The sequence below is a fragment of the Coregonus lavaretus genome (genome assembly GCF_964263955.1).
Source record: "Coregonus lavaretus genome assembly, contig: HAP1_SCAFFOLD_331, whole genome shotgun sequence".
In the NCBI taxonomy this organism is placed as follows: Eukaryota; Metazoa; Chordata; class Actinopteri; order Salmoniformes; family Salmonidae; genus Coregonus; species Coregonus lavaretus.
The window spans coordinates 202,805-274,893 of record NW_028162049.1 but is presented as its reverse complement, the minus strand read 5'-3'; the positions used below and the strand labels follow the sequence as shown (position 1 = coordinate 274,893).

Genomic DNA, 72,089 nt, shown 5'->3' with positions numbered 1-72,089 from the left:
CCTTTAGCCGTTGCCAAGGCAGCCGCTACTCTTCCTGGGGTCCATGTGTGTGGGTGTGTGACAGAAAAAAGATGTGTGTGAGAGAGAGGCAACTAAGGGAACTCTTTATAGCACAAGCACAAAATAACTTGGGATTTATTGTATACTGATAGTTTCAATGTCCCCAACAATACAGTATGTTACAATGGGTTGGATTGTTTGTCTGGCTCCCCATCCACAAGGCTCCGGCCAAACTTACGTTTCTTCTAGAATGAAAACACATTCTGACCGTTCTGATTGGTCCCAGAAACTGATGGGTTGGGCCAGAGCCGGCCTACATGATGACGTCATCAACTTTGATACTCTGATTGATTAGATTTGTTAGAGACGATCCAATCTCTGATGAATTTGTTACAATGAAGTCACATGCACAAATGACTTGTAGTAGACTCAAATTAAAGGTATGTAGCGATTGATAGAGCAGAGGAATTAAATTCAGGGTGAGTCATCAAGCAATTGGATTGTGACAACCATCCTCTACCACCCCCCAATGCTAATTAATATGCTAGCTACCACATGGCTTGACCTATGAACTCAGAAATAGGTTTGAAATATAGCTCTCCCTTTCCTATTTTCAACAAACATATTTGTTTATGGATACTCCTATAATTCAAACATTTACAAAGAAAATACCAAAATATATGTATTTTTACTTTCACCTATGAAAAACACATACAGTGGGGAAAAAAGTATTTAGTCAGCCACCAATTGTGCAAGTTCTCCCACTTAAAAAGATGAGAGAGGCCTGTAATTTTCATCATAGGTACACGTCAACTACGACAGACAAAATGAGATTTTTTTTTTCAAGAAAATCACATTGTAGGATTTTTTATGAATTTATTTGCAAATTATGGTGGAAAATAAGTATTTGGTCAATAACAAAAGTTTCTCAATACTTTCTTATATACCCTTTGTTGGCAATGACACAGGTCAAACGTTTCCTGTAAGTCTTCACAAGGTGTTCACACACTGTTGCTGGTATTTTGGCCCATTTCTCCATGCAGATCTCCTCTAGAGCAGTGATGTTTTGGGGCTGTCGCTGGGCAACACGGACTTTCAACTCCCTCCAAAGATTTTCTATGGGGTTGAGATCTGGAGACTGGCTAGGCCACTCCAGGACCTTGAAATGCTTCTTACGAAGCCACTCCTTCGTTGCCCGGGCGGTGTGTTTGGGATCATTGTCATGCTGAAAGACCCAGCCATGTTTCATCTTTAATGCCCTTGCTGATGGAAGGAGGTTTTCACTCAAAATCTCACGATACATGGCCCCATTCATTCTTTCCTTTAGACGGATCCGTCGTCTGGTCCCTTTGCAGAAAAACAGCCCCAAAGCATTATGTTTCCACCCCCATGCTTCACAGTAGGTATGGTGTTCTTTGGATGCAACTCAGCATTCTTTGTCCTCCAAACACGACGAGTTGAGTTTTTACCAAAAAGTTTTATTTTGGTTTCATCTGACCATATGACATTCTCCCAATCCTCTTCTGGATCATCAAAATGCACTCTAGCAAACATCAGACGGGCCTGGACATTTACTGGCTTAAGCAGGGGGACACGTCTGGCACTGCAGGATTTGAGTCCCTGGCGGCGTAGTGTGTTACTGATGGTAGGCTTTGTTACTTTGGTCCCAGCTCTCTGCAGGTCATTCACTAGGTCCCCCTGTGTGGTTCTGGGATTTTTTGCTCACAGTTCTTGTGATCATTTTGACCCCACGGGTGAGATCTTGCGTGGAGCCCCAGATCGAGGGAGATTATCATTGGTCTTGTATGTCTTCCATTTCCTAATAATTGCTCCCACAGTTGATTTCATCAAACCAAGCTGCTTACCTATTGCAGATTCAGTCTTCCCAGCCTGATGCAGGTCTACAATTTTGTTTCTGGTGTCCTTTGACAGCTCTTTGGTCTTGGCCATAGTGGAGTTTGGAGTGTGACTGTTTGAGGTTGTGGACAGGTGTCTTTTATACTGATAACAAGTTCAAACAGGTGCCATTTATACAGGTAACGAGTTGAGGACAGAGGAGCCTCTTAAAGAAGAAGTTACAGGGCTGTGAGAGCCAGAAATCTTGCTTGTTTGTAGGTGACCAAATACTTATTTTCCACCATAATTTGCAAATAAATTCATAAAAAATCCTACAATGTGATTTTCTGGAGAAAAAAAATCTCAATTTGTCTGTCATAGTTGACATGTACCTATGATGAAAATTACAGGCCTCTCTCATCTTTTTAAGTGGGAGAACTTGCACAATTGGTGGCTGACTAAATACTTTTTTTCCCCACTGTAAATCCCCCTCACATCACTGTTTTGTCATGCTGTCAGGAATTGACCAGATGGATAAATGATTTCAAATAATTCACATTTTAACCTTAAAAATATTACACAGCGCCATTTAGATTGGGACTAATTAGCACTGTGACAACCAATCCGTGAGACAACCAACCCCAGTCGCCCCTACTTGAATTAATCTCCATCATAAAAAAGGTAGAAGATCATCTTCCTTGATATACTTGATATACTTTACAGACCATGAAGGTATACCTTCTAGCCTAATAAACACTTCACATTAGTCATAGCAAGGTTTTCACTGCTACATAGAGGTATATAAGTCTCTGATCTACCCACTAGGTTCTCTCTCCATGTTCTTTTTTCATATTTGAACTCTTCCTTTGTGAAGAGACCAGCCTGGCAGATGTATTTGTATTGCTCTCAACACTTCAATAATTTAGCCACAGGAAAATTCTCATACGACCTGCTTTCACTTGAGTCCCAGCTAGATTATCGTTTGTGCTTTTATTAAAGAATGAATATTGAAAATGGAATTTGCACACAGCAATGGGATGGGCTGTGCTAACAAATAGATGCTTGACAATCAGCTGGTTAATTTGCCACATGTCTGTGCTCTGGGGTTTTCTTTTTATTACGGTGCAAAATTGTATTTTCTTATCAAGGGTGAAGTATGGTAATTCGTTTTGCTATGTCGTTGGAAATGGAGGTCGGTTCAGTGTTGTGTATTGAGGGTAAATAAATGCTATATTGATTCTAGCCTAATCTTTTACAATACAGTACAATATGTATGTGTACATGTATTATACATGAAATATTTGTACTATGTTCTCTTCTCATGTTTTTTTCTTCTTCGTTTTTTGCTCTTGAGCTAGAGATGAGGGATAACAAAGAGCTTGACATTCTGAGAAGGTATCCTATCCCTGTCTTATAGCTAACTTCCACACTGTACTGTAGCAGAGCAGGTCTCCATATTGTCTCAAAGGACCTCCAGTCGCTGGCACTTTCATTCAGATTCAATGGGCTGGCATGCCGCCTCAGCTAGAAAGGTATCAGCTGCCAAGCTCTTGGCGGAAGAACAAGAGAGACATCCCTTTGTTTCCCTTACCGTGTTATAAATAAACCTGCCAGAGACATCGCTACCCTAGTGCGATGGATGCTATAGCAATGGATGCTATATCTGAGTGCAATCATCCAAAACAATGTGAAACCATACATGCAGAGAGAATCAGAGTTCTTTAGTGTGTGTTTTGGTGTGTGTTTTGGTGTGTTTGTTTGAAGTTGTGAATGCGCGCAGGGGGTGAACATCGCCATTTAGCCTTCAGCATTTATTTTAAAACTACAACAATAAAAACTGTATAAAGCGCTAACGAGTTGAATCCCCATTAAAGCCACAACCTGCTGAGAAGGGAGCTTACATCCTGTATTGGGGACGAGGCCCACACTATCCCAGCTTTTCCAGTCTGATGCATCTGAGAGGTGGGTCTCGTACACAACTTGGAAGTAGCGACCTTGAGATCATCAGCCAAACCATCAACCGATGGAGGTGTGTGTGTGTCCAAGGAGGTTGCACCTTACACAATGTTCAGATAGAAATACATTGTGAGGGATATGTCTGTCATGAATAGTGAATCATGCCTGCTCTAGTGATTACATTTCTGTCTGCAACGTTCTGAGCCTCAATGAAAATAACCCCAGGCAGTGGCCCCTGCAACATGTCTCAGACAGAGCCACAGCCCCCTATGTCTCATGAGGATTATGGTCTAGAATGAGCATTGACAAAACCAGCTGCTGGATAGAGATATCAGAGCTTTTCTAGCAGTGATACATATGTTAATATTTTCTTGAGTGAAGTCAAATGAAAATCGGTCTCTGCCTAAATACTTAGAACTGTTGAAGGATGTTTTGAGCATTATGATTCTGTCAGAAATTTATTTATTTGACCTGATGAAATTTATATTTCTAATGGGCCAGAGCGCAATTAGACTACAGTACCACTGTGAGCCACCATGAAAGCTCCCTCATTCTGGCTATCGCTGGGGTTCCGGGTTCCAGCCCCTTACTCTGAACAGGGCTGTCATTCTTTTAGGATGCAATGCACGGGCCATAGTGAAGACCTCCACACACATAGGGAAGACTTCCACACACATAGGGAAGACTTCCACACACATAGGGAAGACTTCCACACACATAGTGAAGACTTCAACACACATAGGGAAGACTTCCACACACATAGGGAAGAGACTTCCACACACATTGTGAAGAGACTTCCACACACATTGTGAAGAGACTTCCACACACATTGTGAAGAGACTTCCACACACATTGTGAAGAGACTTCCACACACATAGGGAAGAGACTTCCACACACATTGTGAAGAGACTTCCACACACATAGGGAAGACTTCCACAGACATAGTGAAGACTTCCACACACATAGTGAAGACTTCCACACACATAGGGAAGACTTCCACACACATAGGGAAGACTTCCACACACATAGGGAAGACTTCCACACACATAGGGAAGACTTCCACACACATAGTGAAGACTTCCACACACATAATGAAGACTTCCACACACATAGTGAAGACTTCCACACACATAGGGAAGACTTCCACACACATAGGGAAGAGACTTCCACACACATAGTGAAGACTTCCACACACATAGTGAAGACTTCCACACACATAGTGAAGAGACTTCCACACAGCCCCCATGAGAGGAAGAGATTAAACAGATGAGTCCAACAAGAGAGCAACTTTCCCTCTGCCCATGATAAATGACTCGTCCCTCACCGGCAGGTACCACAGCACGATACGGGGAGATTGGTCATTGTCCAGACAGGTCAGGGTTATAGAATACAGATGGTGTGGCCTTTGTTACCGCTCTTGTGCTCTGTGATGCATCATTTTATGAGGCCTCCCCAGCTGTGTCCACTCAGGTGATATCATCTCAAATGGACGACTCCGGTGCACTGGAGCAGATGTCCCCAGCGCCATTCGGCTGGAGCCATACTCTCTGCCTTACCAACTGATCACTGGTCAGCTCTCCCAACAGCAGTTCTAGTCTTTGCCATTTAGAGCAAGGCAATGAAACTGGTATTGAACGGGGGTCACAGGTACCCTCCCTGGAGAGAGAAAATGTACATTACTGTCTGACTGAGATAAATGCAACATTTGGGAATTATAATAGGTTGTTTAATTAACAAAGGGGCGTACAAATTTATTGTCAAATTTTTGCGTCTGGCTGTGCCAATGAGGATTCAAAGGTGCACAAAGAGAAGAGACAGCCCATGCACGACTTCAGGTTTAATGAGTTGTGTGCTTTCCTCCATTAAGTTTCATTGCCTTGCCCGTTATACAGCTAGTTGGAACTCAGTGTGTCAAGCTCTCAAGCATCTCCAAGTTTATATGAGTGCCTACATGGGTATGCACATGTGTGTGTTGTGTGTGTGTGTGTGTGTGTGTGTGTGTGTGTGTGTGTGTGTGTGTGTGTGTGTGTGTGTGTGTGTGTGTGTGTGTGTGTGTGTGTGTGTGTGTGTGTGTGTGTGTGTGTGTGTGTGTGTGGAATCTCACTCCACCTGGAGCCCACTGTCTGGAGCCAGCGAAATGGATCATAATTAATGACCTCCTCCTCTTCATTTAAATTGTCTCCATGATATCTGAGGGAGGCCGCATAGCACGCTTTAAATAAAGTGTGCCCTTATGTTCTGACAAGTGAGCACTTCCTCCTTCGACCTGCTGGGACCTCCAGAGGCGTTTAATTATGGGCTGGTAGAGGGCTGAGACCACTGCGCCCTTAACACTTAAGGAACTGTGATCTGCTTTGGCTCACCAAGCCTAGTGTAATGATCATACTTATCATCTCTGTTGAATGGAGGGGGAGCCCATAGAGAGTCACAGTGGTATTGTGGTGTACTCTGCTGTAAATATTAAAGAGGTGCTATGGTGTCTTTGTTTGAATGTTTGCTTTTTGTATTTTTTGTATTTTTATATCTCACTGCCATACTGTATACAACCGTGTTGCCATCTTGTTACAAGATGACCACAATGGAAATAGGTCCCAGACTTTATTGTGTGTTATCGTCCATGATTTTACTCATGTGCATGTATGGCTTTTTCAAGTTTAATTTGTGCTTGTTTTTAAAATGGTCTAATTAATAAACTAAACTAAACTAAAGGGCTGTAAATGCCATAGTTATATTTTGGCCATTACTGTTATGGGTAGAATGAAGATGCCAGATCTACACTGTGGGGGATATTCCAGAGCAGGGTTTTAAAAATATTTTTGTATTGAATTTTAAAACATACAATCTACCTGCAGTGAAGACACTCAACATTTACATTACATTCAGTCATCTAGCAGACACTCCCATCCAGAGCGACCTACAGGAGCAACCAGGGTCAAGCGCCCCGCCCAAGGGCACAAGGACAGATTACCCACCCAGTAGAATCGGGGACCTGAACCAAGCTCCCAACCGCCAGGCCACCAACCATCCAAGATCCCCCACAGCTCCCCTCGAGAGCTGCCCCTCAACAGAGCAGGGGGTTTCAATTTCAACCTGTGTTGTCAGCTGGCCTGTACTCTCATTAGGATGAAGTTGTTAGTGTAAATTCCCAAATTTGCCACTCAAACAAAAGCACTCAAGCTCAAAAGATTAAAAACTGCCACAAAGTTTCTGCCACAACAATGGTGTTATATGAAAGTGTAGTTGGGCCTTTCCACGAAATCAGTCCATTTTGGGTAGTGTAACTTGGTGAAACATATTAATAGTAACATTCTATCATAAAGAGCACGTCTAACTTTTAAAAAACTGTTTTCCCATCTCAAGAGGTAAAACAATAATAATATCTATAGCAAGTGCCTATTAAGCGCCAAATAAAGTAACAGGGTTGACCGTAACAGGGTTGACGATTTCTTATTAAATCAGCCATTAATCATCTTGTGACAGGAGGAATGGAAGCATGAATTGAATGCAAGCTTCACCATTTTTTAGAAATGTTATAGGTCCAATGCAGCCGTTTTTATCTCAATACCGCAGGATGATGTCAACATGGCAGGCAAAAAATCCATCCCACTAAACCAGGCTCAATACCGCCGGATGATGTCAACATGGCAGGCCAAAACTCCATCCCACTAAAACAGGCTGAAATTTCACAAAGCTCTTACACTAAAAGGGCATTATCATAATTTTCACAATTTCCCAGTATTATTCCAACCTCATAGTGTGGAAATATATATACACACACAGGGCCGTTAAGACATATCAAGCCTGTCTATGGGTAACAGGGTTGACGTGTTATGCTCGACCCGCTCAGTTTTCCACCACAAAACATCAGAAAATAGTAGAACAAGCTCACCTGCTTTTACACTCTGATTTTACTATTAGATGTTCAATGTTTCTTAAAAAAAAAAAAAAGGAATAGTTTCACCATTATTCAAATGAGGGACACATTTTTTCTTTGTTTTACCTTAAAGCAGCAATCAGCAGTAGAAACAATAACAAAGCGTACTCCCAACTCTTGTTTTAGTAAAAAGCTGAGTGATGGGGCTGGAGAAATGTAATCCCTTTCAAATTCAAAGACAGAGCTATGGAAGCAAGGACTGACCATCCCATGACATAAAAATGATAGTTTTAACAATATTTTGAGGCTATACAGTATTTGTTTACATTTACTTTGTTTACAAACATCGGAGTAAAACAAGCTTATATTTTGGGTTCTGATGGGGTACGACAGTTGAACTAAGCTCATGAGGCATTTATAGGTTATATTCTTCAAGAATCAATGGATGTTGCAACTGCTGATTGCCCCTTTAAAATGAATCACTAATCACATTAAATAAATCACAATCTCCCGAAATGACGTTGTCAAAGCAACAAAATAACTAGGGCTTTACAATGATCCTGACAACTTGGGGGAATTATGGGGTTAAGTTTGTTAAAATAGTCCTAGAAGTCACAGAGGGTGCACAGAGGGACATGCCAAAATGCAGAATTTTAGCACTTTTGCAAGTCTTTATTCATATAAAAAATCTGATTTATTGAATTTTACACGTGGTCTATATTAAAGGGCACTTCATTTAATATAACAGGCTTTTAAAAATGCAATATTGTTGCACAATTTGTATGTAGCCCTTTACAGTATACAGGTTGAAAATGGCACTGATAAACGCCTAAATTGGTACGCAGTGGCTGTACAGTAACATGCTATACATGACTTCAGACCACAGGCTCTACGCTTCAGAGGACTCAATGTATTTTGAAAGATGAGACGTTGAGGACTATAATAAATACTTTTTTGATGTCATACAAGCAAGCCAAACACCCATGAGTCCAAATGTGCACTTCAAATTTCCTTATTATAAAACTCATGTCAAATACAGTGTCAACATTTATGATCACTATATTTGATGTATAGTTACAAGATGACATGACGTCATACCCTGGGTTATTCTGAACAGAATGAGCCTGTTTGTCTACTGTGAATAAACTTAGCCGTGGCATACGCACCTGAATGCTCTCATGATTCCTATGCGCATCAAAATTACAATCTGTTTCCAGGAATTTTATTGTGAAAGCCTAACTCTGTAATATACTTTTTTATAACTTAGCTAATCATGTTGGCAATAGAACAAGTTTTCAAATGATGCCCACCTGACCCAGATTGCGATTTATAGTGGACCGTTTTTTGTCACGATCGTCTAAAGGAGCGGACCAATACGCAGCGCGTGGAGTGAACATGATGACTTTATTTAATTAAAGCAACCACGAAAAACAACAAATGACGATACGTGAAGTCCTCTGTGACACCGACAGAACATAGAACACTGGAACAGGAACAATAACCCACAAAACAAAGGAGAAAACACACAGAATATATATGGCTCCCAATCAGAGATAACGAGCCGACAGCTGACACTCGTTACCTCCGATTGGGAGTCATAGACCAATCACCACTAGACACAAACAAAATGAAACTCACCCATCCCCAACACCACCAAATGAAATACACCCAAACAAATGAAAATGAACAACCCTGGCTCAAATATCAAAGTCCATGGAGCCAGAGTGTCACAGTACCCCCCCCTAAAGGTGCGAACTCCGGGCGCACCAACATCAGGACTAGGGGAGGGTCTGGGTGGGCGTCTGTCCACGGTGGCGGCTCTGGCCCCGGTCGTGATCCCCACCCCACCACAGTCACAACCTGCTTCGGTAGCCTCCTCCCAATGACCACCCTCCAACTAACCCCACCTGGACTAGGGGGCAACACCGGACTAAGGGGCAGCATCGGCCTAAGGGGCAGCACCGGGATAAGGGGCAGCACCGGGATAAGGGGCAGCACCGGGACAAGGGGCAGCACCGGGCTAAGGGGCAGCACCGGACTAAGGGGCAGCACCGGACTACGGGGCAGTACCGGACTAAGGGGCAGTACCGGACTAAGGGGCAGTACCAGGCTAAGGGACAGCACCAGGATAAGGGACAGCAACAGGATAAGGAGCAACACCGAGCTAAGGGGCAGCACCTGACTAAATGGCGGATCCTGGCTGGCTGGCGGATCCCGGCTGGACGGCTCTGGCGGATCCCGGCTGGACGGCTCTGGCGGATCCTGGCTGGACGGCTCTGGCGGATCCTGGCTGGACGGCTCATGGCTGGCTGACGGATCTGGCTGCTCATGGCTGGCTGACGGATCTAGCTGCTCATGGCTGGCTGACGGATCTGGCTGCTCATGGCTGGCTGACGGATCTGGCTGCTCATGGCTGGCTGACGGATCTGGCTGCTCATGGCTGGCTGACGGATCTGGCTGCTCATGGCTGGCTGGCGGATCTGGCTGCTCATGGCCGACTGACGGATCTGGCTGATCCTGTCTGGCGGAAGGCTCTGGCTGATCCTGTCTGGCAGAAGGCTCTGGCTGATCCTGTCTGGCAGAAGGCTCTGGCTGATCCTGTCTGGCAGAAGGCTCTGGCTGATCCTGTCTGGCGGAAGGCTCTGGCTGATCCTGTCTGGCGGAAGGCTCTAGCGGCTCCGGTCTGGCGGACGGCTCTGATGGCTCATGGCAGACGGGCGGCTTTGCAGGCTTTGGGCAGACGGGCAGTTCAGGCCCCGTTGGGCAGACGGCAGACTCTGGCCGTCTGAGGCGCATCGTAGGCCTGGTGCGTGGTGCCGGAACAGGAGGTACCGGGCTGAGGACACGCATCTCAGGGCTAGTGCGGGGAGAAGCAACAGGGCATGCTGGACCCTGGGGACGCACCGTAGGCCTGATGCGTGGTGCCGGAACTGGAGGTACCGGGCTGAGGACACGCATCTCAGGGCTAGTGCGGGAAGCAGCAACAGGGCATGCTTGGCCCTGGGGACGCACCGTAGGCCTGATGCGTGGTGCCGGAACTGGAGGTACCGGGCTGAGGACACGCATCTCAGGGCTAGTGCGGGGAGTCGGAACAGGGCATGCTGGACCCTGGGGACTCCCATAACGCCTAGTGCGGGGAGCCGGAACAGGGCATGCTGGACCCTGGGGACTCACCTCACGCCTAGTGCGGAGAGCAGGAACAGGCCGGGCTGGGCTGGCGACGCGCACCGTATCCCTGGTGCGAGTGGCCGGAACAGGCCGGGCCGGGCTGGCGAAGCGCACCGTATCCCTGGTGCGTGGAGTAGGAACAGGCCGGGCTGGGCTGGCGAAGCGCACCGTATCCCTGGTGCGTGGAGTAGGAACAGGCCGGGCTGAGCTGGCGACGCGCACCGCATCCCTGGTGCGTGGAGTAGGAACAGGCCGGGCTGAGTTGGCGACGCGCACCGCATCCCTGGTGCGAGTGGCCGGAATAGGCCGGACCGGACTGGCGTAGCACACCGTGGACCTGGTGCTTGGAGTAGGAACAGGCCGGTCCGTACCGGGAACACACACCACTGGCCTCAACCGAGGATCAGGAACGGGCCGGACCGGACTGGCAACACACATCAGTCCTTCACGCCGTGCCACACACACACTTCCCTCCTTCTACTCGCCAATGACTCCCGTACTCTGTTAGCCTTCTCTCCTTTTCTCCCTGTGGCAGCCTCCTGCTGCCCAGCTGCCCAAGCCATGTGCCCCCCCCAAAAAATGTCTTGGGGTTGCCTCTCGTCCTTCCGACGAAAAACCTGCTGCCGCCGTTGCTCCTCTCGTCGTCGCCTCTCCACCGTCTCGCTCCATGGTCGGCGATCCATACCGTCCAGGATCTCCTCCCAAGTCCAGGACCCTTTACCGTCCAACAGTTCCTCCCATGTCCAGACCCTTTGCTCCTGGACGCGCTGCTTGGTCCTTTTATGGTGGGTTATTCTGTCACGATCGTCTAAAGGAGCGGACCAATACGCAGCGCGTGGAGTGAACATGATGACTTTATTTAATTAAAGCAACCACGAAAAACAACAAATGACGATACGTGAAGTCCTCTGTGACACCGACAGAACATAGAACACTGGAACAGGAACAATAACCCACAAAACAAAGGAGAAAACACACAGAATATATATGGCTCCCAATCAGAGATAACGAGCCGACAGCTGACACTCGTTACCTCCGATTGGGAGTCATAGACCAATCACCACTAGACACAAACAAAATGAAACTCACCCATCCCCAACACCACCAAATGAAATACACCCAAACAAATGAAAATGAACAACCCTGGCTCAAATATCAAAGTCCATGGAGCCAGAGTGTCACATTTTTGGATTGCGTAAATAACAAAGTGTAGAGATGGCGCCGACAGAGAGGGCTGCCTCGCTTCTAGTCCTTAGGAAACTTTGCAGTATTTTGTTTTTTTTATGTATTATTTCTTACATTGTTAGCCCAGAAAATCTTAAGTGTTATTACATGCAGCCGGGAATAACTATTGGATATCAGAGCGGTGTCAACTTACCAGCACTACGACCAGGAATACGACTTTCCCGAAGCGGATCCTTTGTCCGCACCACCCAGGGCATTTGAAATGATTCCAGAGGCCGACCCAAAACAACGCTGCCGGAGGAGAGGGAGCCGGAGCGGTCTCCTAGTCAGACACACCACCCATCGCTTCCGAGTATATTACTCGCTAATGTCCAGTCCCTAAACAACAAAGTTGACGAGATCAGGGCAAGGGTTGCTTTCCAGAGAGACATCAGGGATTGTAAAATACTCTGTTTCACGGAAATATGGCTCTCTCGGGATATACTGTCCCCGTCCATACAGCCATCTGTGTTCTCAGTACATCGCGCCGACAGGAATAAACATCTCTCCGGGAAGAAGAAAGGTGGGGGGTATGTGTCACGCCCTGGCTCGGGGGACTCTCGTATGTTGAGCCAGGGTGTTAGTTTCTATGTTTTGTTGTGGGTCTAGGTTATTGTATTTCTTTGTGTGAGTGACTCCCAATCAGAGGTAACGAGTGTCAGCTGTTGGCTCGTTGTCTCTGATTGGGAGCCATATTTAAACTGTCGGTTTTCACTTTGTGTTTTGTGGTTTCTTGTTCTAGTTGGGTTGTGTTAAACTGTAGACGTCACGTTTTCGTTTGTTATTTTGATCGTGTGATCATTTATGTAATAAAAGATGTTCGCATTCAACGCTGCGCATTGGTCCTCATCCTTAGACGATCGTGACAGAAGAAACCACCAAGATGTGACCAAGCAGCGTGTCCAGGAGCCATCGCCAGGGAGATCCCTGACAGATCTCCTTCGCCTCCTGGACTGGGTCAAGCCGAGTGAGGAAGAGAAGGGCTTGACATTATGGCAGAAGGGCGAAAGGCTGGCGAGGGACATGGAGACCTGGTCCACGGGTAGGAGAGACGCCCCAAAAATGTTTAGGGGGGGGCTCACGACGTCGGACCAGCAGGAGGCCGCGATAGAGCGGCCAAGTGGGTTGCCGGAGAAGGCCGCCGGGTTACGGGGGCCACTGGTCGAAGAGGGGATGGAGGAAGTAGAGGCACGGCGAGAGGTACTGGCGTGTGTTGCCAGTCCGGTCCGGCCCGTTCCAGATCCCGGTGTAGGGCCAGTGGTGTGTGTCCCCAGTACAGTCCGGCCCATCCAAGCTTCCCGCATCAAGCCTGTGGTGCGTCTCGTCAGCCCGGCTCTGCCCGTTCCTGCTCCCCGCACCAGGTCTGTGGTGTGCGTCGCCAGCCCAGTCCGGCCCATTCCTGCTCCCCGCATCAAGTCTGTGGTGCGTCTCGTCAGCCCGGCTCTGCCCGTTCCTGCTCTCCGCACCAGGTCTGTGGTGCGCGTCGCCAGCCCAGTCCGGCCCACTCCTGCTCCCAGCACCAAGTCTGTGGGGCGTTTCGTCAGCCCTGTCCGGCCCGTGCCTGTTCCCCACACCAAGCCAGTGGTGTGCGTCGTCGGTCCGGCACGGCACGTGCCTGTTCCACTGGAGCCGGATCCGCCGCCTAGGCGGAGTGCCCACCCGGTCCCTCCCCTGTTGTGTTTCGTTGGCGCGGTCGGAGTCCGCGCCTTTAGGGGGGGGTACTGTCACGCCCTGGCTCGGGGGACTCTCGTATGTTGAGCCAGGGTGTTAGTTTCTATGTTTTGTTGTGGGTCTAGGTTATTGTATTTCTTTGTGTGAGTGACTCCCAATCAGAGGTAACGAGTGTCAGCTGTTGGCTCGTTGTCTCTGATTGGGAGCCATATTTAAACTGTCGGTTTTCACTTTGTGTTTTGTGGTTTCTTGTTCTAGTTGGGTTGTGTTAAACTGTAGACGTCACCTTTTAGTTTGTTATTTTGATCGTGTGATCATTTATATAATAAAAGATGTTCGCATTCAACGCTGCGCATTGGTCCTCATCCTTAGACGATCGTGACAGTATGTTTCATGACTAACGACTCATGGTGTAATTGTACCAACATACAGGAAGTAATTTTGTTCACCTGACCTAGAATTCCTCACAGTCAAATGCAGAGCGTATTATCACCCAAGATAATTATCTTCGGTTATTGTTACAGCCGTGTATACCCCCCCTCAAGCCGATACCACGACGGCCCTCAAGGAACTTCACTGGACTTTATGCAAACTAGAAACCATATATCCTGAGGCTGCATTTATTGTACATACGATAAAGCAAATTTGAGAAAAAGGCTACCTAAATTCTATCAGCATATTGACTGTAGCACTCACACTGGAAAAACACTGGACCATTGTTACACTAATTTCCACTATGCATACAAGCCCTCCCCCGCCCTCCTTTTGGCAAATCTGACCACGACTCAATTTTTCTCCTTCTTTCCTATAGGCAGAAACTCAAACAGGAAGCACCCGTGCTTAGGACTATTCAACGCTGGTCTGACCAATCGGAATCCACGCTTCAAGATTGTTGTGATCACGCGGACTGGGATATGTTCCGGGTAGCCTCTTAGAATAAGATAGACGTATACGCTGATCCGGTGAGTGGGTTTATAAGGAAATGTATCGGAGATGTCGTACCCACTGTGACTATTAAAACCTACCCTAACCAGAAACCATGGATAGATGGCAGCATTGTGGCAGGGTTTACAGACAATCACGGACTACAATTGCTAAACAAGTTAGTTGCCCTCTTTGAGGATAAAACACAGTGCCACCAACGCGGCCAGCTACCAAGGACTGTGGGCTCTCCTTCTCCGTGGCCAACGTGAGTAAGACATTTAAACGTGTTAACCCTCGCAAGGCTGCAGGCCCAGACGGCATTCCTAGCAACGTCCTCAGAGTATGCGCAGACCAGCTGGCTGGGGTGTTTACGGACATATTCAATCTCTCCCTATACCAATCTGCTGTCCCCACATGCTTCAAGATGGCCACCATTGTTCCTGTACCCGAGAATGCAAAGGTAATTGAACTAAATTACTATCTCTAGTAGCACTCACTTCTGTCATCATGAAGTGCTTTGAGAGACTAGTCAAGGATCATATCACCTCAACCTTACCTGTCACCCTAGACCCACTTTAATTTGCTTACCAGCCCAATAGGTCCACAGACGATGCAATCACCATCACACTGCACACTGCCCTATCCCATTTGGAAAAGAGGAATACCTATGTAAGAATGCTGTTCATTGACTATAGCTCAGCATTCAACACCATAGTACCCTCCAAGCTCATCATCAAGCTTGAGGCCCTGGGTCTCAACCCCGCCCTGTGCAATTGGGTCCTGGACTTCATGACGGGCCGCCCCCAGGTGGTGAAGGTAGGAAACAACATCTCCACTTCGCTGATCCTCAACACTGGGGCCCAACAAGGGTGTGTGCTCAGCCCCCTCCTGTACTCCCTGTTCACCCATGACTGCGTAGCCATGCACGCCTCCAACTCAATCATCAAGTTCACAGTAGTAGGCTTGAATACCAACAACGATGAGAAAGCCTACAGGCAGGAGGTGAGGGCTCTCGGAGTGTGGTGTCAGGAAAATTACCTCTCACTCAATGTCAACAAAACAAAGGAGATGATCGTGGAAAACAGCAGAGGGAGTACTCCCCTATCCACCATTGACGGGACAGCAGTTGAGAAGGTGGAAAGTTTTAAGTTCATCGGCGTAAATATCACTGACAAACTGAAATGGTCCACTCACACAGACAGTGTGGGGAAGAAGGCACAACAGCGTCTCTTCAACCTCAGGAGGCTGAAGAAATTTGGCCTGTCACCTAAAACCCTGACAAACTTTTACAGATGCACAATTGAGAGAATCCTGTCGGGCTGTATCGCTGCCTGGTACAGCAACTGCACCACCCACAACTGCAGGGCTCTCCAGAGGCTGGTGCGGTCTGCACAATGCATCACCGGGGGCAAACTACCTGCCCTCCAGGACACCTACAGCACCCGATGTCACAAGAAGGCCAAAAAGATATAGGACAGAGAGGCTGCTGCCTACATACAGACTTGAAAATCACTGGCCACTTTAATAAATGGAACACTAGTCACTTTAATGATCTTTACATATCTTGCATTACCCATCTCATATGTATATACTGTATTCTATACTATCTATTGCATCTTAGCCTATGCCACTCTGATAATGACATTGCTGCACTGTCGGAACTAGAAGCACAAGCACTTCGCTACACTTGCAATAACATCTGCTAACCATGTGTATGTGACCAATACATTTGATTTGATTTGATGTGTAATTGTGTGATGGCAAGGATGCAGGGTTGTGTTCCAAACAAAACATCTACAAGTGTGCTTGCTCTAGTTCCTCAACGGCACAGCTAGGAGAACTCAAAAAAGCACTTTATTAACTCAGCAAAAAAAGAAAAGTCCTCTCACTGTCAACTGCGTTTATTTTCAGCAAACTTAACATGTGTAAATATTTGTATGAACATAACAAGATTCAACAACTGAGACATAAACTGAACAAGTTCCACAGACATGTGACTAACAGAAATTGAATAATGTGTCCCTGAACAAAGGGGGTGTCAAAATCAAAAGTAACAGTCAGTATCTGGTGTGGCCACCAGCTGCAATATGTACTGCAGTGCATCTCCTCCTCATGGACTGCACCGGATTTGCCAGTTCTTGCTGCGAGATGTTACCCCACTCTTCCACCAAGGCACCTGCAAGTTCCCAGACATTTTTGGGGGGAATGGCCCTAGCCCTCGCCCTCCGATCCAACAGGTCCCAGACGTGCTCAATGGGATTGAGATCCGGGCTCTTCGCTGGCCATGGCAGAACACTGACATACCTGTCTTGCAGGAAATCACGCACAGAACGAGCAGTATGGCTGGTGGCATTGTCATGCTGGAGGGTCATGTCAGGATGAGCCTGCAGGAAGGGTACCACATGAGGGAGGAGGATGTCTTCCATGTAATGCACAGCGTTGAGATTGCCTGCAATGACAACAAGCGCAGTCCGATGATGCTGTGACACACCGCCCCAGACCATGATGGACCCTCCACCTCCAAATCGATCCCACTCCAGAGTATAGGCCTCGGCGTAACGCTCATTTTTCGACAATAAACGAAATTCCGACCATCCCCCCTGGTGAGACAAAACCGCGACTCGTCAGTGAAGAGCACTTTTTGCCAGTCCTGTCTGTTCCAGCGATGGTGGGTTTGTGCCCATAGGCGACGTTGTTGCCGGTGATGTCTGGTGAAGACCTGCCTTACAATAGGCTTACAAGCCCTCAGTCCAGCCTCTCTCAGCCTATTGCAGACAGTCTGAGCACTGATGGAGGGATTGTGCGTTCCTGGTGTAACTCGGGCAGTTGTTGTTGCCATCCTGTACCTGTCCCGATGGTGTGATATTCGGATGTACCGGTCCTGTGCAGGTGTTGTTACACGTGGTCTGCCACTGCGAGGACAATCAGCTGTCCGTCCTGTCTCCCTGTAGCGCTGTCTTACGCGTCTCACAGTACCGACATTAGAATTTATTGTGCTGGCCACATCTGCAGTCCTCATGTCTCCTTGCAGCTTGCCTAAGGCACGTTTACACAGATGAGCATGGACCCTGGGCATCTTTCTTTTGGTGTTTTTCAGAGTCAGTAGAAAGGCCTCTTTAGTGTACTAACAGAGCTCTGCACAGGCAGCAGTGGAGACAGTGATAAGATCTTTACTGAGCTGATCCGCTCCATTGAGAGAAGGCGCTCTGAGGTGAAGGAGCTGATCATAGCCCAAGAGAAGGCTCAAGTGAGTCAAGCTGAAGGACTCCTGGAGCAACTGGAGCAGGAGATAGCTGAGCTGAGGAAGAGAAGCATTGAACTGGAGCAGCTCTCAGACACAGAGGATCACATCCATTTCCTCCAGGTAACTAAATTGCCTTGTTACATGTGATATGAAATTAACTGTGAATTAAAATGTGAAACTCTCAATCATTCTATTCTTGTCTGTCTGTGTGTCCATCTGTCTCTCTCTCTGTCTCCAGAGTTATCAGTCTCTCTCCAGTATCAGTGTATCTTCAGACTTACCCAGTATCGTTGTCGGTCCTCTTCAGTACTTTGGAGATGTGAGTAAGACTGTGTCTGAACTGAGAGAGAAACTAGAAGACTTCCTTAAAGGAGAATGGACCAAGATCTCCACTACAGGTGTGTTGAAAATAATAAGAACATCAACTTTAGACCATTGAAAGTTCCCTACTAGTCATATACATGTGGAATATGGTATGATGATAACATTCCCTCTCTCTGTGAATGTGTTTGTGTGTCTGAAGTGAATATAGTGGATGTTTCCTGCCTCCAGAGCCCAAGACCAGAGAACAGTTCTTACAATGTGAGTCTCTTTATTCTGAAGTAACTAACAGTCTCTTTTTACTGACACTCCTAACAATCCCTCTAGAAATATATACAGTGCCTTGCAAAAGTATTCATCCCCCATGGCATGTTTCCTATTTTGTTGCATTACAACCTGTAATTTAAATGGATTTTTATTTGGATTTCATGTCATGGACATACACAACATTGTCCAAATTGGTGAAGTGAAATGAAAAAAATTACTTGTTTCAAAACATTCTAAAAAATAAATAACGGAAAAGTGGTGCGTTCATATGAATTCATCCCTTTTGCTATGAAGCCCCTAAATAATATCTGGTGCCACCAATTACCTTCAGAAGTCACATAATTAATGAAATAAAGTCCACCTGTGTGCAACCTAAGTGTCATATGATCTGTCACATGATCTCAGTATATATACACCTGTTCTGAAAGGCCCCAGAGTCTGCAACACCACTAAGCAAGGGGCACCACCAAGAAAGCGTCACCATGAAGACCATGTAGCTCTCCAAAGAGATCAGGAACAAAGTTGTGGAGAAGTACAGATCAGGGTTGGGTTTTTAAAAAATATCAGAAACTTTGAACATTCCACGGAGCACCATTAAATCCATTATTATAAAATGGAAAGAATATGGCACCACAGCAAACCTGCCAAGAGAGGGACGCCCACCAAAACTCACGGATCAGGCAAGGAGGGCATTAATCAGAGAGGCAACAAAGAGAACAAAGATATCCCTGAAGGAGCTGCAAAGCTCCACAGCGGAGATTGGCGTATCTGTCCATAGGACCACTTTAAGTCGTACACTCCAAAGAGCTGGGCTTTACGGAAGAGTGGCCAGAAAAAAGCCATTGCTTTAAGAAAAAAATAAGCAAACACGTTTGGTGTTCGCCAAAAGGCAAGTGGGAGACTCCCCAAACATATGGAAGAAGGTACTCTGGTCAGATGAGACTAAAATTGAGCTTTTTGGCCATCAAGGAAAACGCTATGTCTGGCGCAAACCCAACACCTCTCATCACCCCGAGAACACCATCTGAGGATGTTTTTCATCGGCAGGGACTGGGAAACTGGTCAGAATTGAAGGAATGATGGATGGCGCTAAATACAGGGAAATTCTTGTGGGAAAGCTGTTTCAGTCTTCCAGAGATTTGAGACTGGGACGGAGGTTCACCTTCCAGCAGGACAATGACCCTAAGCATACTGCTAAAGCAACACTTGAGTGGTTTAAGGAGAAACATTTAAATGTCTTGGAATGGCCTAGTCAGCCCAGACCTCAATCCAATTGAGAATCTGTGGTATGACTTAAAGATTGCTGTACACCAGCGGAACCCATCCAACTTGAAGGAACAGGAGCAGTTTTGCCTTGAAGAATGGGCAAAAATACCAGTGGCTAGATGTGCCAAGCTTATAGAGACATACCTCAAAAGACTTGCAGCTGTAATTGCTGCAAAAGGTGGCTCTATAAAGTATTGACTTTGGGGGGAGGGTGAATAGTTATGCACAATCACAATAAACAATATTTTGCATCTTCAAAATGGTAAGCATGTTGTGTAAATCAAATGATACAAATTCCCAAAAAATCAATTTTTAATTCCAGGTCGTAAGGCAACAAAATAGGAAAAATGCCAAGGGGGGTGAATACTTTCGTAAGCCACTGTCGCAATTGTAGATTTAATCAAAGACTGGGTATCTATCTGACTCCTCATATCTCTCTGATTTGATCTCTGCTGTGCTCTAATCAAAGACAGGGTAGATACAGTATCTGACTTAACTTATTGTTCTAACTCCCCTCATTGGACTCTGCTCTGCTCTTCTCCCAGATTCCTGTCAGCTCACACTGGACCCAAACACAGCACACACATACCTATCTCTGTCTGAAGGGAACAGAAAGGTGACCTATACAGGCCAAGTCCAACCATATCCTGATCATCCAGACAGATTCACCAACGACTACCAGGTTATGTGTAGAGAGGGTCTGTCTGGATGCTGTTACTGGGAAGTGGAGTGGAGTGGTAATGTTGTTACAGCAGTCTCATATAAAGACATCAGCCGAACAGAGACAGGTAATGATGGTGTATTTGGATTCAATGACAAGTCCTGGAGTTTACTGTGTTATAGAGGTAGTTATTGGTTCAGACACAATAATGTTAGGACTAAAGTATCAGGCCCTCAGTCCTCCAGAGTAGGAGTGGACCTGGATCACAAGGCAGGTACTCTGTAGAAGGACAGTGTCTCTGACACAATGACCCTCCTCCACAGAGTCCAGACCACATTCACTCAGCCCCTCTATCCTGGATTTTGGCTCACTTTACAAGGTACTGCTGAGCTGGTTAAACTGTACTAGGGTCCACATAGTACGGCTGGAGAGGAGGGGTTGGATGGACGGTTGGAATGTGGTGCTGGATGGTGTATTGTACTCTGGTGTTGGGTACTGGATAATGTGATTGTGTGGAGGTTGTGGTGGCACGCAATGTGCTTTTAGGGGCGGGAGTGTTAGTGTAATGAGGATGGCTCATTAAAGTAAGACAAGTCAGTCTCTCTCTCTCTCTCTCTCTCTCTCTCTCTCTATCTTAACAGCGCTCTGCACAGGCAGCAGTGGAGGACAGTGATAAGATCTTTACTGAGATGATCCGCTCCATTGAGAGAAGGCGCTCTGAGGTGAAGGAGCTGATCAGAGCCCAAGAGAAGGCTCAAGTGAGTCAAGCTGGAGGACTCCTGGAGCAACTGGAGCAGGAGATAGCTGAGCTGAGGAAGAGAAGCACTGAGCTGGAGCAGCTCTCACACACAGAGGATCACATCCATTTCCTCCAGGTAACTCAACTGCCTTGATACATGTGATATGAACTTAAAACTCTCAATCATTTGGTTCTGCTCCCTCTCACTCTCTCTCTCTCTCTCTCTCTCTCTCCCTCTCTCTCTCTCTCTCCAGAGTTATCAGTCTCTCTCCAGTACCAGTGTATCTTAAGACTTACCCAGCATCGTTGTCCGTCCTCTTCAGTACTTTGGAGATGTGAGTAAGACTGTGTCTGAACTGAGAGAGAAACTAGAAGACGTCCTTAAAGGAGAATGGACCAAGATCTCCACTACAGGTGTGTTGAAAATAATAAGAACATCAACTTTAGACCATTGAAAGTTCCCTACTAGTCATATACATGTGGAATATGGTATGATGATAACATTCCCTCTCTCTGTGAATGTGTTTGTGTGTCTGTAGTGAATATAGTGGAGGTTGTACTGCCTCAAGAGCCCAAGACCAGAGAACAGTTCTTACAATGTGAGTCTCTTTATTCTGAAGTAACTAACAGTCTCTTTTTACTGACACTCCTAACAATCCCTCTAGAAATATATAGCAATAGTAGATCTAATCAAAGACTGGGTATCTATCTGACTCCTCATATTTCTCTGATTTGATCTCTGCTGTGCTCTAATCAAAGACAGGGTAGATACAGTATCTGACTTAACTTATTGTTCTAACTCCCCTCATTGGTCTCTGCTCTGCTCTTCTCCCAGATTCCTGTCAGCTCACACTGGACCCAAACACAGCAGGCACACACCTCTCTCTGTCTGAAGGGAACAGAAAGGTGACACGTACAGGCCAAGTCCAACCATATCCTGATCATCCAGACAGATTCACAAACTACAGTATGGTTCTGTGTAGAGAGGGTCTGTCTGGACGCTGTTACTGGGAGGTGGAGTGGAGTAGGGGGGGTGTTATTACAGCAGTCTCATATAAAGACATCAGCAGAACAGGGACAGATGGTGGATTTGGACTCAATGACAAGTCCTGGTGTTTACAGTACTATAGTGGTGGTTATTGGTTCAGACACAATAATGTTTGGACTAAAGTATCAGGCCCTCAGTCCTCCAGAGTAGGAGTGGACCTGGATCACAAGGCAGGTACTCTGTCCTTCTACAGTGTCTCTGACACAATGACCCTCCTCCACAGAGTCCAGACCACATTCACTCAGCCCCTCTATCCTGGGTTTGGGATTGGTACAAAATCATATATCAAAATATTTACCAGTAGATATAGATGATTTAAACTATTTCAGATATATAGATGGAGAGCTTCTTGGTTATTAACAGTCTTCCATCAGCCCTACGACCTGGTTCAATTCCCCTTCTTTAACATTATTGTAAAAAAAAAGAATTCTTTAAACATAGCACATTCTTATTAACCTGGTCCCAGATCTGTTAGTGCTCTTATAATATGCCATTTAGCAGACGCTTTTATCCAAAGCGACTTACAGTCATGTGTGCATTCATTTTTTTTCTTCTTTTAACGTATGGGGGGTCCCGGGGATCGAACCCACTACCTTGGCGTTACAAGCGCCATGCTCTACCAATTGAGCTACAGAGATGGAATGATGGTAGGTACAGATGATTTCAACCATTTCATACATATTGATGGAGAGCTTCTGGGTTATTAACAGTCTTCCAGTAGGCCTATGATCTGGTTCAATTCCCCTTTTTTAAAGTTATTGTAAAAATAAAAATAAAAGCCTGGTCCCAGATCTGTTAGTGGTCTTGCTAAACAGATGGCATGATGGCACATACAGACTGACACTCAGGCTTCAGACTTTTACTGTCTACCTGATCACCTCTTGGCTGTTGCAATCCTCTGTAAATGGGTCTCTTTTTCTCTTGATGTAAACTATAGTACTGGCAAACCAGTCAAATCAGAAACTGGGATCATTGTTGATCCATTTATGATCAGATGAGAATAGTTAAATCACCCATGTACATGTATGAATCCAAACAATTCTGTATTCTGAATCAATTACTGAATCAATGTGGTCTTTCAAAATAAAAGTCATCATCATGACATTGGAATTGCTCTACTATTGAATTGATTGACACAATGAATCAGCTATTTCCAGTAATCTATGTACCAATATGTATTTAGACAAATAGATGATACATAAAACACTCCCACATCACATCCATTTAGACCAATAGACGACACATAATACACCCACACAATATATTGGAGTAGGAAGGAACACAAAGGTTGAAGTCTATGACCGTCTAAACCAGCGGTATTCAAAGTCGGGGTCGCGACTCCTAGTGGGGTCACGGGGGAAACCAAAAATGAAGAGTACAGATTATTGTATGGGACAATATACAAACGTTTTGGAGAAAGATCATTATTGAGTAAATATATTTATTCTGATGAATACCGCTGATCTAAACTGACTGTCTAAAACTGACCTTTGAATACCGCTGATCTAAACTGACTGTTTAAAACTGACTGTTGAATACCGCTGATCTAAACTGACTGTTTAAAACTGACTGTTGAATACCGCTGATCTAAACTGACTGTCTAAAACTGACTGTTGAATACCGCTGATCTAAACTGACTGTCTAAAACTGACTGTTGAATACCGCTGATCTAAACTGACTGTCTAAAACTGACTGTTGAATACCGCTGATCTAAACTGACTGTCTAAAACTGACTGTTGAATACCGCTGATCTAAACTGACTGTCTAAAACTGACTGTCAATTAAATGAATACACAGTACATACAATATATATATACAAAAGTATGTGGACACCCCTTCAAATTAGTGGATTTGGCTATTTCAGCCACACCCGTTCCTGACAGGTGTATAAAATCGAGCACACAGCCATGCAATCCCCATAGACTTGATTTGATTTATTAGGATCCCCATTAGCCGACGCCAATGGCAACAGCTAGTCTTACTGGGGTCCGACATATAACAATAAATACATTACAGACAAAATACTTTACAATTTACATACATTTAAAAACATTATCATGTAGTGTGTGTGTGTGCATCTATCAGTTACACATACATGTCAGTACATACACACAACAAGTAGGTCACATGGGGGAGAGGCGTTGCTTTATTTGTTTTTTATATATATAATATGCCATTTAGCAGTGCTCTTTTATCCAAAGCGACTTACAGTCATGCGTGCATACATTTTTACGTATGGGTGGTCCCGGGAATCGAACCCACTACCCTGGCGTTACAAGCGCAGTGCTCTACCAATTGAGCTACAGAGGACTACAGTTTGCTGTTCACGTGCACTATATAAGATGGAAGGGAGTTCCATGCTATCATGGGTGGCTCTGTATCCTGTAATACTGCACGTTTCCTTGCATTTGTCATGGACCTGGGGACTGTGAAAAGACCCCTGGTGGCATGTCTGGTGGGATAAGTGTGTGTGTCAGTAAAGTGTGTGTGTGTCACTGAATTTCCAACACATTAATGTTTCTTATAAAAACAAGGTGACATAGTCAGTCTTTACTCAACTCTTAGCCAAGAGAGACTGGGATGGATACTATTAATATCAGCTCTCTGATTACAATGAAGAGCAAGACGTGCTGCTCTGTTCTGGGCCAGCTGCAGCTTAACTAGGTCTTTCTTTGCAGCACTTGACCATTATGACTGGACAATAATCTAGATAAGACAAAACTAGAGCCTGCAGGACTTGCTTTGTGGAGTGTGGTGTCAAAAAAGCAGAGCATCTCTTTATTACGGACAGACCTGTCCCAATCTTTACAACCATTGAATCTATATGTTTTGACCATGACAGTTTACAATCTAAGGTAACGCCAAGTAATTTAGTCTCCTCAACTTGTTCAACAGCCACACCATTCATTACCAGATTCAGCTGAGGTCTAGAATTTAGGGAATGATTTGTACCAAATCCAACGTTCTTAGTTTTAGAAATGTTCAGGACCAGTTTATTACTGGCCACCCATTCCAAAATCAAATAAAATCAAATCAAATTTTATTGGTCACATGCGCCGAATACAACAGGTGCAGACATTACAGTGAAATGCTTACTTACAGCCCTTAACCAACAGTGCATTTATTTTAAACAAAAAAAGTAAGAATAAAACAACAACAAAAAAGTGTTGAGAAAAAAAGAGCAGAAGTAAAATAAAGTGACATAAAGTGACAGTAGGGAGGCTATATATACAGTAAAATAAAGTGACAGTAGGGAGGCTATACAGTGGGGAAAAAAGTATTTAGTCAGCCACCAATTGTGCAAGTTCTCCCACTTAAAAAGATGAGAGAGGCCTGTAATTTTCATCATAGGTACACGTCAACTATGACAGACAAATTGAGGAAAACAATTCCAGAAAATCACATTGTAGGATTTTTAATGAATTTATTTGCAAATTATGGTGGAAAATAAGTATTTGGTCACCTACAAACAAGCAAGATTTCTGGCTCTCACAGACCTGTAACTTCTTCTTTAAGAGGCTCCTCTGTCCTCCACTCGTTACCTGTATTAATGGCACCTGTTTGAACTTGTTATCAGTATAAAAGACACCTGCCCACAAGCTCAAACAGTCACACTCCAAACTCCACTATGGCCAAGACCAAAGAGCTGTCAAAGGACACCAGAAACAAAATTGTAGACCTGCACCAGGCTGGGAAGACTGAATCTGCAATAGGTAAGCAGCTTGGTTTGAAGAAATCAACTGTGGGAGCAATTATTAGGAAATGGAAGGCATACAAGACCACTGATAATCTCCCTCGATCTGGGGCTCCACGAAAGATCTCACCCCGTGGGGTCAAAATGATCACAAGACCGGTGAGCAAAAATCCCAGAACCACACGGGGGGACCTAGTGAATGACCTGCAGAGAGCTGGGACCAAAGTAACAAAGCCTACCATCAGTAACACACTACGCCGCCAGGGACTTAAATCCTGCAGTGCCAGACGTGTCCCCCTGCTTAAGCCAGTACATGTCCAGGCCCGTGCTAGAGTGCATTTGGATGATCCAGAAGAGGATTGGGAGAATGTCATATGGTCAGATGAAACCAAAATATAACTTTTTGGTAAAAACTCAACTCGTCGTGTTTGGAGGACAAAGAATGCTGAGTTGCATCCAAAGAACACCATACCTACTGTGAAGCATGGGGGTGGAAACATCATGCTTTGGGGCTGTTTTTCTGCAAAGGGACCAGGACGACTGATTCGTGTAAAGGAAAGAATGAATGGGGCCATGTGTGGTGAGATTTTGAGTGAAAACCTCCTTCCATCAGCAAGGGCATTGAAGATGAAACGTGGCTGGGTCTTTCAGTATGACAATGATCCCAAACACACCGCCCGGGCAACGAAGGAGTGGCTTCGTAAGAAGCATTTCAAGGTCCTGGAATGGCCTAGCCAGTCTCCAGATCTCAACCCCATAGAAAATCTTTGGAGGGAGTTGAAAGTCCGTGTTGCCCAGCGACAGCCCCAATACATCACTGCTCTAGAGGAGATCTGCATGGAGGAATGGGCCAAAATACCAGCAACAGTGTGTGAAAACCTTGTGAAGACTTACAGAAAACGTTTGACCTGTGTCATTGCCAACAAAGGGTATATAACAAAGTATTGAGAAACTTTTGTTATTGACCAAATACTTATTTTCCAACATAATTTGCAAATAAATTCATTAAAAATCATACAATGTGATTTTCTGGAATTTTTTTCCTCATTTTGTCAGTCATAGTTGACGTGTACCTATGATGAAAATTACAGGCCTCTCTCATCTTTTTAAGTGGGAGAACTTGCACAATTGGTGGCTGACTAAATAATTTTTTCCCCCACTGTATATACAGGGGGGTACCGTTGCATAGTCAATGTGCGGGGGCACCGGCTAGTTGAGGTAGTTGAGGTAATATGTACAATAAAACAGACTGCACCTCTTTGTTAAGGGTTTCAGTGACTTCATTAGCTGTGGTTTCTGATGTGTATATGGTTGAATCATCAGCATACATGGACACACATGCTTTGTGTAATGCCAGTGGAAGTTCACTGGTAAAAATTGAAGAGTACAGGGCCATGAGACAAACATTGGCAGTAGAATGGCTTACTAAAATGCTCAATGACTTTCAACGTGGCACCGTCATAGGATGCCACCTTTCTAACAAGTCAGTTGGTCTAATTTCTGCCCTGCTAGAGCTGCCCCGGTCAACTGTAAGTGCTGTTATTCTGAAGTGGAAACGTCTAGGAGCAACAATGGCTCAGCCGCAAAGTGGTAGGCTACACAAGCTCACACAACGGGACCGCCGAGTGCTGAAGCGCGTAGCACTTAAAAATCGTCTGTCCTCGGTTGCAACACTCACTACTGAGTTCCAAACTCCCTCTGGAAGCAGTGTCAACACAAGAACTGTTCGTCAGGAGCTTCATGAAATGGGATCCGTGGACGAGCAGCCACACACAAGCCTAAGATCACCATGCGCAATGCCAAGCTTCGGCTGGTAGTGTAAAGCTCGCCGCTATTGGTCTCTGGAGCAGTGGAAACGTGTGATGAATCACACTTCACCATCTGGCAGGCCGACTGACGAATCTGGATTTGGCGGATGCAAGGAAAACCTACTTGCCCCAATGCATAGTGCTAACTATTACGTTTTGTGGAGGAGGAATAATGGTCTGGGGCTGTTTTTCATGGTTTAGTTCCAGTGAAGGGAAATATTAACGCTACAGCATACAATGTCATTCTAGATGATTCTGTGCTTCCAACTTTGTGGCAACAGTTTGGGGAAGGCCTTATTTGTTTCAACATGACAATGCCCCCATGCACAAAGCGAGGTCCATAGAGAAATGGTTTGCCGAGATCGGTGTGGAAGAACTTGACTGGCCTGCACAGAGCCCTGACCTCAACCCCATCGAACACCTTTGTGATGAATAAGAACGCCATCTGCGAGCCAGGCCTAATCGCCCAACATCAGTGCCCGACCTCACTAATGCTCTTGTGGCTGAATGGAAGCAAGTCCCTGCAGCAATGTTCCAACATCTAGTGGAAAGCCTTCCTAGAAGAGTGGAGGCTGTTATAGCAGCAAAGGGGGGACAAACTCCATATTAATGCCCATGATTTTGGAATGAGATGTTCGATGATTAGGTGTCCACATGCATTTGTCCAGCGCTTCAGGGGACTAAGGTAGTGTAGAGGTCACAACCCTGTTTCTATGGAGACTGTTGTGGAGGAGCGTTCCATGGTGTCGAAGAATCACAGGCAGGTCTTGTACTGCAGGAGTTTCTCTGCCAGAAGGCTGCTTCCTACTCCTCTACTCTGCACTACACTCAGGTCTAGGTTCCTGGGACACAGGGGAGGAGAGACTGCTAGGGTGGATCTGTCTCAATACTGTCACCTGCCTCAATACTGTCACCTGACTCAATACTGTCACCTGTCTCAATACTGTCACCTGTCTCAATACTGTCACCTGTCTCATCTGCACAGACTATATTAATACTTTGTTCAGGTCACCTCAAGGGGTCAAGGAAATTCTCAAATGTGTATCACTGAAAATCCTCATGTCCTCTGCCTCATCTACAGTGACTATATTGATACATGAGAGGTTCTCATACTGTACCTGGAAGATATCCACCAGAACACCAGAGTGTTTATGGTCATCAACATGTCTAAGAAGAAGAAGAAATGCTCCAGATTCCCTTCATGCAGTGTGTTTGGGTAGAAGTTACCTGTAGTTGGACAGGAGAACAGTACTTTCAGTGGCCATAGGACTGAATCACCATAATGCAGACAGAACCCCATCAACCATTCCAACATGAATGTATGTTCCTCTTCAGTTTCTATGGTTACGATGATGCATCTGTTAGTGAAGCCTTTACCTCCAGAGAGTAGGTAGACCAGCTGGATGATGAGGGCTCCCAGGAAACAGCCCCCTCCGTAGGACAGGGGGAGGAAGTGCAGGGAGATGCCTCTGATATGACTGGGTGTCAGGTGGAAGGAGATCACAGAGCCTGGAACAGAGAAGAGAGGAAGGCTGGGAAGAGAAAGAAGCATTCATTTGGTTCAAACGTCTCTTGTCTGTCTCTAATACACCAGTAGGGGGCATCCTAACCCTAGCTTCCAGAGTTCAGAATACTATCCTCCATGTTGGCAGTTGGTTCCAACACTCCACATTCTAACTTCATCTCAACTACATATGGTGTCCATTGACATTCGAAATCTCAAACCCAGTTTGTCTCTGTGTATGAACAGTGTAGCAGCAATAGGTGTGTCAGAAATACGTGCTGGCTCTCTGTCACTCACAGGCAGGGGTGACGAGGGCCTCAGCCAGCCCCAGTAGGATGTACTGGGGAGCCAGCTGGAAGCAGGCCATGGAGGACACCTGGAGCACCTTCCCTGACAGGGCCTGCTCCGTCAGAGGATAGCCCTTCCTGTGGACCTCAGACAGGCCCGCTACCAGGACAGACTGGGCCGCACACGCATGACCCAGCACTGAGAGAGGAGAGGAGGGAGGGGAGAGGGAGAGAAACAGAGAGAGAGGGAGAGAGAGACATTAACATTGACTGGCTCATTGATGTGGATGGTATTTGTGCATGTGTGTGTCTGTGTGTCAGTCTGTGTATGTGTGTATCTGTGCGGTGCGTGTGTGTGTGTATCTGTGTGTGTGTATCTGTGTGTGTGTGTGTGCTTACTGATGACTCTGGCGGGGTAGAAGTGTGTTTTCTCCATGGACAGGTAGCAGGAGGTGACACACTCCATGAGATTGGCCAGCATCAGCAGAGGTAGGATGCTGATGATGTTCATGGCACCGATGGGCAGGAGGAAGCTGTTCAGGTGCAGGTTAGAGGTCATGGTCTGAATGTAGTAACCTGATGGAATCTGTGGGAGAGGTCAGGGTAACAACAGATTCTAGGACAACTTTATGGAGCATAAATAAACATTATAGATTTGCCTGTTTTACTCCCATCATCTGAAAAATCATGTATTTGGACTTTCCACTGAAAACAAACAATGACCTGAAAATGTTCTAAAAATCAATGAATGAATGGAACAATTTATTTGTCTCTACAGTTTGAAGGAAGTTTCTAACTAACATTAGCGCTATGAAGTCTATAGTAACTGCTAGCATGCCATAGACTTCCTGTCATTGCTCTAGTTGACATTGGCTCCCAAAACGACCTCTAACTTCCTTCATACTGGATGCAGAGACATTAAAATGGTGTCCATGAGTTCATCTGACTCTGGGGAAGTAGATAAAGGGCTTCACTGCCTAAATCCTGAAGTAAATCTTTAAATTGAGTTTTTAAGTGATTGCAATGATACATTTTTACATGTACATTTACATTTTAATCATTTAGCAGACGCTCTTATCCAGAGCGACTTTCAATTAATGCAAAATGTGAACCACTATTTTTAAAAATGGTACAAAAGAGTATTTTGTATTTTGAAAATAAAAATACATTGGAGTGTAGTTCAGCCCAGTGTGATTAAAATGACAAAATACTCAGAAGTAGTTAAAATACATATTTCATATAGATGTAACATAAATACTAACCATCTCTGGCTACTACCCAACACTCTGTCACATTTCCTTATCAAATAAACCACACCCCCTCTACATACAGAGTACACTGTTAAGTAGGAAGCCACTTCCTGTCCTCTGGTGTAGAGTTTCATGAAACACAAATTAATCTTTGACACTGCCATTGATTAACCTACGGGAGAGAGCACCAAAATGGCAGAGAATCAGGGCCTGTTCCATTGCTCCATCTGTCTGGATCCACTGAAGGATCCGGTGACTACTGCCTGTGGACACAGCTACTGTATGGACTGTATTAAAGAAAGCTGGGATCAGGATCGTCTGAAAGGGGTCTATAGCTGTCCTCAGTGCAGAGAGACCTTCACTCCAAGGCCTAATCTGAGGAAAAATAACATGTTGGCTGAAGTGGTGGAGAAACTGAAGAAGACAGGACTCCAGGCTGCTCCCCCTCCTGCTCTGTGCTATGCTGGACCTGGAGATGTGGCGTGTGATGTCTGCACTGGGACTAGAAAGCAGAAAGCCCTCATGTCCTGTCTGGTGTGTCTGGCCTCTTACTGTGAGACTCACCTCCAACCTCACTATGAATTTCCTGCTTTCAAGAACCACAAGCTGGTCAAAGCCACCCCACAACTACAGGAGAATATCTGCTCTCATCATGACAAACTGCTGGAAGTTTACTGTCGTACCGATCAGCAGTGTATCTGTTATCTGTGTACAGTGGATGAACATAAAGGCCATAATACAGTGTCAGCTGCAGTAGAGAGGACTGATAAACAGGTAAGACCAGAACTACTTGTTGGTGACTGTCTGATAAACAAAGAAATAAAGATACAGTAGGAACTAAGGCTGTTTGAATATGAGATCATTCAAATGATATCGATGCACGGCAGAACAAATATGAACACAAACCTTCAGTATATTGGGTTTGCTCCAAATGTATCACCATTTTCTAAAGTCAAACAACATTATCATTCCGAATGCCCTTTTATGAGTCCAAAGTTCAGCCTCAACCCCTTGATACATGTACGCCTACCATAAAAACTATAATCATTCACATAACAACATAATAAAATAATTTCACACAGACAGTTCCTCAACATTTTAATCCCTAACTTCTATGTGCCCTATGTCACATTACTATACTATTGATCTAGTGGACAAATAAAGCTTGATAGCTCATTGAAGAGTGATTCTCCACAGAGGCAGCTGGGGACGAGTCAGCAGAAGGTCCAGCAGAGATTCCAGGAGAGAGAGAAGGAGCTGAAGGAGCTCCAACAGGCTGTGGAGTCTCTCAAGGTGAGTATTGTTGACCAGAGGAGACACACCATTTCACTTCTCTCCTCCTGTCAGAGAGAGAGAGAGGGAGAGAGACAGGCCTCTATCTAATCCCACTGACCCCACTGTTGGAAACAGGACCCCTTTCAGAGAACACACGGCTTAATGTAACTGACGGGATATGAACCCGGGTCTACTGAGGGAGAAACCAACATCTTGGGGGTTCGATCCCCAGGACCACCCATACGTAAAAATGTTTTCACACATGACTGTAAATCGCTTTGGATAAAAGCGTCTGCTAAATGGCATGTTATATATTATTAAGTTCCACCAAGAGGAGATTCCCTACTGGGCCGACACTGATTTTAAAGTCACAAGTGGGGCTACCTCATCACATAACCATGAGTAACCATGAGTGACTCATGTCCGCTATACATTAACAGGGAGCTCTCTCTCTCTCACTCTCTCTCAATTCAATTAAATGGGCTGTATTGACATGGGAAACATATGTTACATTATCAAAGCAGGTTAAATAGATAATAAAAGAAAGTGGAATCAATGATCAGAAATGAACAGTAAACGTTACACTCACAGACGTTTCAAGGTAATAGAGACATTTCAAATGTTATAAATCAAGTGAAAACAGAGTGAGTCAGACCGAGTTCTGGAGGTGAAATGGAAATGAATGAGGGAGAGTTAAGTGAGGTAGAAGGTGTGGTGAAGAGTTCAGAACCAGAGCCTGGCATCAATGGACATGATAAAGAATAATCTGGTGCAGTAGGAGTTACATTGTTGGAGAAAGTGGATCCATACCTTTTGGCAGATCCAGTTGTGGTTTCAGGGTGGGTGGGAAAGGAGTTGGGTGCAGTTGAAGTGGGCGCTCCGTGTCACGCAACTTGGGTCAAGATCTGTTTCTTGCTTTGCTCTTAGGAACAGGGCACCATTGAAAGGAGTGATTTCTGGGGTAATGTTAAGTGTGGAGGTGGAGCAATTGAAGATGAAGATTCCTGGTGTTTGTGATGCCCTCTGTTTGGTGCAGACCCTGTGTTGAGCGTGGTGAAACATAGGAGTCACTGTCAGCTCTTTTGAGTTTTGAGTCTTTACCCGATAAAGTCATGTTAGGATATATGAGTTATCCTGTTAGAGCTTTTGTGGCGAATCCACTGCGCTGATTCAGGTGCAACGTTTATGGTCATGTTGCAGCAGTTTGTAGGAGGGAGATTCCAAGATGTGGGAAGTGTGCAGGAGGGCATGGGATAGAGGTTTGTGTAGTTTCGGTGGATAAAGTTGTGTGTGTCAACTGTTGGGATGCCCATGTTGCTGGGGATCGGAAGTGTCCGGTACGAGAGAGGCAGGTTGAGGTGGCTAGAGTCAGAGTAGTGCAGAAGGTGTCATATGCTGAGGCAGTGAAGAAAGTAGAGGAGGATGGGTCAAGGGTGAGCGATCCTGAGAGGATCCCTGTGAGTAGTAGATCTGTGTCAGCACAGAGGGATAGGCCAACGAGTGATATATGCCTCGGTAAAGATAGCTTCTTAGCATTCATAGCAATGGTTATCAACTGTACAGCAGAAATGGAACGTAAATCAAATAAAAAATATGTTGTGGTGGCAGCTTCAGAGAAGTATTTGGGCATACAAGATTAGACTTCAGAAGAGTTACAGGGTGTGTTGAGTGGTGGTGTTCCGTCCTCCCAGGCCGTTGGCATGGTCCAGGAGCAGATAGGGTCAAAGTAGTGGAATGGGGTAGTGGGTATTTAATGAGTGTAGGGTTAGTTGTAAGGGTGTTTTTCTGTATTATTATAATTTCCCCTTTTCCCATTTTGTGTCACAAAGTATAATGGATTGATATTTTAGTCCAGTTGGGGGCGGTAATGCAACATATTGGATGCCAACCGCCGTTAAACACCAAAGAAGAAGAACCGTTATATTATGGCTATGTACAGTGTTGTAACGATGTCTATGTCTCTCTCATTCCATCACTTTTGTGGTAGTTGGTTGTGTGGGTCTCTGGTTATGAATGGGGTGCTGACAGACAATCGTTGATGGATATTTATAGAGCTCTGATCAGGACGACAATTGATTTTGGGTGTATAGTTTATGGAACAGCGGCAAAGACAGAATCCAGTATAAAGCTTTAAGGATATAAATTGGTGCATTTAAATCAACATCTGTATGTGCCTTACTGGTGGAGGCAGGAGAGGTGCCTTTGGAAATACAGTGTAAATATTGTCATTATCTTATTGGGTTGAAAGGCTGTGAGGTTGAGCATCCCACTGATACTGTTCTAGATGACTGTTGGGAATATACTAGTAGACAAGGCAGTGGTTTTGGTTGGAAAGTTGGAAAGCTTGCTGATGAGAGAGGTTTGAGGGAGTTGGAGGTTGGCCCTTCTGTGGTGATAGGGGATGTTCCTCCATGGTTACTCCCAGACCCTGTTGTTGATCTAACCTTGGTAGAGAAAAGGAAAGATTGGTCAGAAGTCAGTGATATAGAGAAACTGTTTGACAATTACATTGGTAGAAGTTTATATAATTTTTTACCGCTTTTCACAGATGGATCCAAGGACCCAGATAGTGGGCGCACAGGAGCAGGCGTTTATGTTCCTGAATTCCTGAATGATGTGCAGATATGTAGAAGACTAACAGATGAACTGTCAGTGTACTCAGTTGAACTGTTGGTGATAATAGTTGCCCTCCAGTGGGTGGAGGACGTACAACCTGTTAGAGTTATAGTATACTCAGATTCTTTGTCTGTATTGAATAGTTTATCATCTGGTAAATCTAATAGGAGTGACCTGCTATTGGAGGTATTAATGTTATTATGGAGAATTGAGAGAATGGGTGTAGTAGTGAGATTCTGCTGGGTCCCAGCACATACGGGTGTGGAAGGGCATGAAATTGCAGACCAGTTAGCTAAAAGAGCTTTGAAACAAGATATAATTGATATTAATGTTCCACTGGGTAGAGGTGAGGCCAAATGTAAGATCAGAGCCATTTTGATAGATGTGTGGCAGAAGAGATGGTACTCTGAGCACAAGGGCCGGCATTTATATTAATAGTTTACAGTTTTACAGAAAGGTCGATGGACCAAGATTCAAAAGTCAGATTAGGAAGGAAGAGGTGGTGTTTCCTTGATTGCGCTTAGAACATTGAACTCGTCATTACATCTGGTTGGCAAGCATGTGAATGGTTTGTGTCTGGAAGGCATGGTCGATGAAACGGTGGAGCATGTGTTGTTATATTGTTGTAAGTATGTTGAAGAGATGGAAAGATTGAAGTGTAGGGTCATTGAGGTTGGACGGGGTTGGGGGGGTTTGGAAGGGATTTGGGGGATGGGGGAGGGTCTATTAGAAGTTAGTAGGGCTCTTCTTTATTTTCTCAGAAGTACTGAGTTAGGTAGGAGGATTTAGAAATGTTGGAAACCGTGATTGACCACACACTCCAGCACAGTAGGTGGCGGCATGAACCTTTAACGTTGGTTTGTGGACCGCCATTATATCATAGAAGAAGAAGTTGGTTGTGTGAGAGTTTTGTGGTTCGTGAGGAGGGCTACTATTCTTTTTTCTTTTGGTTCTTACGTATTTTCTTAATTTATTTTGTCATGGTGGAGGGTTTGTTTATTGGTTTCCACTTTTTATCGTTTAGAGTTGAAGGGGGAGTAGGGGTAGTTTGTTAGGGCGGCGTGATGGCCTCATCCGAGTGGAGAAGAAACGCTGTCGCTTTGGGTGCGTTCCGGAGAAAGGTGTGGAGGAAGTTTTGCTCATGGTCGGCGAACAGGTTGGAGCAGAACATCTGCACTCTGCATCCAGAATGAACAAGGCGGTGGTTGTGTTAATGAAAAATGTTTGTCTTTTTGCGAGTGTGTGTGTTGGAGCAGATTTCTCCTCTTTCGACAAGAGTTGTGGTGGCTAATCTGCCTCCGTTTATTACTTACGAACAGACCGGAAGTAGTTGGTTCGTTTTGGTAAATTTGAAAGTGGTTTTCGTGTGCTCTCGGCTGGGTGCCAAGCGGAAGCCGTTAAACATGTCTCTTTTTGTAGACAAGTGTTTGTTTCTTAACAAACGTCAAGGTTACGCAGGGGAGGGGTGGAACGCAGGGTTTGCTAGCACAGATAGTTTTGGGTGTTTCTAGTGTGGGGATGTAGGGCATAATGCTAGTGCAGACAAGCGCGACCAACCGGCAGCGGGGACTAGGACTAGGCTGGACACAATACATTTTTAACGCCTTTTTCTGATAAACTACTTAATTACATCCGCCATGGAGCCCAGTTTCATAATATTACCATATGTCCCAGATGCTTGCCGTAGTTTAGAAATATTAGGACATGTTTCACCCTGCCAGCTCCTATTAGTTGTTTTGAGGTCTGTGGCACCAACTCGCCTAATGAAAGTTATATTCCCAGCCCATTGTTCTGCGTCACAATGCCAGCTTCACTATTGTTGGTAATGAGACCAGCCCGTATTAACATTGTAGCTTTACCTCAGGTAACTTTTTATTAACAAGGTTATGACTACTAGGTGAGCAAACTCACTGTTCACCTGGGTACACCTTGTGGTGACCCACAGTGCTACGTATGGTTTGCGCAGAGGCAATCAAAAAATTAACATTTTCTGGTCACGGTTATTCATATTTTCTTCCAGAAAAAGGTGTATAATCAAAACAAAACGCATGTCCGTCCTCTTTTTCAAGATGTGGCTGATTTTAAACAGCCAGAATACATTTTTTCAATTAAGAAATAACTTTTTAATTTTTTTAAACATTTATTGTTTCTATATTTCTGCTGGGTAATTTGATATGTGTCAAAATCTGTAAGTTTGTAGGCATTGAATTGAGCGAGTGCTGCGCAGGTTCACTGAGTTGTAAACTAAATGGATAGGTGTAGCTCATTGATTTATAGATCTGACACAGTTGCTACCTCAGATAATGAGCCTAGCAAGTGTCGTGAATGAGGTATGTAGTACCCACAGAAGGCCACAGGAAGGAGCAAGAGAGCTATAAACCTATTCATTTGTTTTCCTTTAAATACCCTAAACCTAACAATCAATCAATCAAATGTGTTTATAAAGTCCTTTTTACATCAGCAGATGTCACAAAGTGCTATACAGAAACTCTAACCCTACTTATAACCTATTTTAGCCTTAACTCTAACCCCTAACCCTAATTCTAGGGTAGGGTAGCCTAGAACACGTTTTAGAAACTATTTTAGTAATAATTTTATGTTAGTAAATACCATTATAGTACTAAAAAGCATTTATTGTTATTTTTTAAATAAAACCTATGTAACCTTTATTAGTCATTTTATTATATGTATTATTGCAAGGCAGAACACTTGATAAACAACACATTTGTTTTATTTTTTAAAATGTGGTTTGAACTGGGTGTGACCTAGTAACCTCTATGTGAAAGTCCAGCAATTGGCATTTCATAGGTGGGGCAGGTTTGAGACTGATCTCCGGAATTAATAAGAAAAATACACTTTATTTCTCAGCTGCCTCACCAATGTCTTTACGTGAATAATTAACTTTTAATTGCTAAATATTTCCAATAGATGGCTGCATTAGACCACAATGCATCCGTTATAGGCTACAAGCATAAAATAGCATGCAAACAAAGACTATGTCCTATGATTTTCTAAAAAGGTCACTCATTACTTTACAGTTAGCTATATATCTCGTATTAGGCCTGTGTTGCTTTTGGGAGAGCAACAAATATTAACTCTAGCAGGTATTGAACCCCGGCCAAATAATCACTAGTCAGATGCTGTTACGAACCCCGTGGCTCTAAACGTCTAGGGTGGATGGACCTGAGACCCGTAACATAAATTATGCAAATTAGGAGTGTGGCATGGAGCAGTGAGAACAAATGTGACACAACAACCATGAACTACCGTCAAACACAAATGGTTTATTTCAGAACACACGGTAAGGGTTTGGGAAAAAGGGCTGAGCAGGACCCAAGAAATGAAACAATAGTGTAAAACCCCCTAACTGATCTAGCCTGCCTGAAGAACCGCTAGGCTACTGCTAGTCATACAAAAGTACAGTGGGTGGTCCGCTCAGGTCTAACTAGTGTTTTTAGACAGAATTCTTCCTACGGGTAATGTACGCCCAAGGGCAACTAGCTTAAACTCCCCTTTTCCCAGAAACACACAAAGCTACCAAACAGGGTAATCAGCAATTAAGTAGTACACAATACACAGGACACAACAGTATCCACACTCACATAAAGAAATAGATTCTAACAAAGTTACCAACAGGGTAACCAGCAACTTAGTGAGTACACAATACACAGGACACAACAGTGTCCATACTCACATATGGAAAAAAATCTCTCTCTCTCTCAACAAACACAAGACTGGTTTTTATACAATGGGATGTGTGATTGAACAAACGAGTAACAGGTGGTGCAATGCACAGGAATGTTCACTGATTGGTCCAATCAGCAGACACCTCAACGACCACCAATCAGGAACATACAGGACACCTGTGATTAGGGCAGAAGGAGTAGAAACACACAAAAACACAGGATACCTGTATCCGTAACACTCCCACCCTTAAAAGAGCAAACCACAATGGTTTGCGACACACGTACTATCACAACACCCAAATTCACAAATCATCCTACCGGGATAACACAAAAAACCTAGATCATCAAACACGAGACAAAGCATCTGCCAACACATTATCCAACCCCTTTTTGTGGCGGATCTCCAAATTATAATTTTGCACGACAAGTGCCCAACGCATAAGGCGTTGGTTCTGGTTGTACATCCGGTGGAGAAAAACTAAGGGGTTATGGTCAGTATACACTACTACTGGTAATGCACTGGAACCAACATAAACTTCAAAGTACTGCAGAGCTAACAACAAAGCTAGAGCTTCTTGTTCAATGGTGGAATAGTTTGTCTGACATTTGTTAAATTTCCGTGAAAAATAACAGACAGGATGGTCCACTCCACTCTGGTCTTGCTGCAGTAGAACAGCCCCAGCACCTCTGGCACTTGCATCTACCTCCAGTTTAAACGGTCGTTCAAAATCTGGCGCAGCAAGAACAGGAGTACTACATAAGAGTGCTTTAGCAGTGTTGAAAGCAGTACGACAATCTTCAGACCATACACATTTTCTCGCAGGACTGAGCAAATCCGTTAATGTAGCAACTACAGCAGAGACATTTTTACAGAAACTACGGTAGTAGCCAACCATCCCTAAAAAACGGCGTAGCTCTCTTCTGGTGGTAGGTGCGGGAAATGCGTTTATAGCGGAGACCTTGGCATCTACAGGGCGCACCTGACCATGGCCGACCTGTTTACCAAGATAAGTAACAGTGGCCTTCCCAAACTCGCACTTTACTAAGTTCAGGGTTAGAGAAGCGGTTGCTAGACGTTCACACACTACCCTTAGAGTGTTAACATGATCAGACCACTCAGTTGAATAAATTACCAGATCATCAAGGTAAGCACTACAATTAGGAACTCCAGCCAATACTGTGTTAACCATGCGTTGGAAAGTGGCTGGTGCGTTCCGCATCCCAAATGCCATAACAGCGTATTGTAGGAAGTGATCTGGGGTCACAAAGGCAGAGATGTCGGAGGCATGTGGGGTTAACGGCACCTGCCAGTAACCTTTTAGAAGATCTAGTTTGGTTACATAAGTAGCAGCACCAATAGTATCAATACAGTCATCCAGTCTGGGTAACGGGAACGAGTCGGGCACTGTGACAGCATTGACCTTCCGATAGTCCGTACATAATCTGGATGTCCCATCAGGTTTAGGAACCAGAATGCACGGAGAACTCCAAGGACTTGAACTTGGCATAGCCAGGTTATTCTCCAGCAAATAACCGACCTCACCCCTCATTATCTTTCTCTTAGAGACGTTGACACGATAAGGATGTTGCTTGATAGGTGCAGCGTTTCCAACATTAATGTCATGTTCTAACACATTTGTACATGTAGGAACATCATTAAAAAGACACGGAAAGCTGTGTAATAGTCTCACAATATCATCTGACTGTCTGTCCGTTAAATGAATCAGGCTTGACGGGAGAGACAGCAGCATCTCTGAATTGGGCAATCTAGCACACTGCTGCTGAGTATTGCGCAACTCTAAACCATCTCCGTCCACATCATTAACATGACCTCCCACTACAGCCGTAGCAGCAACAGAGACAGCCGACTCGGCCAGTTTCTCTGGACTGTCTACCTGAGTGACGGGTCTGGTGTGGTATGTCTTCAACATGTTAACGTGGCACACACGAGATTGGCGTTTTCTATCAGGAGTATGTATCACATAGTCAGTTTCAGTTAGTTTCTTTTCAATGACATAAGGACCAGAGAAACGTGCTGACAATGACGCTCCTGGCACAGGCAACAACACAAGAACTCGGTCACCTGGCTGCAGTGAACGAGAAACAGCCTGTGTGTCATAGTGTCGTTTCATCCGTTTCTGTGAGGAAGACAGTGCTTCCTTTGCTAGAGCACAGGCAGCATGTAGGCGCTCACGAAAGCGACTAACGTAGTCCAACACATTTTCTTTCACACACAACTCTTGTGACAAAAACTGATCCTTAAGGACTTTCATAGGTCCTCTCATGGTGTGTCCAAACACCAGTTCAGCTGGGCTGAACCCTAGAGATTCCTGTACTGTCTCACGGACAGCAAACAAAACTAGAGGAACTCCCTCATCCCAATCTTTCTCAGATTCCAAGCAATATTTACAGAGCATAGACTTCAGGGTCTGATGCCAACGTTCAAGCGCACCCTGAGACTCTGGGTGATATGCGCTTGACACACGGTGTGTAACTGACAAGGATTTTAACACTTGTTTGAAAAGTTTAGAAAGGAAATTCGTACCCTGATCAGTTTGTATCACCTTAGGTAATCCAAAAGTTGAGAAGAATTTGATCAACGCTTTACTCACCACCGGAGCAGTAATCCTTCGCAGAGGAATGGCCTCTGGGTACCTGGTGGCCACACACATAATTGTCAACATAAACTGGTTACCAGATTTTGTTTTTGGTAATGGTCCAACACAATCAACCATCACATGTTCGAATGGTTCACCTATGGCCGGTATGGGACAAAGGGGCGCGGGGGAAATAACCTGGTTCGGTTTCCCAACTACTTGACAGGTGTGGCAAGTCCGACAGAACTGAGCCACATCTTGCTTTAAACCAGGCCAAAAGAAATGTCGCAAAACTCGATCATAAGTCTTGGTGACTCCCAGATGTCCGGACCACTGGTGATCATGAGCGAGGGATAAAACATTTTGTCGAAAGGCTGTAGGAATCACTATTTGGTAAACAGCATTCCAATCTTCGCCAGCGTCAACATGGGATGTCCATTTACGCATGAGGAGATTACCATCAATGAAATATGCCATGTTTTTCTTCTTTAGCTCTTCCTCTGAGACAACACTAGAAAAACATTTAGCCAGGCTAATGTCAACCTGTTGGTTAGCGATCAGCTGCTCACGAGTAACTGGTAACTGTATTGCCTCAGCAACAAGTTCCACATCCTTCTTCCTTTCTCTGGGCTGTTGGTCAGACTGCACCAGCTTACCAGAGGTAGCACCCGAACTATCCTCTGGGTCACACTCTCTGAATAGAATCGTGTCTGACAAATCTACCACTTCACCCACTTGTCGTGCTTGAGCATGTGTGACAGCACAAGCGGGGAACACATCTGGATAACCCTGTGCCAGCTCCTCGGAGAGAGACTGGTCACTTTTATCCAATACCTCCAATACGGGTATCACCTTTCCTCCGGCAATATCGTTGCCCATTATAAATGTCACACCTTTTACTGGCAACATAGGACGTACGCCAACTCTGAACAATCCACTGACTAACTCAGAGTGTACGTTCACAAAGTGCAATGGCACTGGGACGAAACCCATTTCAATTCCTTTTACTAACACACTGGACCCACAATATGTATTATTAGACAAGGGCAACACATCAGCTAGTATGAACGACTGCGCCGCACCAGTATCTCTGAGGATTCTAACTGGACGCTGAGACGCTTCGTCATCTGATATAGAAACAAACCCCTCAAAAATGAACGGTTCATAACTGTGATCTGGGACAGGGACTTTCAAACCACATTCAGTATGAGGCCTCTGTCTTGATTCCGGCCTTACAACCGTACGAATCAGCCCAACACCCGTTGGCGGCCTGGCGTGCTGAGGCATCCCCGGTTTGCGTTTAAGCAGAAAGCAATCATTAACCATATGTCCCACCTTATGACAATAGAAACAGCGACGCACATCTTTTGGGCGTGCTGGATGTACTACTGGTCGACTAGGACTAAAAGTTTGCAACTCTGCAGCCCTGCTCTCTGTACGAGCTGAAAACACGCTCTTATGCGTCAACACAAACTCGTCTGCCAATACAGACGCTTCCGACAGTGAGGATACTTTCTGTTCGTTCAGATAAACTACAATGCGTTCTGGTAAGCAATTTTTTAACTCTTCTAACAAGATTAACTCCCGTAGAGAGTTAAAATCAGTTACTTTACTAGCACTGTGCCATTTGTCAAACAGATTTCCTTTGTCTCTAGCAAACTCCACATAAGTCTGAGTAGGAGACTTTTTATGAGACCTAAATCTCTGTCGATATGCCTCAGGAACAAGCTCATAGGCACGAAGAACAGTAGCTTTGACCACGTCATAATTCAAACTGTCTTCAAGAGGTAGCGCTGCCAGAACCTCTTGGGCTTTACCTGTTAGTTTACACTGAAGTAATAGGCACCATACCTCTTTGGGCCATTTCAATGCTACTGCTATACGTTCAAACACACTGAAATAGGAATCAACCTCTGACTCCCTGAACACAGGTACCAAGGTGATCTGCCTACTAATATCAAACGTAGCAGATGACACAGCTGGTGAGGATGGCTCACTAGCAGGCATAGTATTAGCAGAGACTAACCTCGCTGTTTCTGCCTCTAGTTCCATTTTACGCACCTCCAGTTCCATCTTACGCATCTCCAGTTCCATCTTACGCGTCTCCAGTGCTGCCTCTAGCTTACGCGTCTCCTGTTCTGCCTCTAGCTCCATTTTACGCATCTCCAGCTTGTCTTGCCTGATTTGTGCCCGCTCTTCCGCCTCCATTTGGAGCCGTGTCGAGCGGACATCCATCCTGGCATCACTGTCAGTCAGTGGGGAGAGTGGGTCATAACGGGGCAATGTGGCTGGAGCCTTAGCCTCGTCCTCAGACACTGATGGGCTTACAGGAACAGCAACCACATCCCCTACAGGAGCAGCAGACTCAGGCGGCGGTAACTCAAGCACTCGCTCGTTTAACAATATCGCTAGCACTACTTCCCTAACTTCTGCTTTCACTAAACCCCTCGGTATGGGTAAAGAAAAGTGGTCAGCCAAAACCTGTAGATCCACTCTACGGCAATTATTAAAAACCTCCCACGTAGGGTTTTCCAAAAATGTATCCAACTCAAAAGTAGCCATTCTACTAGCAACACGAGCCGTCGACTACTGAACACACAAAAAAAAACGGTAGTACAGCTGCCAAGCTCAACACTGAACCAGACACTTACTAATTTGCATGAGTAGCATGGGATGGATCCCGGATGAACCCCCACTTTATGTTACGAACCCCGTGGCTCTAAACGTCTAGGGTGGATGGACCTGAGACCCGTAACATAAATTATGCAAATTAGGAGTGTGGCATGGAGCAGTGAGAACAAATGTGACACAACAACCATGAACTACCGTCAAACACAAATGGTTTATTTCAGAACACACGGTAAGGGTTTGGGAAAAAGGGCTGAGCAGGACCCAAGAAATGAAACAATAGTGTAAACCCCCTAACTGATCTAGCCTGCCTGAAGAACCGCTAGGCTACTGCTAGTCATACAAAAGTACAGTGGGTGGTCCGCTCAGGTCTAACTAGTGTTTTTAGACAGAATTCTTCCTACTTGGTTTTTATACAATGGGATGTGTGATTGAACAAACGAGTAACAGGTGGTGCAATGCACAGGAATGTTCACTGATTGGTCCAATCAGCAGACACCTCAACGACCACCAATCAGGAACATACAGGACACCTGTGATTAGGGCAGAAGGAGTAGAAACACACAAAAACACAGGATACCTGTATCCGTAACAGATGCGCTAACCTCAACCCTATAAACATGCATTATGACATCATCTTAATATCTCATATATTCCAGCCCACCAATAAATCATGCAACCATCGCTGTTAGAAAATTTACCTCAACATGCCCCTCGCTTGTGCTAGAAGGCAGAGTGCTCGCTGCTGCTGACGGCACAAGCTTTTTGCGGGGTTTGATGAGTTGGCTTCTTGTTCGAGAAGGCAGAGTGGCTCTGTGCAGGTTGATGAATTTGACAATGAATGTACTAGAAAAACACGTCGAACAGAGGTGACTGAATTAATGTTCGCGCTTTTTGATAATGGTTATAGTAATGAGGTATAATTTTAAAACATGAGCATAAAAACAGGTAATAATAAACATGAATCATCATTATATTACTTCACAGTAATGTGTTTTCAGTCCTTCCTCTTGCGCAGTGTGGAAAGGGACAGTAAAAAACTCAGGCAGGAGTTTTCCTGTGAGGGGGAGTGGTGGTGTATCCAGGGAGAGAACTAAACTAATCTTCTGAAATGTCATTCGTGGTCTTATGCTGCCATCTATTGGAATTATTTAGCAACTGCAGTAGTGCTGAATAAATAATATAATAATAATATGCCATTTAGCAAAGTGTATATCCTTACTAAGTGTATACTTACTAAAGTAGTAATTACTCAAAATTGCTAAATATAAAATGTTCTAGTTCATTTGATCACTTACAACCATAAAATAACAATTCATAGCATAACAAACAATGAAACTGACATAAACCAAAAACACCATACATTTAGTTAATTATCTAAAAAAGTATATATATATATTTAGATGTGTGACATTATCTGCCAAAGTAACACTCCCTTAACATATAAACAGACACTGGACACTGAAAATGAGCTTTTTTTATATAAATCTGGTAGCTCTCAAAAGAGCCTTTGCTTTGCTGAGCAGTTAGTTTTCAGGAGTGTGCTGCCTGCCTGCCTTCAGAGGAGTCTGTCTGTGAATAATGTAAAGTTAATAAGTTATTGCCACGCTTTCACAGAGGCCTAGTTTAAATTTACATGTGAGTCATTTAGCAGACGCTCTTATCCAGAACGACTAGGGTTAAGTGCCTAAATCTGTCGATGTACAAGGGTACAGATTTCTCACCTAGTCGGCTCGGGGATTCGAACCAGCCACCTTTAGATTACTGCCCAACGCTCTTAACCGCTAGATTAAAACGCTTTGGCCTCAGGCTAGTGTTCCAGCTCAGCCAATGTTCTTTGGCCGTTTTACAGCCTTCAGTGAAATTTGACTTGTTCTATTGTCCAGCCTACTAGGACTCAGGGGGCAGAGGCTGGGAGGAGAGTAGAGCAGGGTCAAGTGGTGGTGGTACCAGGAAGGAGGAGAGTAGAGCAGGGTCAAGTGGTGGTGGTACCAGGAAGGAGGAGAGTAGAGCTGGGTCAAGTGGTGGTGGTACCAGGAAGGAGGAGAGTAGAGCAGGGTCAAGTGGTGGTGGTACCAGGAAGGAGGAGAGTAGAGCAGGGTCAAGTGGTGGTGGTACCAAGAGGGAGGAGAGTAGAGCAGGGTCAAGTGGTGGTGGTACCAGGAGGGAGTAGAGTAGAGCAGGGTCAAGTGGTGGTGGTACCAGGAGGGAGGAGAGTAGAGCAGGTTCAAGTGGTGGTGGTACCAGGAAGGAGGAGAGTAGAGCAGGGTCAAGTGGTGGTGGTACCAGGAGGGAGGAGAGTAGAGCAGGGTCAAGTGGTGGTGGTACCAGGAAGGAGGAGAGTAGAGCAGGGTCAAGTGGTGGTGGTACCAGGAAGGAGGAGAGTAGAGCAGGGTGAAGTGGTGGTGGTACCAGGAGGGAGGAGAGTAGAGCAGGGTCAAGTGGTGGTGGTACCAGGAAGGAGGAGAGTAGAGCAGGGTCAAGTGGTGGTGCGCAGGCCGTGGAGAAAGCGGTGGTGGGGAGGGTTGCAGCTGGGCTACATGAGCAGAGGCAGGTTTCTGTAGTAACAGAGACTCTGGTGGGCGAAGGCTTGGTGGGCTCATCCCAGGAAATATTGCCTGTCATTGGGGAAGAGGCACTGATCAGGGGGGAAGTGCAGGGGGGCAGAGACTGGGGAGGAGGAGGATGGTACCGAGCCAATGGAGGAGGAGGAAGAGGGGGGAGGTGAGTCTGAGGGAGAGGAGGACAAGGCGGTCTCGTTTTCAGACGGCTCATTGGATCCAGAGCTGACAGCCAGTCAGGCTGAGGGCCCAGTATATATGCTGAGAGAACTTTCTAGGTTCCTGATGGAGACTAAAGGGGAAAAAGAAGGTTCTGCTGGAGTCTTATTTGATTGATCCTGGAAGGTTTGTAAGGTCAGTACAACACGTGATAAAGAATGAGGGGTTTAGTGTCCTCTCACCCAGGAAGCGGTATAGGCTGAGAAAATGGGTCATGGGTTCTTAAGGGCATGTCTTCAGAATCTGCTTAAATGGATGGTTTTTTCTGGCATGGTGGCTTTATTGGCTTCTCTACTGGTTTCTGATTGTGGTGATTTCCCTCCCACCTCTTGTGGAGATTTCACGGTTAGACTTCCTTAACATGAACGGCAGCAGAGACTGGGGGAATATGTCAAAAAAATATATTTAAACGTGATTTTTTTGCAAGAGACACACAGTGATGTGATTAATTAAGTGTATTGGGGGTCTGGTGTAAGGGGGCGCAGGTGCTGAGCCATGGCACAAATCTTAGTGCAGGGTAGCAAAAGAGGTGTGTAAGGGTAGGTTGTTAGTGGTTAGAGCCCAAATCAATGACCTTTGCTTTCCAAAATGTGTCTGCACCTAGTACAGGGCTCAGTTCTCTGTTTCACCAGGGCCCAGGCAGGTGTCCTATTGGAAATTCCATGTAAAGCTCTTCCAAGATGTCACTTTTTGCTCAAACTTCCAAGGCTTTTGGGAGAGGTGGGGACAGCAGAAGGGGGAGTAACTTCTCTTGTAGGGGAGAGGAGGGAGCCTGATGGGTGGGTAACTTCTGTTGTGGGGAGATGAGGGAGCCTGATGGGTGGGTAACTTCTGTTGTGGGGGAGATGAGGGAGCCTGATGGGTGGGTAACTTCTGTTGTGGGGGAGATGAGGGAGCCTGATGGGTGGGTAACTTCTGTTGTGTGGGAGATGAGGGAGCCTGATGGGTGGGTAACTTCTGTTGTGGGGAGATGAGGGAGACTGATGGGTTAGGTAACTTCTGTTGTGGGGAGATGAGGGAGCCTGATGGATGGGTAACTTCTGTTGTGGGGGAGATGAGGGAGCCTGATTGGTGGGTAACTTCTGTTGTGGGGGAGATGAGGGAGCCTGATGGGTGGGTAACTTCTGTTGTGGGGTGATGAGGGAGCCTGATGGGTGGGTAACTTCTGTTGTGGGGGAGATGAGGGAGCCTGATGGGTTAGGTAACTTCTGTTGTGGGGAGATGAGGGAGCCTGATGGGTGGGTAACTTCTGTTGTGGGGAGATGAGGGAGCCTGATGGATGGGTAACTTCTGTTGTGGGGAGATGAGGGAGCCTGATGGGTGGGTAACTTCTGTTGTGGGGAGATGAGGGAGCCTGATGGGTGGGTAACTTCTGTTGTGGGGGAGATGAGGGAGCCTGATGGGTGGGTAACTTCTGTTGTGGGGAGATGAGGGAGCCTGATGGGTGGGTAACTTCTGTTGTGGGGGAGATGAGGGAGCCTGATGGGTGGGTAACTTCTGTTGTTGGGTGATGAGGGAGCCTAATGGGTGGGTAACTTCTGTTGTGGGGAGATGAGGGAGCCTGATGGGTGGGTAACTTCTGTTGTGGGGAGATGAGGCCGCGGCTGTGGAGTTGTACTCTGATTTATAGAGGGCAGAACTCTTTGATCCTGGGTGTTCTCAGGTTCTGCTCACAGACCTTTCCAAACTCTCTCTGTCACAGAGACATCAAATTGACATTTCCCTGGCCTTTCACAAACTCTCAGCTGCCGTCTCTCAGACAGTCTGCCTCTGATTTTTTTTAGAAGGTCTGGGAAATTATGGATGTACGGTTGTAATGTGGTGCTGGATGGTGTATTGTACTGTGGTGTTGGGTACTGGATAATGTGATTGTGTAGAGGTTGTGGTGGCACGCAATGTGCTTTTAGGGGTGGGGGTGTTAGTGTAATGAGGATGGCTCATTAAAGTAAGACAAGTCTCTCTCTCTCTCTCTTAACAGAGCTCTGCACAGGCAGCAGTGGTGGACAGTGATAAGATCTTTACTGAGCTGATCCGCTCCATTGAGAGAAGGCGCTCTGAGGTGAAGGAGCTGATCAGATCCCAAGAGAAGGCTCAAGTGAGTCAAGCTGAAGGACTCCTGGAGCAACTGGAGCAGGAGATAGCTGAGCTGAGGAAGAGAAGCACTGAGTTGGAGCAGCTCTCACACACAGAGGATCACATCCATTTCCTCCAGGTAACTCAACTGCCTTGATACATGTGATATGAAATTAAAACTCTCAATCATTTGGTTCTGCTCCCTCTCACTCTCTCTCTCTCTCTCTCTCTCTCTCCCTCTCTCTCTCTCTCTCTCTCTCTCTCTCTATCTGTCTCTCTCTCCAGAGTTATCAGTCTCTCTCCAGTACCAGTGTATCTTCAGACTTACCCAGCATCATTGTCCGTCCTCTTCAGTACTTTGGAGATGTGAGTAAGACTGTGTCTGAACTGAGAGAGAAACTAGAAGACGTCCTTAAAGGAGAATGGACCAAGATCTCCACTACAGGTGTGTTGAAAATAAGAAGAACATCAACTTTAGACCATTGAAAGTTCCCTACTAGTCATATACATGTGGAATATGATGTGATGATAACATTCCCTCTCTCTGTGAATGTGTTTGTGTGTCTGTAGTGAATATAGTGGAGGTTGTACTGCCTCCAGAGCCCAAGACCAGAGAACAGTTCTTACAATGTGAGTCTCTTTATTCTGAAGTAACTAACAGTCTCTTTTTACTGACACTCATAACAATCCCTCTAGAAATATATAGCAATAGTAGATCTAATCAAAGACTGGGTATCTATCTGACTCCTCATATTTCTCTGATTTGATCTCTGCTGTGCTCTAATCAAAGACAGGGTAGATACAGTATCTGACTTAACTTATTGTTCTAACTCCGCTCATTGGTCTCTTCTCTGCTCTTCTCCCAGATTCCTGTCAGCTCACACTGGACCCAAACACAGCACACACACTCCTCTCTCTGTCTAAAGGGAACAGAAAGGTGAAACGTACAGGCCAAGTCCAACCATATCCTGTTCATCCAGACAGATTCACAAACTACTTGATGGTTTTGTGTAGAGAGGGTCTGTCTGGACGCTGTTACTGGGAGGTGGAGTGGAGTGGGGGGGGGTTTGTTACAGCAGTCTCATATAAAGACATCAGCAGAACAGAGACAGATGGTGCATTTGGATACAATGACAAGTCCTGGTGTTTACTGTGTTATAGAGGTGGTTATTTGTTCATACACAATAGTGTTAGGACTAAAGTATCAGGCCCTCAGTCCTCCAGAGTAGTAGTGTACCTGGATCACAAGGCAGGTACTCTGTCCTTCTACAGTGTCTCTGACACAATGACCCTCCTCCACAGAGTCCAGACCACATTCACTCAGCCCCTCTATCCTGGGGTTTCTCTCAATGGTACTGCTGAGCTGGTTAAACTGTAGTAGGGTCCACATAGATACTAGTCATGCTGGTGTAGTCTATAGCTGAGCTGGTTAAACTGTAGTAGGGTCCACATAGATACTAGTTATGCTGGTGGTGATGGTCCCCAGATGTGATGATTCATTCTGCTCTGTTTTTATGTACAATGATTTGATTGATTTGATCTTCAGAAGATGTTATGAATTACAATTCAATGCATTCATATTTTTTTAAGTGCAATGTTTTAATCTTATATATTCACATTAATCATGATGTATGCTGTTAATGTATGTTGGTTGTCATTCAGAACCATTGAAATATTTTCTCAATTGGTTCTCTGTCTCAATGTAATTTTCCTCAGTATCATGGAACAGGTAGTGTTACTTACTTGCTAATTGAACTATATGGGCCGGTTTCCCGGACACAGATGAAGCCTAGTCCTAGACTAAAAAGCATGTTCAATGGAGATGTCCGGGAAACCGACCCTAAGTTTGGCATCTTTTATTCTCCCGTACTGCTCAGTCAAGCAACATTAAACCTGTCCAGCAGGTGGTATTATTAACCAAACAATAAAAACAGCAGATATCTTGACTTGTCACTCAGTATATCAGTAATGTTCAGAATTGTACTTCAATATCATTGGAGATTGATGGTCTTTTTAATCCACTACCCAGAGTCAGGAACAGATGAAGTTAGGTCTGCTACTGTTCAGTTATTAAATATGATTCATGGTGATGGGAAATAAAAAATCCATCTAGTAGTAGTTTTCCTTTGCTATTTATTCCAAGGTGTGTCTTTAACTTGTAAATGGATTGTGTTGAAGCTGGCATGTGGTGTGGATGATAGAATAGAGTGAATAGAGGAGAGAAGAGAGGAGGAGAGGAGAACATCATATAGAAGACAGATAAGATAGAGAGAGAATTCATACCCAGGGGAGTTACTGACTCTGGCCCAAATGACACCCTGTTCCCTACGTAGTGCACTAGGCTAATTCTGACCAGATCTAAAGTAGTGCACTACATAGGGAATAGGGTGGAGATTGGAGATTTGCTCACTGTCATTAGAATGAAGATTTATGTGACACTCTGGCTCTAGGACTTTTGTATTGAGCTAGAGTGTATGTTGTTTTTGTTGGGGATTTGGGTGTTTTTCTATGTTGGTAGTTCTGTCGGGTGTATTTCTATGTTTGCAGGTCTGTGGGTTGTTTTTCTAGGTGGTTATGTTGTAGTCAATGACTCCCAATCGGAGGTAACGAGTGTCAGCTGTCGGCTCGTTATCTCTGATTGGGAGCCATATTTAAACTGTCAGTTTTCACCTTTGTTTTGTGGGTTATTGTTCCTGTTCCAGTGTTCTATGTTCTGTCGGTGTCACAGAGGACTTCACGTATCGTCATTTGTTGTTTTTTCGTGGTTGCTTTAATTAAATAAAGTCATCATGTTCACTCCACGCGCTGCGTATTGGTCCGCTCCTTTAGATGATCGTGACAGAATAACCCACCATAAAAGGACCAAGCAGCGCGTCCAGGAGCAAAGGGTCTGGACATGGGAGGAACTGTTGGACGGTAAAGGGTCCTGGACGTGGGAAGAAATCCTGGACGGCATGGATCGCCGTCCATGGAGCGAAACAGAGGAGAGGCGACGGAGAGAGGAGCAACGGCGTCGGCAGAGCCAACGTCGGAAGGACGAGAGGCAACCCCAAGAAATTTTTTAGGGGGGGCACATGGCTTGGGCGACGGAGCAGCAGGAGGCTGCCACAAGGCAGAGTCAGAGGGCTGCCAGGTTAAGGGGGCTGACGGAGGCAGAGAAGGGACGGATTCAGTGGGCTACCAGGTCAAGGGGGCTACTGGGTAAAGCAGGGAAGGAAGGTGTTGAGGCACGGCGTGAGGTACTGGGGTGTGTAACCAGTTCGGTCCGGCCCGTTCCTAGTCCCGAGGTGCAGCCAGTAGTGTGTGTTCCCCGTACGGTACGGCCTGTTCCGGTCCCTCGCACTAAGTGTAAGGTGCGCGTCGCCAGCCCGGTTCGGCCTGTTCCTGCCATACGCACCAAGTGTACGGTGCGCGTCGCCAGCCCAGCCCGGCCTGTTCCGGCCCCTTGCACTAAGCGTACGGTGCGCGTCGCCAGCCCGGTTCGGCCTGTTCCTGCCACCCGCACCAAGGGTCCGGTGCGCGTCGCCAGCCCAGCCCGGCCTGTCCCTGCGCCACGTAGGAAGCCTACGGTGTGGTCGTCAGCCCAGCCCGGCCTGTTCCTGTGCCACGTAGGAAGCCTACGGTGTGCGTCGTCAGCCCAGCCCGGCCTGTTCCTGCTCTCCGCACTAGGCGTGAGGTGAGTCCCCAGGGTCCAGCATGCCCTATTCCGGCTCCCCGCACTAGGCGTTATGGGAGTCCCCAGGGTCCAGCATGCCCTGTTCCGACTCCCCGCACTAGCCCTGAGATGCGTGTCCTCAGCCCGGTACCTCCAGTTCCGGCACCACGCATCAGGCCTACGGTGCGTCCCCAGGGCCAAGAATGCCCTGTTGCTTCTCCCCGCACTAGCCCTGAGATGCGTGTCCTCAGCCCGGTACCTCCTGTTCCGGCACCACGCACCAGAAATACGATGCGCCTCAGACGGCCAGAGTCTGCCGTCTGCCCAACGGGGCCTGAACTGCCCGTCTGCCCAAAGCCTGCAAAGCCGCCCGTCTGCCATGAGCCATCAGAGCCGTCCGCCAGAACGGAGCCGCTAGAGCCTTCCGCCAGACAGGATCAGCCAGAGCCTTCCGCCAGACAGGATCAGCCAGAGCCTTCTGCCAGACAGGATCAGCCAGAGCCTTCTGCCAGACAGGATCAGCCAGAGCCTTCTGCCAGACAGGATCAGCCAGAGCCTTCCGCCAGACAGGATCAGCCAGATCCGTCAGTCGGCCATGAGCAGCCAGATCCGTCAGCCAGCCATGAGCAGCCAGATCCGTCAGCCAGCCATGAGCAGCCAGATCCGTCAGCCAGCCATGAGCCGTCCAGCCAGGATCCGCCAGAGCCGTCCAGCCAGGATCCGCCAGAGCCGTCCAGCCGGGATCCGCCAGAGCCGTCCAGCCGGGATCCGCCAGAGCCGTCCAGCCAGGATCCGCCAGCCAGCCAGGATCCGCCAGAGCCAGCCAGCCAGGATCCGCCATTTAGTCAGGTGCTGCCCCTTAGCTCGGTGTTGCTCCTTATCCTGGTGCTGTCCCTTATCCTGGTGCTGTCCCTTAGCCTGGTACTGCCCCTTAGTCCGGTACTGCCCCTTAGTCCGGTACTGCCCCGTAGTCCGGTGCTGCCCCTTAGTCCGGTGCTGCCCCTTATCCCGGTGCTGCCCCTTATCCCGGTGCTGCCCCTTATCCCGGTGCTGCCCCTTAGGCCGATGCTGCCCCTTAGTCCGGTGTTGCCCCTTAGTCCAGGTGGGGTTAGTTGGAGGGTGGTCATTGGGAGGAGGCTACCGAAGCAGGTTGTGACTGTGGTGGGGTGGGGATCACGACCGGGGCCAGAGCCGCCACCGTGGACAGACGCCCACCCAGACCCTCCCCTAGTCCTGATGTTGGTGCGCCCGGAGTTCGCACCTTTAGGGGGGGGTACTGTGACACTCTGGCTCTAGGACTTTTGTATTGAGCTAGAGTGTATGTTGTTTTTGTTGGGGATTTGGGTGTTTTTCTATGTTGGTAGTTCTGGCGGGTGTATTTCTATGTTTGCAGGTCTGTGGGTTGTTTTTCTAGGTGGTTATGTTGTAGTCAATGACTCCCAATCGGAGGTAACGAGTGTCAGCTGTCGGCTCGTTATCTCTGATTGGGAGCCATATTTAAACTGTCAGTTTTCACCTTTGTTTTGTGGGTTATTGTTCCTGTTCCAGTGTTCTATGTTCTGTCGGTGTCACAGAGGACTTCACGTATCGTCATTTGTTGTTTTTTCGTGGTTGCTTTAATTAAATAAAGTCATCATGTTCACTCCACGCGCTGCGTATTGGTCCGCTCCTTTAGACGATCGTGACAATTTCCATCCAGGAGTTACTGTCTCTGTCCCAAATCTCTCCCTGTTCCCTGCATAGTGCACTAGGCTTCTTCTGACCAGATCTAAAGTAGTGCACTACATAGGGAATAGGGTGGAGATTGGAGATTGGGCTTTACTATGGTTCTACATACAGTACCTGTATTGATAGTCCATACTGGGCTTTACTATGGTTCTACATACAGTACCTGTATTGATAGTCCATACTGGGCTTTACTATGGTTCTACATACAGTACCTGTATTGATAGTCCATACTGGGCTTTACTATGGTTCTACATACAGTACCTGTATTGATAGTCCATACTGGGCTTTACTATGGTTCTAAATACAGTACCTGTATTGATAGTCCATACTGGGCTTTACTATGGTTCTACATACAGTACCTGTATTGACAGTCCATACTGGGCTTTACTATGTTTCTACATACAGTACCTGTATTGATAGTCCATACTGGGCTTTACTATGGTTCTACATACAGGTGAGACACATACTGGGCTTTACTATGGTTCTACATACAGTACCTGTATTGATAGTCCATACTGGGCTTTACTATGGTTCTACATACAGTACCTGTATTGATAGTCCATACTGGGCTTTACTATGGTTCTACATACAGTACCTGTATTGATAGTCCATACTGGGCTTTACTATGGTTCTACATACAGTACCTGTATTGATAGTCCATACTGGGCTTTACTATGGCTCTACATTTTTGTTAGTTTTTCTTTCTCTATAAACTCCAACGCGAAAGGTACTGTTTACTTTAATCTTCATAATGTCAGTACGATGTACAGTATCTCACAAAAGTGAGTACACCCCTAACATTTTTGTAAATATTTGAGTACATCTTTTCATGTGACAACACTGAAGAAATGACACTTTGCTACAATGTAAAGTAGTGAGTGTACAGCTTGTATAACAGTGTAAATTTGCTGTTCCTTCAAAATAACACAACACACAGCCATTAATGTCTAAACCGCTGGCAACAAAAGTGAGTACACCGCTAAGTGAAAATGTCCAAATTGGGCCCAGTGTCAATATTTTGTGTGGCCACCATCATTTCCCAGCACTGCCTTAACCCTCTTGGGCATGGAGTTCACCAGAGCTTCACAGGTTGCCACTGGAGTCCTCTTCCACTCCTCCATGACGACATCACGGAGCTGGTGGATGTTAGAGAACTTGCACTCCTCCACCTTCCGTTTGAGGATGCCCCACAGATGCTCAATAGGGTTTAGGTCTGGAGACATGCTTGGCCAGTCCATCACCTTTACCCTCAGCTTCTTTAGCAAGGCAGTGGTCGTCTTGGAGGTGTGTTTGGGGTAGTTATCATGTTGGAATACTGCCCTGCAGCCCAGTCTCCGAAGGGAGGGGATCATGCTCTGCTTCAGTATGTCACAGTACATGTTGGCATTCATGGTTCCCTCAATGAACTGTAGCTGCCCAATGCCGGCAGCACTCATGCAGCCCCAGACCATGACACTCCCACCACCATGCTTGACTGTAGGCAAGACACACTTGTCTTTGTACTCCTCACCTGGTTGCCGCCACACATGCTTGACACCATCTGAACCAAATAAGTTTATCTTGGTCTCATCAGACCACAGGACATGGTTCCAGTAATCCATGTCCTTAGTCTGCTTGTCTTCAGCAAACTGTTTGCGGGCTTTCTTGTGCATCGTCTTTAGAAGAGGCTTCCTTCTGGGACGACAGCCATGCAGACCAATTTGATGCAGTGTGCGGCGTAAGGTCTGAGCATTGACAGGCTGACCCCCCACCCCTTCAACCTCTGCAGCAATGCTGGCAGCACTCATACGTCTATTTCCCAAAGACAACCTCTGGATATGACGCTGAGCACGTGCACTCAACTTCTTTGGTCGACCATGGCGAGGCCTGTTCTGAGTGGAACCTGTCCTGTTAAACCGCTGTATGGTCTTGGCCACCGTGCTGCAGCTCAGTTTCAGGGTCTTGGCAATCTTCTTATAGCCCAGGCCATCTTTATGTAGAGCAACAATTCTTTTTTTCAGATCCTCAGAGAGTTCTTTGCCATGAGGTGCCATGTTGAACTTCCAGTGACCAGTATGAGGGAGTGTGAGAGCGATGACACCAAATGTAACACACCTGCTCCCCATTCACACCTGAGACCTTGTAACACTAACGAGTCACATGACACCGGGGAGGGAAAATGGCTAATTGGGCCCAATTTGGACATTTTCACTTAGGGGTGTACTCACTTTTGTTGCCAGCGGTTTAGACATTAATAGCTGTGTGTTGTGTTATTTTGAGGGGACAGCAAATGTACACTGTTATACAAGCTGTACACTCACTATTTTACATTGTAGCAAAGTGTCATTTCTTCAGTGTTGTCACATGAAAAGATGTACTCAAATATTTACAAAAATGTGAGGGGTGTACTCACTTTTGTGAGATACTGTAACAGCATTTGTTGTTAGTCTTTCTTCCTCTCCCCCAGTCCACTTTAACTTTTCTTCTTTATTCCCTGTGGGCTGCCACCTAGTGTCTGGAATACAACTGTATTAAGCCCCTTACAGATGCGCTCATAAATGTACTGCTATTCACAACATGTTTCAGAGATATCAAGATATTATAATGCGTGCATTTGATCAAATGCTCACAGTCAAACAACCAATAATACTGTATGCTTGGATCTTTTCCTGTGTTTGGTCCGGACTGCGTTGACACCTGCAGCAAATCACACCCCGGTACGACAGCACCAAGGGGTATGAATGGAAACGGAACGAGACCACTCCTTTTGAGCCAACCTAGGTGCATTGTTTGGTGTGCTCCCGAGTGCGTATAGTGTTCACACCAGTCCAAACAAGTTCGAAACCCCCCCCCAGCTCCAAACCAATTTAGTGTGAAAGCCCCCTTAGTGAGTCATTATTTAAGATGCAAGTGGATTTGTAGATTAGTGAGTCTGTGCAGTTCACCGCAATGGATTTGATCTAAAACATGCACAATGTCATGAAGACCACTGCAACTCCATAGAATGAAACCATCCCCTATGAGGACTAATGACCAACTCTGAAACTCACCACACTGTGCTGTACTGACAGCATCATCATCACACTAGCATTAATGTTCACACTCTGGGGCTCATTTGTCCACATTTAAACTGGTCTAGGTCTCCTTACAGGTGAGACACATTTAAACTGGTCTAGGTCTCCTTACAGGTAAGACACATTTAAACTGGTCTTGGTCTCCTTACAGGTGAGACACATTTAAACTGGTCTAGGTCTCCTTACAGGTGAGACACATTTAAACTGGTCTTGGTCTCCTTACAGGTGAGACACATTTAAACTGGTCTAGGTCTCCTTACAGGTGAGACACATTTAAACTGGTCTAGGTCTCCTTACAGGTTAGACACATTTAAACTGGTCTTGGTCTCCTTACAGGTTAGACACATTTAAACTGGTCTAGGTCTCCTTACAGGTTAGACACATTTAAACTGGTCTAGGTCTCCTTACAGGTGAGACACATTTAAACTGGTCTTGGTCTCCTTACAGGTGAGACACATTTAAACTGGTCTTGGTCTCCTTACAGGTGAGACACATTTAAACTGGTCTTGGTCTCCTTACAGGTGAGACACATTTAAACTGGTCTAGGTCTCCTTACAGGTGAGACACATTTAAACTGGTCTTGGTCTCCTTACAGGTGAGACACATTTAAACTGGTCTTGGTCTCCTTACAGGTGAGACACATTTAAACTGGTCTTGGTCTCCTTATACGTTGGACACATTTAAACTGGTCTTGGTCTCCTTACAGGTGAGACACATTTAAACTGGTCTTGGTCTCCTTACAGGTGAGACACATTTAAACTGGTCTTGGTCTCCTTACAGGTGAGACACATTTAAACTGGTCTAGGTCTCCTTACAGGTGAGACACATTTAAACTGGTCTTGGTCTCCTTACAGGTGAGACACATTTAAACTGGTCTTGGTCTCCTTACAGGTGAGACACATTTAAACTGGTCTTGGTCTCCTTATACGTTGGACACATTTAAACTGGTCTTGGTCTCCTTACAGGTGAGACACATTTAAACTGGTCTTGGTCTCCTTACAGGTGAGACACATTTAAACTGGTCTTGGTCTCCTTACAGGTGAGACACATGTAAACTGGTCTAGGTCTCCTTATAGGTGAGACACATTTAAACTGGTCTTGGTCTCCTTACAGGTGAGACACATTTAAACTGGTCTTGGTCTCCTTACAGGTGAGACACATTTAAACAGGTCTTGGTCTCCTTATACGTTGGACACATTTAAACTGGTCTAGGTCTCCTTACAGGTTAGACACATTTAAACTGGTGTAGGTCTCCTTACAGGTGAGACACATTTAAACTGGTCTAGGTCTCCTTACAGGTGAGACACATTTAAACTGGTCTAGGTCTCCTCACAGGTGAGACACATTTAAACTGGTCTAGGTCTCCTTACAGGTAAGACACATTTAAACTGGTCTTGGTCTCCTTACAGGTAAGACACATTTAAACTGGTCTAGGTCTCCTTACAGGTGAGACACATTTAAACTGGTCTAGGTCTCCTTACAGGTGAGACACATTTAAACTGGTCTAGGTCTCCTTACAGGTGAGACACATTTAAACTGGTCTAGGTCTCCTTACAGGTAAGACACATTTAAAGTGGTCTAGGTCTCCTTACAGGTGAGACACATTTAAACTGGTCTAGGTCTCCTTACAGGTGAGACACATTTAAACTGGTCTAGGTCTCCTTACAGGTGAGACACAATTAAACTGGTCTTGGTCTCCTTACAGGTGAGACACATTTAAACTGGTCTAGGTCTCCTTACAGGTGAGACACATTTAAACTGGTCTAGGTCTCCTTACAGGTGAGACACATTTAAACTGGTCTAGGTCTCCTTACAGGTGAGACACATTTAAACTGGTCTAGGTCTCCTTACAGGTGAGACACATTTAAACTGGTCTAGGTCTCCTTACAGGTGAGACACATTTAAACTATTGGTCTCCTTAGAACTGTAGATCCTGTGTGGAGAAATTACCCGGCTCTTCACCAGCACTTCACCACAGCAGCTGAGGATGCCTCCCGCGACGGCGTGACCCGTCAGAGTTATAGTGGCCTTGCCATGGGGATATCCTCGCATGCGTTTGTTAACAATCTAGGTCTTATGTGTCATGCACTTCAACAACTATCTGAATTGTCACTCGAGCTCCAAAAGAGAGACTGCACAATTATTACTGCACACAGGGCAGTCACCAGGGAAGTGAGGGTGTTATTACTGCACACAGGGCAGTCACCAGGGAAGTGAGGGTGTTATTACTGCACACAGGGCAGTCACCAGGGAAGTGAGGGTGTTATTACTGCACACAGGGCAGTCACCAGGGAAGTGATGGTGTTATTACTGCACACAGGGCAGTCACCAGGGAAGTGATGGTGTTATTACTGCACACAGGGCAGTCACCAGGGAAGTGATGGTGTTATTACTGCACACAGGGTAGTCACCAGGGAAGTGATGGTGTTATTACTGCACACAGGGCAGTCACCAGGGAATTGAGGGTGTTATTACTGCACACAGGGCAGTCACCAGGGAAGTGAGGGTGTTATTACTTCACACAGGGCAGTCACCAGGGAAGTGAGGGTGTTATTACTGCACACAGGGCAGTAACCAGGGAAGTGAGGGTGTTATTACTGCACACAGGGCAGTCACCAGGGAACTGAGGGTGTTATTACTGCACACAGGGCAGTCACCAGGGAAGTGATGGTGTTTTTACTGCACACAGGGCAGTCACCAGGGAAGTGAGGGTGTTATTACTGCACACAGGGCAGTCACCAGGGAAGTGAGGGTGTTATTACTGCACACAGGGCAGTCACCAGGGAAGTGATGGTGTTATTACTGCACACAGGGCAGTCACCAGGGAAGTGAGGGTGTTATAACTGCACACAGGGCAGTCACCAGGGAAGTGAGGGTGTAAATACTGCCCACAGGGCAGTCACCAGGGAAGTGAGGGTGTTATTACTGCACACAGGGCAGTCACCAGGGAAGTGAGGGTGTAATTACTGCACACAGGGCAGTCACCAGGGAAGTGAGGGTGTTATTACTTCGCACAGGGCAGTCACCAGGGAAGTGAGGGTGTAAATACTGCACACAGGGCAGTCACCAGGGAAGTGAGGGTGTTATTACTGCACACAGGGCAGTCACCAGGGAAGTGAGGGTGTAATTACTGCACACAGGGCAGTCACCAGGGAAGTGAGGGTGTTATTACTGCACGCAGGGCATTCACCAGTGGACAATACAGGATACAGCCAGTTCATAGAGGAGCTGAAGGTGCTTTATGCTCAATACTGGCCAGAGGATGCAGGAGCACTGTATGGAGAAACAGTGATAGAATATCTCTGCCAGAGGTTTGGCATTGACAGTCCACGTACGGTCATACGGGCCTACAGGCATTACATGGACACTGATGGTAATGATAAAGGAGACTTTCCAGATGGACTTAAAGAGATGTTGATGGAGGTCAGCACCATCCCCATCTCCAGATGGACTTAAAGAGATGTTGATGGAGGTCAGCACCATCCCTATCTCCAGATGGACTTAAAGAGATGTTGATGGAGGTCAGCACCATCCCTATCTCCAGATGGACTTAAAGAGATGTTGATGGTGGTCAGCACCATCCCCATCGCCAGATGGACTTAAAGAGATGTTGATGGACTTAAAGATGGACTTAAAGAGATGTTGATGGTGGTCAGCACCATCCCCATCTCCAGATGGACCTAAAGAGATGTTGATGGACTTAAAGATGGACTTAAAGAGATGTTGATGGAGGTCAGCACCATCCCCATCTCCAGATGGACTTAAAGTGATGTTGATGGTGGTCAGCACCATCCCCATCTCCAGTGCAGAAGGCCAGCAGGGATTTTCTCAAATGAATCTGATTTGCACCTCAACCCGCGCCTCTCTGCATACCTCCACCATATCAGGGCTATTCTTTCTGAACCTTGTTGGCCCACCCCTGACCAAATTCAACCCAGTCCCCTATGTGAGGTCATGGATTGCTAAAGGACCCAGATGTGTCACAGACACCAGGAGCAAAACAAGAGATAGGGAGGAGAAGACGCACCAGGAAATGGCCGTGTTGTGGGAGGTTCTGGAAAACTTTACAAACTTGTTCTGTCCTGTGAAGTTAATCTGAATATGCGCTTCATATTATCAGATAGGCAGGAGGCCTATATACTATAATATGTGTTCTGCTGTAGCATACATTGATTTATTTTATCTGAAGTATATTCTGATATCAAATCAAATGTTTGTCCTACAGTGATGTCTTGAAAAGTATATGAAATGTGATACAATGGGGGATTGGAGGGACGCCATGTGCGACTGACGTGTTTTCCGTTTGCTCCCGTGGTATTTTTAAAGTTTATGTGAATTTTGCAGCAAAACCGTATTTATTTTCACATATTATTTTGGTGATCCCTTCCCGTAAAAACCAAGACTACTTTACTTCCAAATATCAGCATGTCGACGAAACATAAGGCCAAAAGCATGACTTTGAGAAAACCCGGCCTACAAGACACACTCTCATCACCGCCCTCCCCTGAGCCTGACGACCCGGGGACTGATACTCTACCCGGGGGGGCGGCTTGGCCTGGCGGCGCTGAAGTGAACATTCTCGAGGCCATCAAACTACTACGCTCTGAGATAGTTGAAATGAAAACGGAGGTGGTTGCTACGATTGAGGCCCGAATAAAGGAGGTTTCTGATACTTTAAAAACAGATCTAACCATCCTGCGGAACGAGACAGTGCCGGCAATCGCATCACTCAAAACAACAATGGAGTCGCACACTACAACGATTGCAGCACTGGAGACCTTCGCTACAAATGTCTCTGACTTAACTACATCCCTGGAGGCTGACGTGAAACGCCTAGCTGCGGACTTGAAAAAGGTGAAGGAGAGCTGTGTAAGTTTGGAGAGATTTTCTCGCCGCAATAACCTGAGACTTGTATCAGTCCCAGAGTCAGCGGAAATGCCTCGCGCCACGGATTTCGTTTCTGGGCTGCTGAAGGATGTTCTAGCCTTGGATGAAAAGCCCCTGATTGATCGTGCCCACCGGTCGCTGCGCCCAAAGCCCCGGGATGGGGAGAGGCCCCGTGACATAATTCTTCGAGTGCACTTTTTCCATGAGAAGATGGAGATTCTCCGACGAGCCCGCAATACCACTCTGAGCTTTCAAGGACAGAACTTCTCCATCTACCAGGACTACTCCCCCACTGTTTCCAGGCAGCGCGCAGCTTTCGGACAGGCCAAACGACTACTTCGGGACCATCCAGGTGTGAAGTACGGACTGCGATTCCCGGCCCGTTTATGGCTATCTCATGATGGTAAAGACTACACATTTGAATCTCCGGATGAGGCTCTCTCTCACATTCAACGTCACATCAAGAAGTCTTGAACTTGCTCATAGTTCAGCAACTGTTGCTAGCGAACGGTGGATAGTAAGTAACTCACCTGTGGTACAACTATGTTTAGCTACAACATGCTAATTTTGTATAGTTTGGGGGTTGGCGTACCCATTCAGGCTTATTTGATGTGATCTAATGTTTTGATCATCTAGTGTGCTTGCCTTACAAGCATTCAGTCATTTTAATCTCATTGTATTGCGGTTTTACTATACTCCTGTGTTTTCTAGGCTGTCTTGCTCACCTATTCAGTTTGTTTACATAGTGTCTCAGTGACTCAAAATATTCTTGGTTATTTGCTTACTGCATCCGTTTGCATTGACCCAGTAAACAGTAAATGCTTCCCGAGGCGACACGTTTTTTTGGGGTCTTCACTTAAATTTTAAGGCTCAGAGCTCATTTATGCCCAGCAAGCGTTAAACGTTGCGCACACGTAGTTTTTTGGTCTTGGTTGTAAGCTGTCTCAGCATTCAACTAGACAACTATTATAATAATAATAATTATTATCATTTTTGATTGTCTTACTACGATTTCCTTACTTCAAATTAGGTTTTCGGCTGAGAGCCGTTACACATTCTATTTATTTTCTTTATTTTCTCTCTCAAATGCCTGTTATAAGACTGGGAATATAATTATATACATCTACAAGTGGTGCTTTTGTAATTTCGTCTGCACAAGGGATTCACCTTAATTTCTTTTATTTAAAAAATGATTATCTCTTTTTGCTGTTTGATCCACTAACAAAACACGACTTTAAAGAGCGGGACTGTGGGTTTAGGTTTAAGACCGCACTCTCACAGACATACTGTGCGAGGAGAACATGCTCTATTTAGGCTTGTACCTCGTTTGGGGAGGTACTGTCTGGGATGGGGGGAGGGGGTGGGGGGAGGGGTTGAATTGTTCAGTTCTAATGTTGTCATTCTGTCTTTTTTGTTTTTTTTTCGGTACTTTTTCTCAACATCTACCACCGTACATTATTACTCTGAGACAAGTTATTCTGGGGTTTCTGGGCGCTCATTGCTTTTCCATTCTATGCTCTAATGACGGGGTTGTATAACGGGAATGCCCAGAGGGGCCGAAACAATGCGATCAAATACATTTCGTGGAACACCAAAGGGGTTAATAACCCAGTGAAACGTAAGAGGGTGTTGACACACTTAAAGGGTTTGAATGCAAATGTTGCATTTCTACAAGAGACTCACTTGAGGACTGGTGAGCACTTTAGGATGCTTAGGGACTGGGTTGGTCAAGTGTTCCACTCTAACTTTCATAGTAAATCAAGAGGGGCTGCCATTTTGGTTGATAAAGTCACTCCCTTTGTAGCTTCTGAGGTTATCGCTGATCCTAAGGGACGATACGTCATAGTAACCGGTAAACTGTTTTCTACCCCTCTTGTTTTGGCTAGTGTTTATGCTCCCAATTGGGATGACACAAGTTTCATTTCTTCCTTTTTGTCTGCTATACCCAATTTAGATTCTCATTTATTGATTTTAGGGGGGGATTTCAACTGCAAAATGTCCCCAGTTCTTGACAAGTCCTCACAAACAACTACAGGCCCATCTAAATGTGCCCTACTTATTCAAGCCTTTCTTCAGAAATATGCCATGTTTGAGGCCTGGCGTTTCCTACATCCTACAGATAGACAGTATTCCTTTTATTCTCATGTTCATCAAACATACTCCCGGATTGATTACTTCTTTTTGGACAAAAAACTTTTGCCTAACCTTCGGCAGTGTACTTACAAGAGTATTGTTATTTCGGACCATTCACCATTAGTGCTTGAACTAGAGTTTCCCCAGCGACCTCCTATGTGTTATCAATGGCGTCTTAACCCCATTTTACTCTCAGATAAGGAATTTGTCAATTTCATTTCTTCTGAAATCACCTTATTCCTAGAAACTAATTCAACACCAGGTATGTCCTGCTCTACCATATGGGAGTCTCTCAAAGCATACCTACGTGGCCAAATTATTTCTTATACAGCCAACCAAAACAGAGTTCGTTCTCAGCGACTTCGGGACCTGAGCGAATCCATAGCCACATTGGATGAGAAGTATGCCACGGTTCCTTCCTCTGATCTGCATAAAGAGCGCCAACTGCTCCAATCTGAATTTGATGAGCTTTCTACCAGGCAAGCTGAACAGCTACTCTTGCGAGCTCGGTACAGAGTGTATGAACAAGGCGACAAGGCCAGTAAACTCCTTGCACATCAGATCCGTAAATCTGAGGCCTCACGTTTAATCCCACAAATAAGGACCCCGTCTGGTGCCACCACAGTTATACATAAAGAGATCAATGATCAATTCAAACAATTTTATTCTGCGCTATACACCTCTGAATCCCCTCAAGACCCTTTGCTGATTGATTCCTTCTTTAATGGCCTGAATATGCCTTCAATTGATACAGACACCCATGACTATCTAGAAGAAGAATTTACACCTGAGGAGATTGCAACAGCAGTGTCCGCAATGAAAAGCGGTAAATCACCGGGTCCGGATGGTTTTCCAACCGAATTTTACAGGACGTTTTCTGGTCTGCTTTGCCCATTCTTGTCTCGACTATTTGCAGAGTGCCTTAATACCTCAAAGCTACCGCCTAGTCTTTATCAAGCTTCAATTTCATTACTATTAAAGAAAAACAAAGACCCTCTGGAATGTGGATCCTTTCGCCCAATCTCGCTTTTAAACTGTGATTTCAAAATCCTAGCCAAGCTTTTAGCCATCCGTATGGAAGGCTCGTTGCATCAAGTAATACACTCTGACCAGACTGGCTTTATGAGAAATAGGCATTTGTTTTTCAATATTAGGCACCTTATGAATATACTGTACTCCCCTGCGTCGGAGGACCCAGAGGTGGTGGTCTCACTTGATGCAGAAAAAGCGTTTGACCGCGTTGAGTGGGATTACCTAACAGCCACCCTTTATAGATTTGGCTTTGGCCCCAAATTCATTGCGTGGATAAAGATTCTTTATTTTTCCCCCATTTCTTCGGTACAGACTAACAACTTGTCCTCTGACTATTTTCCCTTGCACCGCGGATCCAGACAGGGCTGTCCACTCTCCCCCTTGTTGTTTGCTTTGGCAATCGAACCTCTCGCCATTGCATTACGCTCTAATGATGCCATTCAAGGAATAATCCGGACGGGCTCAGAGCAGAAAGTCTCGCTATATGCGGATGACCTCCTTTTGTTTATCTCTAACCCTGATACCTCATTGCCACGCGCCTTATCTATTCTTAAAAGGTTTGGATCAATCTCAGGGTACAAGCTGAATCTAGGCAAGAGTGAGCTTTTTCCTGTAAACAAGGCTGCTTTAAAGTGCTCTTTTACAAGCTCTCAGTTTAGGATTGTCCGGGATCAGTTCACCTACTTGGGAGTCAAAGTGACAAGGAAATATTCAAATCTGTTTCAGGAAAACTTGGTTGCTCTAGCAGACAGTTTGAAACAATCTTTTGCTTTTTGGAATGCGCTACCTCTTTCTCTTATCGGAAGGATTAATGTCATTAAAATGAGTGTGTTGCCCAAATTTCTATATTTATTTCAATGTCTACCCATTTTTATTCCAAAATCTTTTTTTATTTCACTGGATCAAACATTCATGCATTTTATTTGGGATGGCAAGGTACCACGGATTGGTAGAAAACATTTACAGAAGCCTAAGTCATTGGGGGGTTTAGCTCTACCAAATTTTCAGACATACTATTGGGCTGCAAATTTCAGAGCCCTTCTGTACTGGCTGCAGACTGATCCTACTGGCCCTAGACCAATCTGGGTCCAGATGGAGTCTGAATCGTGTAAACCTGCTGCACTTTCTTCTGTGTTGTGCTCGTCTCTCCCAGTGTCCCTAGGCAAAAGGTGTGTCAACCCAATTGTAAAGCAGTCTCTTAAAATTTGGAATCAGTTCCGCTTAGCCTTTGGCCTCCGAGGCTTTTCTCTATCAGGCCCAATCAATCAGAACATTTTATTTCCTCCATCTTTGAATGATGGGGCTTTTGACATCTGGCACTCACTAGGCCTCTCCTCACTAGCCCAATTATTCTTTGATGATACATTTGCCTCTTTTGCTCAGCTACAGGAAAGGTTCAACCTCCCCCAATCCCACTTTTTCCGCTATCTCCAGACTAGGAACTTTGTCAGAGCTAACACACCTGAATTTCCCCATAGGCCTGTGAATACAGCTATAGAGAGCATCCTGGAGCTGAACAAGCTTCCTAGGGGCGCAATTTCAGATGTATATGCAATCATTCATGACTTACAGAACCCTTCTTTGGTGCCTTTAAAGACTCGATGGGAAAAGGATTTGGGGGAGGAACTTGGGGAAGACACCTGGGAATCTGTGCTGCGCAGGGTGCATTCGTCCTCTTTTAGCACTAGACACAGCCTCATTCAATTCAAGGTGGTTCACCGTATCCACTGGTCTGGGGCCAGACTTGGAAGAATATTCTCTGATTTTGATCCTACCTGTGTCAGATGTAAAATTGAACCGGCCACACTGTTGCATATGTTCTGGGGCTGTCATAAACTGTCAGGTTTCTGGGAATTAATATTTAAATGTTTCTCTGATATATATAACACTGTTATAGATCCCTCTCCCCTTACAGCCCTTTTTGGAGTACTGCCCATAAGCACCCCCCTGTCAAGAATCCAGTCGGACACTGTTGCTTATACAACTCTTTTAGCTAGACGGCTAATACTACAGAACTGGAAGATGGCAGCTCCCCCATCTTATAAATATTGGGTGAGAGATGTGTTGTGCTCTCTGAAACTAGAAAAAATTCAATTCAATTCACGTGGGAACCCCAAACTGTTTAATGAGGCTTGGGCTCCATTCCGGTCTTACTTTAAACAGTCCATCCTCTGATAGCATTCCTATTAAAACCAAAATAAGTCTGTATTTGACCCCCCTGTGACTTAGGGGTTGGATGAGCATTTCTCTGTGTTTTTTTTCTGGGGTGGGGGTGGGGGGCATTAAGGCTGATGTGCTTATTGATTGTGACCTGCGGATGCCCTGTTCATCTCGCCCGGGCAGAGACTAAGGTGTGAGCTTGTTTTTCCCAGATATTTTTTTTTTTTTAAATTCTGTTCACGCCTACATAAAATTATCAATATTCATTTTTTATTTTAAAGCATTGTAACTTTTTATTTTTGGTCCAGTGGATCATTGGTCTGTGGCCTTGACTGTCTGTGAGTGGTTGCATTTCTCCACCCCATCCCTTAACTGTTTACAGGAACAATGGTGAGGTATTTGCTCTGTCCCTATACTATAGATTGCCCTTTAACCTTTTGTAGCCTTCTGCCTGGTGTGTTTAACTTGTCCAAAGTATGGTATCTTTAAAGTTATTTATTTATTTTTTTATATATATTTTTTTAATATGTATTATTTGTATTTTTGTCTAGTTGAGTATAGTATTTATATTGCTTTGTCTTGTCTGTGTGTGTGTAAAACTTAATAAACAGAGTTCTCAAAAAAAAGAAAAGTATATGAAATGTGAGTATTGTAAGCCCCACCTCTGAGTATATGAAATGTGAGTCTTGTAAGCCCCACCTCTGAGTATGTGTTCATATGCATATGGAGGGTGTTCTGCAGTGACACCTAAAAATGTTGCTGTACATTGATGTCTTGAAAATTAGGCTGTAAGAAATTCAGACTTGTAAGCCCCACAGCTACACTAGAGTATGTGGGCATAGTATATGTTGGAGACAAACGCGTGGCCGACGCGTGACGGTGGCTGTGTGAGAAGCACGCCTGTATCTCTCACATAACTAGAATGACTGTGATGAGTGTGGTGGAACGAGTCAGGCGCAGGAGGGTAATCACATTTACATTTACGTCATTTAGCAGACGCTCTTATCGAGAGCGACTTACAAATTGGTGCATTCACCTTATAGCCAGTGGGATAACCACATTACAATATTTTTTATTTTTTTGGTGGGGTGAGGGGATGGGGGGGGGGGGGTAGAAGGATTACTTTATCCTGTCCCAGGTATTCCTTTAAAGAGGTGGGGTTTCAAATGTCTCCGGAAGGTGGTGAGTGACTCCGCTGTCCTGGCGTCGTGAGGGAGCTTGTTCCACCATTGGGGTGCCAGAGCAGCGCACAGTTTTGACTGGTCTGAGCGGGAACTGTGCTTCAGCAGAGGTAGGGGAGCCAGCAGGCCAGAGGTGGATGAACGCAATGCCCTCGCTTGGGTTTAGGGACTGATTGGATGCATGTGTCTATGAAGTTCAAGGCTTAATGAGCTCACCAAACCAATTGTGTGTTCCAATTAATCAGTGCTAAGTAGTTACAGGTATTCAAATCAACAGAATGACAAGGGTGCCCAAATTTTTGCATAGCCTATTTTTCACATCTGATTTAATTTCTTACAACTTAATATTGCTACACTAAAAATCTTTGTCTGGACAATACCCCATTACTCAGCTTTTATTAGAAAATGAATGGCATGCCACTGTGATCATTTTCTGTGACGACAGAGTAAATTATTATGCAGCCTCAGAGGGGTGCACAAACCTTTTCAGACGACTGTATGTACTTCATAGAAACTGTTACCCTTTATATATTCTAACCACTCTATTTAATGTATTCCATATTAAGGGCCCTAACCTAGGAACACAAATATTTGTTCCTATTACCATTGTGGACAGTTCTCTCTCTCTCTCTCTCTCTCTCTCTCTCTCTCTCTCTCTCTCTCTCTCTCTCTCTCTCACTCTCCCTCTAACCCCTCCCTCTCTCTCCCTCTAACCCCACCCCTCTGGCAGAACCAGGAAGTCCCTCCCCTCCACAAACTCTCTTCTGTGGAAACGAAACTTATCTGATTCTCTGTGTCGTCTGTCTGTGTGAGAGTAAACAATCGTCCAAATGGCTCAGCAGGGAGTTTTGCTGGACCAGGACCAGTTCTGTTGTTCTGTCTGTCTGGATCTACTGAAGGAGCCGGTCACCATCCCCTGTGGACACAGTTACTGTAGAAGCTGTATTGAGGGCTGCTGGGATCAGGATGTTCTGAAAGGGGTCTATAGCTGTCCTCAGTGCAGAGAGACCTTCACTCCAAGGCCTAATCTGAGGAAAAATAACATGTTGGCTGAGTTGGTGGAGAAACTGAAGGAGACAGGACTCCAGGCTGCTCCCCCTCCTGCTCTGTGCTATGCTGGACCTGGAGATGTGGCGTGTGATGTCTGCACTGGGACCAGAAAGCAGAAAGCCCTCATGTCCTGTCTGGCGTGTCTGGCCTCTTACTGTGAGACTCACCTCCAACCTCACTATGAATCTCCTGCTTTCAAGAAGCACAAGCTGGTCAAAGCCACCGCACAACTACAGGAGAAGATCTGCTCTCATCATGACAAACTGCTGGAGGTTTACTGTCGTACCGATCAGCAGTGTATCTGTATGCTGTGTACAATGGATGAACATAAAGGCCATGATACAGTGTCAGCTGCAGCAGAGAGGACTGAGAAACAGGTAAGACCAGAACTACTTGTTGGTGACTGTCTGATAAACAAAGAATTAAAGATACAGTAGGAACTAAGTCTGTTTGAATATGAGATCATTCAAATGAAATTGATCCTCAGCAGAACAAATATGAACACAAACCTTGAGTATATTGGATTTTCTCCCAATGTTTCACCATTTTCTGAAGTCAAACACTATTATCATTCCGAATGCCCTTTTAGGAGTTCAAAGTTCAGTCTCAACCCCTTGATACATGTACACCTACCATAAACACTATAATCATTAACATAGCAACATAGAAAATGTCATATGGTAAAGGGACTTCCTCAAGATTTTAGACCTTAAACTCTATGGGTCCTATGTCACATTACTATACTATTGATCTACTGGACAAATAAAGCTTGATAGCTCATTGAAGAGTGATTCTTCATAGAGGCAGCTGGGGATGAGTCAGCAGAAGGTCCAGCAGAGATTCCAGGAGAGAGAGAAGGAGCTGAAGGAGCTCCAACAGGCTGTGGAGTCTCTCAAGGTGAGTATTGTTGATCAGAGGAGACACACAATTTCACTTCTCTCTTCCAGTCAGAGAGAGAGAGAGAGAGACAGAGAGAGAGACAGAGAGAGGGAGAGGGGACTCTCTCCAATCCCACTGACCTCACTGTTGGGAACATGCTGTCTGGACTCTGTTCAGAGAATAGACTGCTTAATGTAACCGACGGGATATGAACCAGGTCTACCGCGGGAGAAAGCAACAGCTTGACCGTTACACCAAGAGGACATTCCCTATTGGGCTGAGGGCCGACACTGATTTTGAAATCGCAGGCGGGGCTACTTCATCACATAACCATGAGTAACCATTACTGACTCATGTCCCCTATACATTAACATGGAGCCTCTCTCTCTCTCTCTCTCTCTCTCTCTCTCTCTCTCTCTCTCTCTCTCTCTCTCTCTCTCTCTCTCTCTCTCTCTCTCTCTCTCTTTCTTTCTCAATTCAAATAAATTCAAATGGCTTTATTGGCATGGGAAACATAAGTTTACATTAACAAAGCAATTGAAATAAATAATAAACAAAAGTGAAATAAACATTCAGAAATGAACAGTAAACATTGCACTCACAAAATGTTCAAAGGAATAGAGACATTTCAAATGTTATACAGTGAGGGAAAAAAGTATTTGATCCCCTGCTAATTTTGTATGTTTGCCCACTGACAAAGAAATGATCAGTCTATAATTTTAATGATAGGTTTATTTGAACAGTGAGAGACAGAATAACATCAAAAAAATCCAGAAAAAAACATGTCAAAAATGTTATGAATTGATTTGCATTTTAATGAGGGAAATAAGTATTTGACCCCTCTGCAAAACATTACTTAGTACTTGGTGGCAAATCCTTTGTTGACAATCACAGAGGTCAGATGTTTCTTGTAGTTGTCCACCAGGTTTGCACATATCTCAGGAGGGATTTTGTTCCACTCCTCTTTGCAGATCTTCTTCAAGTCATTAAGGTTTCGAGGCTGACGTTTGGCAACTCGAACCTTTAGCTCCCTCCACAGATTTTCTATGGGATTATGGTCTGGAGACTGGCTAGGCCACTCCAGGACCTTAATGTGCTTCTTCTTGAGCCACTCCTTTGTTGCCTTGGATTGTGTTTTGGGTCATTGTCATGCTGGAATTCCCATACACGACCCATTTTCAATGCCCTGGCTGAGGGAAGGTGGCCCCGTCCATCGTCCCTTTGATGCAGTGAAGTTGTCCTGTCCCCTTAGCAGAAAAACACCCCCAAACCATAATGTTTCCACCTCCATGTTTGACGGTGGGGATGGTGTTCTTGGGGTCATAGGCAGCATTCCTCCTCCTCCAAACACGGCGAGTTGAGTTGATGCCAAAGAGTTCCATTTTGGTCTCATCTGACCACAACACTTTCACCCAGTTCTCCTCTGAATCATTCAGATGTTCATTGGCAAACATCAGACTGCCTTGTATATGTGCTTTCTTGAGCAGGGGGACCTGGCGGGCATTGCAGGATTTCAGTCCTTCACAGCGAAGTGTGTTACCAATTGTTTTCTTGGTGACTATGGTCCCAGCTGCCTTGAGATCATTGACAAGATCCTCCTTTGTAGTTCTGGGCTGATTCCTCACCGTTCTCATGATCATTGCAACTCCACAAGGTGAGATCTTGCATGGAGCCCCAGGCCGAGGGAGATTGAGAGTTATTTTGTGTTCCTTCCATTTGCGAATAATCGCACCAACTGTTGTCACCTTCTCACCAAGCTGCTTGGCGATGGTCTTGTAGCCCATTCCAGCCTTGTGTAGGTCTACAATCTTTTCCCTGACATCCTTGGAGAGCTCTTTGGTCTTGGCCATGGTGGAGAGTTTGGAATCTGATTGATTGATTGCTTCTGTGGACAGGTGTCTTTTATACAGGTAACAAACTGAGATTAGGAGCAC

The 72,089-nt window shown here is 45.4% G+C and overlaps 2 protein-coding genes and 1 pseudogene across 3 annotated transcripts in view; 2 read left to right on the top strand and 1 right to left on the bottom strand.

The window, feature by feature from the left end:
- Positions 1 to 28,455: 28,455 nt before the first annotated feature.
- On the bottom strand, positions 28,456 to 30,051 carry LOC311116576 (solute carrier family 15 member 5-like; the record flags this gene model as incomplete). Its single annotated transcript, XM_084191651.1, has 4 exons — positions 28,456 to 28,543; positions 29,015 to 29,210; positions 29,503 to 29,691; positions 29,892 to 30,051. The coding sequence occupies 4 exons, from the start codon at positions 30,049 to 30,051 to the stop codon at positions 28,456 to 28,458; spliced, it is 633 nt and encodes a 210-aa protein (XP_084047777.1).
- Positions 30,052 to 30,934: 883 nt separating this feature from the next.
- LOC311116574 (tripartite motif-containing protein 16-like) lies at positions 30,935 to 50,345 on the top strand (the record flags this gene model as incomplete). The annotated part of the gene is made up of 6 exons (XM_084191650.1): positions 30,935 to 31,516; positions 31,988 to 32,035; positions 48,303 to 48,536; positions 48,683 to 48,842; positions 48,968 to 49,027; positions 49,264 to 50,345. 6 exons carry the CDS (start codon positions 30,935 to 30,937, stop codon positions 49,773 to 49,775), a joined length of 1,596 nt encoding a protein of 531 aa, XP_084047776.1. The 3' UTR covers positions 49,776 to 50,345.
- An 18,696-nt stretch (positions 50,346 to 69,041) lies between these two features.
- The window catches only part of LOC311116561 (tripartite motif-containing protein 16-like), a 13,211-nt pseudogene continuing 10,163 nt past the window's right edge, over positions 69,042 to 72,089 (top strand). The window contains exons 1-2 of the transcript XR_014615803.1: positions 69,042 to 69,653; positions 70,078 to 70,173. The product of XR_014615803.1 is annotated as a tripartite motif-containing protein 16-like (transcript). The remainder of the gene's footprint in view (positions 69,654 to 70,077; positions 70,174 to 72,089) is intronic.